At 43.9% G+C, this 72,089-nt stretch overlaps 1 long non-coding RNA gene across 1 annotated transcript; it reads right to left on the bottom strand.

Annotated features, from left to right (window-relative positions):
- Positions 1-1,835: 1,835 nt before the first annotated feature.
- Positions 1,836-30,396, bottom strand: LOC138990942 (uncharacterized). Its single transcript, XR_011466976.1, has 3 exons — positions 30,265-30,396; positions 5,679-5,762; positions 1,836-2,015 (listed from the first exon to the last, which is right to left on the bottom strand). It is a non-coding gene; the product is annotated as an uncharacterized lncRNA (long non-coding RNA).
- Between the last annotated feature and the right edge of the window lie 41,693 nt (positions 30,397-72,089).

The raw sequence follows: 72,089 nt of genomic DNA on the forward strand, positions 1-72,089 counted from the left end.
TTTAAGAGAGGGATGCCTCATGGATGCCAAATTTGAGAGACACTGCATCTTGCATTTCCTTCTTGGAAAATTAACAGTGCATATTAGCATGTTAAAGGCTCTGGGAAGCCCTTCCACAAAGAACCTGCTTGACTTTGATTAGATCAGTGTTTCCCAAACTAATTTAACACGGTGGAGTCATTTATTCTCATAACTCCTATTAATGTCTCAGGAATTACTGGGGAAGACAAAGCCGCAGGCTCAAGATTCCTTGAGAACAGGGAGCAGGTCTTGCTCATCTTCATTGTTTCCACACAGCCTTACAGTTGTTTTTAAGAAATTATACAAAATGAGATTGGATTGATGACTCTGCTTTCTAACCGACAGCCACACACGTGCGAACTGGGGGCCAAGGTTAGAGGTTGAGTCTGCTCCGAAGTGTTTCTCGGTGTAAAGCTAATTGGCCCCTTTGGGGATGAACCTGTGAACTTGGCCTTGTTAACGCCAGCACAAAACAGCTGCGTTAGTTTATCTGGTACCCTGAAATTGTTCTCTTACCCAGATTCTCATGCTGTCCTGCAGATGGCGATGCTGGTTTGTCAACTTTCTGAGAGCCTGAAGCTTGGGCCAAGAAAAGCTTGAAATTGAGGGGAAGCAGATGCAGGTGAGGAAGAGTCAGGAGTGGGGGGATTATTGAAAACCAGAAGACAAACTGTCAGGTGTGCAGTTGGCATGAAGCTGGGGTAGCCATATATATATATATATATATATATATATATATATATGGTGGTGGACACAGGTGTAAAAAATCTTGATGAACCAGTGAGCCGAGAATAAATATCGCTAGTATATATTGAGCACCAAGCTTGAGGCTGGAGATACGCTAGATAATTTCATTCATTATTTCTTTTAATCCCCTAAATAGACTAAAGAGGTAGTTCCTGCAGCTAGAAGAAGCAGAATTGGAAATTCAACCCTGCTTCTTAGGCCTGGCGCTGTATCTGAGTGTTTTGCTAGACTGAAATGAGAAGGTATTTACCAAGGATGAATAAATATAAAATACTTCCTATATCTGTCTACTGTCACTCTATCTATCTATCCTTCCATCTGTTTTTTTCTTTTTTCATTTGCACAGAATGGACCTAATTGCATTTCATGAAATTAATGCCAGAAGTTTTTTTTTAAGTTAGTCATCTGCTAAATAAATTAATTACAGTTCTGGGCTGCATTCTTAGGATTATCACATTTAGATCAGAGTGGTGGAAGTACTCTTTTTAGAATTCTTCTAGTCTTTTTAGTTCCGGAGATCACCATGCAAGATAATTATGGTAAAATGAATGCCCTAGCATGGCCAGTTTAAAAGTCAGTCGTTGGACTGAGTGGCCCTTGTGTCGCACCATATCCCTGTTACAGCACTTGCCAGTGATGTTACAATTATTTCTTTAAACGTCCCCCTCTCCCGATGGATGCTGTATTTCTTGAAGGTAGGAACTATGCCTTCATTTCTGTATTTCTAGGTTCTATCAAGTACATGGTACACAATGAGTTGTTAATAAAGTTTGGATGAATGAATGACCTCATGAATGAAGGGTGTCTCCTGCAGAAGTGATATCTGAGCCTGAACCGAGGAAGGCACTGTCAGGGAGCTTGGTCTAGATAAGCAGAAAGAGGACCCGAGGAAGCTGCAAGAACTATCTTCACACACGTGAGAGGTGTCACGCAGAGGAGATTGCAGAACAAAATTGTGCCTCTTCAAGTCTTGGGAGGCCAGTTTCTTTAACAAAGAAGAATCTCAGAGCTGTCTAAACATAAAAGGAGTTACTTTTAAAAAATATTTATTTATTTGGCTGCTCTGGGTCTTAGTTGCTGCACACAGGATCTTCTGTTGCAGGACGTGAGAACTTCAGTGGCTGTATGTGGGATCTATTTCCCTGACAAGGGATCGAACCTGGGCCCTCTGCAGTGAGAGTGAGGAGTCTTAGAGGCACTGATGGCAAACACCATCCAATCATCTCAGCCAGAGGCAGCATGAACATCTAGCAGGAATGGAGAAGAAAGGAACCTTTCATTAGATTGAGGCAGAAGGAGGAGGTTACTGACGCATGTGGCTGAAGGGCAGGCATGCAGAAGGGACTCAATATTTGTTGAACAAATGAATAACAGTCTTCTAATCATCAAAGACTCATTCTGTAAATAGCTATTAAAATTTTTTATGCATTAGGTCTGTACTCAACTGAAGAGGTTGCATCAGTGAAAAGGATGACTCAGCCCCCATCAACAGCGGGGAGTGTACTATATAGGTTGGAAGCCCAAGATACATCCACACTGCCTGGGCTCAAAACCCAGCTCTGCCGATTCCTGTATGCCTGTGTGCCTCAGTCTCCTCAGCTGTAAAATGGGGATAAAATAGCAGCCATGTTAAGGGATTATTTTGACAATTAAATGAATTAATACTTGACACATCTTATTGATTCAAGTATTAATGATTATCACGGTGCATATCTTCCAGCAAGGGCTACAGAGAAGTTACTGTTATGTGAAGGATGCTCTGAGGAGTATGAACTGAAATATGTGAGTGTCCGGACAGCCCAATAATTAGACACCCCATCAAATCAATATGCTCTAAATCTCTATTCAGTTTTCATTAGAGGAAAGGCTAAGTGCTTTGCGAGGCAGGATTATGGCTCACCCAACAGGGCTTTTGTGATGGTACCTCTCTCTCCGCTCGGAGTTGCCCAGTGCAACTAGAAAGGGATGTTGGGACCCAGTCAGCAGGGAAGGGCAGAGAAAGGAGACCTGCTGGTGCCAACCCTGATCCTTACACCAAAGTCCTGAGCAATTCCACTCAGCTCCAAACCTGCAGTCCCCACAAAGCCTAACGAACACTTTGAAGTTAAACAGACAACTGTGTGCGCGCTTGCCAAGTCGCTTCAATTGTGTCCGACTCTTTGCACCCTTATGGACTATAGCCCGCCAGGCTCCTCTGTCCATGGAATTCTCCAGGCAAGAATACTGGAGTGGGTTTCCATGCCCTCCTCCAGGGGATCTTCCCAACCCATCTCTTGGGTCTCCTGCGTTGGCAGGTGGGTTCTTTACTACTAGCACCACCTGGGAAGATCTAAACAGAAAGCTCCCCTGCCCTCAACCCCACCACATTAAAAGCTCACCTAGCATTTCCAAGCAAGTTCCTTTGGGGTGTTACCCCTGCCCCAAGGAACTTAGCAGAGTACTCATTCCAACCACATAGCATACTATCTGGGGAAATTGTAGGACAGAATTTTTCTGATCTCATTACACTTCCTATGATTTTTTATTCCCCCTTGTAGGTTTCTGCCCCAGGTGACTGATTAGCTGACCACCCCTAATCCATCTCTGCTGATGGGGGCTGAGCAGAGTGTCACGAGGACACCTCCAAGGGAGCCTAGCCCTGACTTGGAGGGTAAGGGAGGACTGCAGAATATGTAGGTGTTAGTAACGCAATTGAGTGGTAAGGTTGGCTGCTCTGGACAGAGGGAACAGCACATGCAAAGGCCTGAGGTTAGTGAGAGGCACTGGGGTGTGTTAGGGTTTTGAAAATGGTTTAGTGTGGCTGGCTCACAGGGTACAGGGGTTGTGATGTGGGGAGAGAGAATGAAGAAGAGGCTGGAGAAGTATGAAGGGCCCTGTAAATTGTGTTCAGGAGCTTACACTCCATCTGGAGCATGACGGGGAATCTACGAAGAGTTTGAAGGAAGGTGGTGCAACGAAGAGGTCTGCAGTTTAGAAAGAGCACCATTGCTGGGATGGGGATGGTCCTATGGGTGGAACCAGAAGCAGGAAGTTAGGAGGGTGTTGCAGTACCTCTCGGGAGAGACAGGGGGCACTGAACTACAGAAACGCCAGTATTATGACTGGAGAAACTGAAAGTGAAAGTTGCTCAGTTGTAACCAACTCTTTGGGACCCCATGCACTGTCCATGGAATTCTCCAGGCCAGAATACTGAAGTGGGTAGCTGTTCCCTTCTCCAGGGGATCTTCCCAACTCAGGGATCAAACGCAGGTCTCCCTCATTGCAGTGGATTCTTTACCATCTGAACCACCAGGGAAGCTCAAGAATACTGGAGTGTGTTGTCATTCCCTTCTCCAGGGTATCTTCCTGATACAGGAATCAAACTGGGGTCTCCTGCATTGTAGGTGGATTCTTTATCAGCTGAGTTACCAGAGAGAGATGGTAAGCAAATTTGAGGGCAATTAACAGCCTCTTGCTACTGACTGGGAACTGAGGGTGATACCTTTTGGCTTCTCTGGTTCTTAGTGACAGTGTATTGATGTTTTCAAACTGGTACTGGAAGAAGACTCTTGAGAGTCCCTTGTACAGTCCCTTGGATCAAACCAGTCAATCCTAAAGGAAATCAACTTTTGGAAATCAAAGAATATTCATGCAAGGACTGATGCTGAAGCTCCAATACTTTGGCCACCTGATGTGAAGAGTCGACTCATCAGAAAAGACCCTGATGCTGGGAAAAACTGAAGGTAAAAAAGAAGGGGGCAACAGAGGATGTTGGATGGCATCCCTGACTCAAGGGACTTGAGTTTGAGCAAACTCTGGGAGATAGTGAAGGACAGGGAAGCCTGGCGTGCTGTAGTCCATGGGGTTACAAAGAGACAAGACTTAGCAACTGAACAACAAAATACAGGTATCAGGCCAAAACTAGGCAGCAAAAATGGTCCATTGGGAGTGCCTGATGCTTTCCTCTTTACCCTTCTTCTCTTATTGCCCCCATGCTTTCTCTCTCCCTATTTTTTTTAAAATTTAAATTTATTTATTTTAATTGGAGGCTAATTACTTTACAATATTGTATTGGTTTTGCCATACGTCAACATGAATCTGCCACGGGTGTACATGTGCTCCCCATCCTGAACCCCCTCCCACCTTCTATTTTTTTTTCTTTTTTTTAAAATTTAAATTTATTTATTTTAATTGGAGGCTAATTACTTTACAATATTGTATTGGTTTTGCCATACATCAACATGAATCTGCCACAGGTGTACATATGCTCCCCATCCTGAACTGCCCTCCCACCTATTTTTTTTTTAATCTCTCCTTATATAGTATGTACTAAAGAGCCCAGGTGTCAGTCAGGCTGATGTTAATCACAGAACTAATTAGGTATTTATTTTATTTATTTAAGGTATTTATTTTAATTTCTTTGTGCCTCATTCATTTAATTATAAATGGGGATAATTGCACCTACATCACAGGGCTGGGCGGAGAAGGCAATGGCACTCCACTCCAGTACTCTTGCCTGGAAAATCCTGTGGATGGAGGAGCCTGGTGGGCTGCAGTTCATGGGGTCTCGAAGAGTCAGACACGACTAAGCGACTTCACTTTCACTTTTCCCTTTCATGCATTGGAGAAGGAAATGGCAACCCACTCCAGCGTTCTTGCCTGGAGAATCCCAGGGACAGGGGAGCCTGGTGGGCTGCCGTCAATGGTGGTCACACAGAGTCGGACACGACTGAAGCGACTTAGCCGCAGCAGCACAGGGCTGGGATCATAATTCAGTGCAGATTTTCTCATTTGGACCCAAACTCAGTTCCCTGATGGAGGGTGGTAAACGGTACCACCCTGTGACCCATTTACCCAAACCGAAACCTATGCTTCCCCCTTTCTTTTAGCGCCACCTCCTCCCACCCTCCCCCTATGTAAATCACCGTCACCTGTTGTCTTGATGGCTGCAGGAGCTTCTTAATTGACCACCTACTTCCACTTCCCTCCTTCAAGGATCCTTTCTCTTGTTTTCTCTGTAAAGAAGCCAGGTGATCCTTTAAATTGTTGAGATATATATATATATATATATTTTAATAACAACTTTATTGAGATATGTCACATACCATAAGATTCACCCATTTAAAGTGTACAATTCAGTGAGTTTCAGTATTTTTAGAGAAACTAATTTAGAGTACCATCATCACTACTATCTAATTTTAGAGCATTTTAATCACCCAAGTGGTTCACTTGGTAAAGAATCCACATGCAATGCAGGAGACCTGGGTTTGATCCCTGGGTTGGGAAGCTCCCCTGGAGAAGGGAAAGACTACCTACTCCAGTATTCTGGCCTGGAGAATCCCATGGGCTGTATAGTCCATAGGGTCGCAAACAGCCGGACGTGACTGAGCGACTACTCACTTCACTCAATCACCCCCAAAGGAAACCCCACACCTATTAGCAGGCATTCTCTAATACCTCCTCCCCCAGACTTTGGCATTCACCAGTACTTTTTCTCTCTATGGATTTGCCTGTTCTGGATATTTTGTATTGAATGAAGTCGCTCAGTCGTGCACCGACTCTTTGCAACCCCATGGACAGTAGCCTGCACCAAGCTCCTCCGTCCATGGGATTTTCAAGGCAAGAGTACTGGAGTGGGTTGCCATTTCCTTCTCCAGGGAATCTTCCCAACCCAGGGATCGAACCCAGGTCTCTGGCATTGTAGACAGAGGCTTTACCTTCTGAGCCACCAGGGAAGTCCAGATATTTTGTATTAATGGACTCAAATAATATGTGATCTTTTGCTTCTGGCTTCTTTCATTCAACATAGTTTTCAAGGTTTACCCATATTGCGGCAGACGTTAGTATTATATTTGCTTGTACGGCAAAATAAGCTTACATTGTATGGATATACCACATTTTAAAAAATATTTACTTGACGGCACCAGGTCTTAGTTGCGGCATGCAGAATGTTTTAGCTGCAGCATGTGGGATCTAGTTCCCTGATCCGCTCGCCCCCTGCATTGGGAGCAAGGAGTCTTAGCCACCCGACCACCAGAGAAGTCCCTATACCACATTTTATTTACCGTTCATCAGTTGATAAACATTTGAGTTCTTTCTGCTTTTTGGCTCTCATGAATAATGCTGCTGCTATGAACATATTTGTACAAGTTTTTGCATGGACATATGTTTTCCCTTCTCTTGGGTGTATACCTAGGACTGGAATGTGATAACCCTAATGTCATACGCAGCGAAGTCGGTCAGACACAGAAAGGCGAATGTCATATGATATCACTTCTATGTGGAATCCAAATATAGAGCACAAATGAACTTATTTACAAAAGAGGAGTAGAATCACAGATATTGAAAACAAACATGGTTACCAGGGGATAAGAGGGAGGGAGGGATAAACTGGGAGATTGGGACTGACATATACACAATTGTTTATAAAATAGATAACTCATAAGAACTTGCTGTATAGAAGAGGGAACTCTACTTAATACTTGGTAATGGACTATATGGGAGAAGAATCTTTAAAAAAGAGTGGGTATATGTGTACATGTAACTGAATCACTTTGCTGTCTACCTGAAACTAATATAACATTGTAAATCAACCACAGTCCTTTAAAAATTTTTTAAATGATATTTTTGAGGGTCTGCCAAAGTGTTTCCCAAAGTGACTGCCTGTTTAAGAATCCCACTGGCACTGTACAAGGGTGCAATTTCTTCATATTCTTACAACTCTAGTCATTGTCTATTTTTTTTTTAATATAGTCATCTAGCTGAGTATGAACTGGTATCTCAAGGTGCCTTTGGTTTGCCTTTCCCTAAGGACCAATGATGTTGAACATTTTAAAATGTACTTTATGGCCATTTATATATCTTATTTGGAAAAATGTCCATTCAAAATACTGGGCTTTCCTGCCTCCTGTCCCCACCCCCACCTTTTAAAAACGTTTCTTTACTGTGGTAAACTATACATAATATTACTGACGTGATGACATGAGTTTGAGTAGGCTCCGGGAGCTGGTGATGGACAGGGAATACTGGCGTGCTGCTGTCCATGTGGTCGCAGAGAGTCGGACATGACTGAGTGACTAAACTGAATACATAGAAGTTACCATTTTAGCTATTACTGTTCAGTGGCATTAAGTGGATTCACATCATTGTACAACCACTGTCACCATCCATCTCCAGAAATTTTTCATCATCCCAAATGGAAACTGTCCTTGTTACCCCCCTCTCCTAGGCCTTAGTAACAACTATTCTCCTTTCTGCTTTTTAATTTTAATTATTTCTGGTTTTAACAAAAGCCATCCTAATGGACAAGAAGTGGTATGTCATTGTGGTTTTGATTTGCATTCTCTAATCCTTAGTGGTGTAGAGCATCTTTTGATGTTCCCGTTGGCCATCTGTATGCCTTCTCTGGAGAAATGTCTATTTATGTTCTTTGCACATTTAAAATTGGATTATTTGTCTTTATATTATTGAGTTGTAAGTGTTCTTTATAGATCTTAGATATAAGTCCCTTATCAGATCCTTATCACTTCGTATGATATACTTTGAAACACACAAATTTCTCATTTTGAGAACTCCACTTCATCTGTTTCTTTTTCTGCTTATACTTTGGTGTCACTGCTAAAGCCATTGCCTCATCCAAAGTTAGAAAGATTTAGTCCTGTGTTTTCTTCTACCTGTTTTGTAGATTTTAGCTCTTACATTTAGGTCTCTGATCCGTTTTGAGTTCCTTGTTGTGTATGGTGTGAGGTAGAATCAAGGCGATCTTTTAAAAGTACAAACCAGATTCCATGACTCCCCCTGCTTAAAATTCGGCACTGGCTTCTCACTGCTCTTAGGACAGATTCACATTCCTCACCACAGGGTCTTTTGTTTTCTCACCCTCCCCCCGCCCCCACCAGCCCCTCTAGTTTGCTGCAGCCAGAGGCGCCTCCTGACAGTTCTTATATGCAAACTCCTTCCTGCCCCAGTGTTTCTGCCCTGCTATTTCCTATACCTAAACACAGACTACCTGGTGGCTTCTCTCTCATTCCTCAGATCTCAGTTTAAAAGTTTGCCTTCTTCAGGAAAATCTTTCCTGACAGCTCTATGTAAAGTAGGTTCCCCACACCACACTTTATTCCTTAGTTTCCGTCACAGTGATGTTAAAAAAACTGAGCAAAATTTAAAATCTTACTGGCTTTATTCATGAGTCAGGAAGCATCAAATCTAGCAGATAGAAAGGAGCTCCAAGTAGCTGCAGAAAATGGAAGACTTTTGTCGGCAGAAGGGAGTGGGTATGAGGAAGTTGTGCTGGGCAAAAAGCATGGTGGTTATTGCAAGTGATTTTGCTTTAGGGGATGGCAGGGGTTTATGAGGCAGATTACCTAACCAGTGATGATGAGGAGATTCCTGACGGCCTGGTTTAAGATTCCATTTCTGGAGTCTTCGTTCAGGCTCTTGACTTCCAGCCTAAGTGACTCCCTGTTGGGCCTGCTGTCTTGTTTTTGACAGTAATTAACAAAGAAAATATTCACTTTATTTGCTTACTTATGTATTGCCCCCCACCTCCACTCCCCCTTATTTAAGGTCTATGAGGGCCTGGACCATGTGTATCGGATTCACCTTTATCCCCAGCACTTAGTACAATGCTCTGCATGTTAACAGGTACCCCATAATTACTTGTTTTAGGAAAGAAAGAGAAAGAATGAGCATTGTTAATGTTTCTTCCCTTCCCAGCATGCTTTCTCACCTTTGCCAATTCTACCACCTTTATTTTTTGTCACTTTTTGCCTGGATTTTCTATTTCCTGTTTTCACAAAATATATCATGGAGTAGAACATCCATTTTTTTCTCATTTTTATTTTTCTTTTCCTATTGCTTTTAGCATAAACATATGTTGGAATTCATCTTTCTAGTCCACAACAAATTACTTTTTTCTTTTCTGAAACTTTCTCAACAGAAACTCAGTATTGAACATTGAACTCTCTCAGTCTTTTCTTATGTTTTCACAAAAATAAGACTTTCCCCCTCCATGATGATGAAAGCTAAGAAGAGAATTTTTTCTAGCTCAGAGGGGTGGACTGAGTTCTGGGCAAGTAAATCTCAATAAACACGAGGGCCTTGATCAGCCGCACTTTAGAAAACCAAATAAAACTAGGATATGCTGTGCTCAAAATGTAAAAAAAAAAATCCAAATCAGTGGGTTCTGAAACTGTTACCACCCAACAGCATACAAAATTTAATTACCCAAGCACCTTTCATGTAGAAATTCTATTAGAGGTAATCACATAATATTATTATTATGTATTGCCCAGAATCCTGCAGAATAATTTCTTACAGATGACTCCCTGTTGAAATGGGGAACTGGGGTCCTTTGTTTGGTGATATATCTTTGCACACACTTCTGCTCCATATCAATTCAGAAGGATTATACTCATAAAAAAAGAACAAACCTTCATCTTAATGTTAAGCTCTGCTCCCCCCACTGATAAAAATTCTTTTGATGAGGAAGACTGTAGCCAGAAACATGGTTAAGGACCATTTCACCTGAAAGCCTCACATTTTAGATTTTTTTTTTAGTTTGCCATCTTCCTTATCATTTACAGATATCCAAATACCTAAGAAGTGAACCCAAGAGATGATTGAAACTTTTGATCCGAGAAATAACTCACACATTTGTTTTCTTTGCTCTAATCTTCAGAGCTGTGTATCTTGCTGACAAGCCCCAGATTTTTAAAAAACAGATTTTCCTTTGGGTTTCCCCCTCCTTTCATGGTGGTAATATTTTCTCCTATCTTCCATCTTCTGAAAAAAAGTAAGTGTAACAGTCTAATCAGCCTTTACCAACTTTTCTGCAAGAACAAAGCAGAAAATATGAAGATATAAATCAAGAATTGTTATTATTGTTTATGTACTAGTGATATATGACTCCACTGGGCTTTGTGTTTTACATGGCCACTTTGAAAACACAGAATGCTGCTCAGGCACAAGCCATTTGTTTCTGAGCCCTGTGCTTGGATATTTCTAATAAATATTATTCTTCCTCTGATTTTATGATATCAACAAGATACTCATGCAATAAAATATGTCCAGATTCCTAGTGTTAAGTCTACATTGTCAAACAAAGATAATATTCCCAAACTTGAAGAACCGTAGGTAGAGAAAACATTAGGCATAAAATAAATATTTGTAAATCATCATAATAACAATGATAGTTTTATGCATGGGACAATGTCTGGGAGGATATATATCAACTTATTATTTCTGGATAGAGAAATCAGAGGCTATTTTAAGTTTCTTTTTCTCTTTTTTGGCTTATCTATATTAATTTTTTTCTAACTGTGAATGTATATTACTACTGAAATAAAAAGAGATCCTTTTCAAAGAATGGTACATAGCAAGAGTTGATAAAACTGAGTATAAAAATAGAATTAGTATCATTCTTTCATGGAAAATAGAGTAGATCCTGAGAAAGTAAAAAAGCTGATTTATCTTCTATTAACTTCTGAGTTAATATTGTGCACACTTCTTTAGTGTGATGAAAACACTGACTACCTGTTGGCCAGCCTCATCCTCTTATCTAAGGCAGGTCACTATGCCTACCTACCACATGCCAGGAAAAAGCAAGCGGCAGACCCTCCTTGGAGAAGGCAATGGCACCCCACTCCAGTACTCTTGCCTGGAAAATCCCGTGGACGGAGGGGCCTGGTGGGCTGCAGTCTATGGGGTCGCTAGGAGTTGGACACGACTGAGTGACTTCACTTTCACTTTTCACTTTCATGCATTGGAGAAGGAAATGGCAACCCACTCCAGTGTTCTTGCCTGGAGAATCCCAGGGATGGGGGAGCCTGGTGGGCTGCCGTCTATGGGGTCGCACAGAGTTGGGCACGACTGAAGAGACTTAGTAGTAGCAGCAGCAGCAGCAGACCCTCCTATGTCTCAGTGGGAAAATAAGCTTCTCATTTGATTGCCAACTGGTTCCCACCCAAATCCTTTTCCACCTGGCTCTGAATTCCTGGCTTCTTCTTTCTAAAGCCATGGGATTTCCTCAGGACACCTTAAAGACTTGGTCTGAACTCAGTCTTCCAGCTTGAAGTGTGGTCTTTTCCTTCAGCCCAGACACCCATGTCATGGGCTGTCATACTTCCCATCCCACTCCACCTCCTTTTTCCACCACCTTGTCTCAAGATGGTGGAGGAAGACGAGATTGAAAGCCCTCTGTTTATAATAATGACCACACCATCTCACCTCTTGTGCCTCATCTTGAGTCTTATTTGGGAGCTGTAGGACTTCTGTGAATGGCAGAGAAGGCTGGACCCAGAGATGCAATGTTGTGTTCAATGTCCTTGAGTCGATCATCCTGGAGATATTCAACTGTATGAATGAGAATGGCCACATCCACTCATTGTTTGTCTGTCCTGCCTAGTCAGTACCTATGTCTTCAGTTCAGTTCAGTTCAGTTGTTCAGTCATGTCCGACTCTTTGGGACCCCATGAACTGCAGCATGCCAGGCCTCCCTATCCATCACCAACTCCTAGAGCCTACCAAAACCCATGTCCATTGAGTTAGTGATGCCATCCAACCATCTCATCCTCTGTCGTCCCCTTCTCCTTCTGCCCTAAATCTTTCCCAGCATCAGGGTCTTTTCCAATGAGTCAGCTCTTCACATCAGGTGGCCAAAGTATTGGAGTTTCAGCTTCAGCATCAGTCCTTCCAATGAACACCCAGGACTGATCACCTTTAGGATGAACTGGTTGGATCTCCTTGCAATCCAAGGGACTCTCAAAAGTCTTCTTCAACACCACAGTTCAAAAGCATCAATTCTTCAGCACTCAGCTTTCTTTGTAGTCCACTTCTCACATCCATAAATGACCACTGGAAAAACCATAGCCTTACTAGAAGGACCTTTGTTGACAAAGTGATGTCTCTGCTTTTTAATATACTGTCTAGGTTGGTCATAACTTTCCTTCCAAGGAGTAAGCATCTTTTAATTTCATGGCTGCAGTCACCATCTGCAGTGATTTTGGAGCCCAGAAAAATAAAGAATGACACTGTTTCCCCATCTATTTCCCATGAAGTGATGGGACCGGATGCCATGATCTTAGTTTTCTGAATGTTGAGCCTTAAGCCAACTTTTTCACTCTCCTCTTTCACTTTCATCAAGAGGCCCTTTAGTTCTTCTTCACTTTCTGCCATAAGGGTGGTGTCATCTGCATATCTGAGGTTATTGATATTTCTCCCACCAATCTTGATTCCAGCTTGTTCTTCTTCCAGCCCAGCGTTTCTCATGATGGACTCTGCATATAAGTTAAATAAGCAGGGTGACAATGTACAGCCTTGACATACTCCTTTTCCTATTTGGAACCAGTCTGTTGTTCCATGTCCAGTTCTAACTGTTGCTTCTTGATTTGCACACAGGTTTCTCGAGAGGTAGGTCAGGTGGTCTGGTATTCCCATCTCTTTAAGAATTTTCCACAGTTTATCGTGATCCACACAGTCAAAGGCTTTGTCATAGTCAATAAAGCAGAAATAGATGTTACCTATGTCTTATCAGTTGTTAAGTATTTTAGTATCATTCTAGAGGAAAGTTGTAGTGTTATAAGTTGACAATACTTACAAGAAACCAGAGTTGAGTATGACTTAGGGCCAGCAATTTACCTTCAATAAACCTTGGTTTACACATTGGGAGAACGGGTACCCTGCCCACTTCAGAGAGGTACTGTAATGCTCAAATTATCAGAGTAGATGCAGAAGTTCTTTGTCAATTGTGAGAGACTGCATACAGGCAAGGAATAATGATGAAAATGGCCAATAATGACCATAACAATGGTAGTGGTGAAGGTCGTGGTGAAGGTCAAGGTAATGGTGATAATTAATAAGAAGGCAAACTTGGGAATACTGTAGACTGTCCTTTTCTAGTTCAATGTGCTACAAACATTGCTCCCTGGCTCACAATCACAGTACCAAGGAGTTAGAAGCATATAAACCAGCCACATCCACCCCTTCTGGTTTACGCCATTGTAGCTCCCAGGTTGTTCATTGGTCAAGGCTTTGTCTGTGGGCATTTGTTCATGGTTTATTTCACATCCTGGCTTGGAGACCCTTCTATCTTGTAATGGCCAACACCAGGGACAGCTCTTGATGTCCTTTCAGTGATCTGTTGGGATCCAGAGCCAGCAAGATGGATATGTGGAATTTCTTCAGTGGATTCCTGCACCACTAATACAGCATGGTCTGAGCTGGATTCTCATGTGCCTCCTGTCATCCCCAAACCACTCTGCAAGTGTCTTGGATGAGCTGTTGGTTGTGGTCAGGTAGAGTTAGTAATTGACTGCCTGCCTCCTTCCCCCCTTCCTTTCTTCTCCTTGGCTCCCCGCTCACCCCACCACTCCCCTACACACCTCCTTTTGAAGTCTCTGGATCTGTGCTGAATCATAAAATGATGCTTCTTGCTGACCTTGACAAGAGCCCCCATCCCTTTGGAGAAAGATGCAGACGAACTCCATGAAGTTTATTTCAACAGAGCTGGCACATACTGCCCCAATCATTGGCTCCTCTAATTCATACAGAGCAATGGCTGGCAGGCAGAGAGTTTTAAACCCTGTGGTCTTGAGGGAAAAACGTATCCTAGAAAGGGTTCTCTTTGCCTTTGTTAATTGTGAAATAAAACACTTCCTGCAGAGGAAGCCCCTGCTTGGTGAGGGCTTTCGTGTCTCTTCCCAGAGTGATGGTCTCTGGGAGTCTCTCTTCCCCCTCATACTTTGGGATCAGATACTTAAAAGTTACACAGCCTATAAGATAGTGGGGAGAAGGCCTGGGGGACAAGCTCCAACATTCCCAAAGGCCTCTCAATTACACACCGAGAACAGGGTCTCAGGTGGGGGCCAAGTGGGAGGGAGCGGTTTTGCAAAGGCCTCAGTCACAGAGCCTCACATTCATCTCCAAATGAGATGTGGAAGAGAGTCAGGAAAATTCAGCCATTAAAGTATTACACTTTCTGCTTGACCCAGTTTGGGCATTTCTTAATACATAAGGAGCCTCTCTTGACCTTGCCGAGGACCTGGGTGTGACCCCGCAGCAGCCAGTCTGAGGGTCAGAAGAGCTGCTTTGGGCTTTCATTTCCTGGAGGGACTTATCTACCCAATTGTTATATGTGATCATATGGCAGCCGTGTGTGGCAGCCCTTTGTTGTCATTTCACAAATGGGGAGCCTGAGGCCTTGTTACACAGATAGAAAGTAGTGGAGGGACTTCCCTGTGGTCCAGTGGTTACGAATCTGCCTTGCCATGTAGGAGATGTGGGTTGGATCCCTGGTCAGGGAACTAAGATCCCACATGCACTGAGGAACTAAGCCTTCACGCCACAATTACTGAAGCCTACATGCTCTGGAGCTCACGGGCCACAACCAGAGAGCCCCTGTGCCACGATGAAAGATCCAATGAGATGCAACAAAGACCATGTGTGCCACAATTAAGACCGGACACAGCCAAATAAGTAAATCTTTTTCTAAAAAAGTAAAGATACTTAAAAAAATGGAGTGGAGCTGGGCTGGTCTATCACTGAAGCATCTTCCCATACTTCCATTGTTAATAATAACACAGCCCACCGTTTTATAGTTAGCCCTGGACTTACTCATCAGCATCTGGGCTGATCTTCCAAGTGGGGCCATCCCTTTTCTGAACTCCTCCTGAAGACCATCCTACAGGAACTGCCAGGTGGGGCTTAGATTTCTGCCTCAGTTAAAATCCTCTAAAATTCCCTTCTGAGAGAATCCAAGGCCTCTGATGCATTGATTGCCCTGGGTGACATCATGTTTAAGTTAGTCTGACCTCCCTGAGCTCATTTCTTTGTCCTGGTCACCTTTGCTTCCATCAAAAATAACAGGTTGCTGATAAGCTGGCTCTCGGCTCCCTGGCTCAGACGGTGGACTCTGAATCCGTGCTCAGAGCAGACCTCTCAAGTTCGAAAAAGCCTTCATGCTCTATGTTTTGACAGGTTGAGAAATCCAATCCATTTATTTTGAAAACCCATTAAGCCCAGCCAATATGGGATATTTAGAAAGGCAAGAATTTTGCTTCTGGTCAGAAGGTCAGTGCTGTCATAAAACAACAGCTAAAGGAAGTGAAACAAAACATATTTTATTGTAGGGCTATAATTCCCAAACATTCTTTAAAAATGTACTTTCAGTTAAAATCAGACAAAACAAAAATACAGCACATTGAATTGCTGGAAATTGCCACCACTAAAACCTCTCTTTGTTCAGGGTGCTTATTCAATTTTGCATGCCCAGTTCCCATATCAGTGACAGGGGCATAGTAAATGCTCAATACATGTTCAATGAATGAGTCTCAAAATGGTTTACTTTGCTGTTTAACCTTTTTTCGAGGTATTAGTTTTTCTTGTTCCCAATGGCTGTTAAATCATTCTCAAGAAAAGAACATCTGATTTTAGTTCTCTAGGGTTTTGGAAAGTGAGTTTCAGAATAAGTAAGTTTGCCTCTTCTTGGCATCTTGAATTACATTATTGATGATACAGATAACAGGGTCTTACAGTCAGATTCTCCAAAGATAACTCATTTGATCCTTTCAACCTTGTGAAGGAGGCATGAGAGATGTTATTATTTTCATGTTACCCCTAGGAAGGGTGTGTAAGTACAGACCTTTACCTGAAAGAAAATACCCTTACTGTTAGGTGATCCTGAACACAAATGATGTTCAGAAGATGGTACAAAATATTCTGTATTTTTCTCACTGACTCACCTCTGTTCCATGCAGTGTCCTCCTCTGATGGGTGTCCAGTGACTCTCTTTTTGAATCTTCTTTCCATCTTCTCTTACTTCCCATAATCCCTTCAATCTTCTCTACCCATCTCTCCAAGCTCCATCCCAAAGAGTCACCAAAAGATCTTCAAGTTTCTTTTTTTTAAAGAAAGGAATACTTTAAAGAATAATTTTCTTTTTATTTGTTTATATTTAGTTTTGACTGTGCTGGGTCTTTGCTGCTGTGCCGGCTTTTCTCTAATAGCGAGTGGGGGCGACTCTCTAGTTGAGATGCTCGGGCTTCTCATTGTGGTGGCTTCTCTTGTTGCAGAGCGCAGGCTGCAGGGCACACGGGCTTCAGTGTTCTGGCACGTGGGCTCAGTAGCTGCAGCTCCTGGGCTCTAGAGCACAGGCTCAGTACTTGTGGCACATGGGCTTAGCGTCACATGGGATCTGCCCAGGTCAGGGATAAAACCCGTGTCTCCTGCATTGGCAGGCAGACTCTTTACCACTGAGCCTTCAGGGAAGCCCAGTCTTCAAGTTTCTAAGCACACTCCTGCCTTCATTCTCATGGGATATAGCAGTTACAATCCTGCATTCAAAGATTTAGTTTGTTGTTAGAGGAAGCAAATGTAAGACCTGGGACCAGAGCTGACTCCTGGAGGTAGACCCAGTAATTAGGGTTTCTTTTTTCCTGCTTGAACTATGAACCCACTGAGAAGTAAGACCAAAGAGTATGCTGATGGAAGTGATGTATCACCTTAACAAGAAAGTGGATGTCAGGGGAATATGGCTTATAGCAGTAGGCAGATAGTGTTCCTACTACAGAATCCCAGATTAGAGACTTGCCCACGCTGGACTGGGGTAGGCTGGCCTTCATCAGGGCAGAATCCTTGGGTGGGTAGCTCCCAAGGGAAAGGGAGAGAAAAGGCACTGGGGTTATAAATACCCGGTTCTTTCTTATAACCCAGTGCCTTCTTCAAAACCCATCAATCAGGTAAGTTATTTTGTCCTACCTGAGGAAGAATGAGTGAAGAGTGGGCCAGAGGCCAACGGTGTTTTTATTTTTTTATTGAAGTATAGTTGACTTACAATGTTGTGTTAATTTCTACTATACAGCAAAATGATTCAATTATATATATTCTTTTTCATATTCTTTTCCATTTTGGTTTATTGCAGGATATTGAGTATAGTTCCCCGGGCTGTGCCGTAGGGCCCTATTGTTTATCTATTTTATATTTAGTCATGTGTATCTGTTAATCCCAAACTCTGATTTTACTTCTCCCCCCACTTTCCCTTTGCTAACCATAAGTTTGTTTTTTTATAGATGTCTCCTTTTGGGAGGAATCATCAAGAAGGGAAGTGCTTCCCCTTAACATAGCATGTTCTATGGCCCCACACTGTTTTCGAAGAGTAGACAGAGGGCTTCCCTGGCAGTCCAGTGGTTGGAAGTCAGCCTTGCTCTGCAGGGGACACCAGTTTGATCCCTGGTCAGGAGGATCCCACAGAGCAACCAAGCCCCTGTGCCACAGTTACTGAGCCCATGTGCTGCAACTACGGAAGCCCACGTGTCCTTGAGTCCATGTCCCACAACAAGAGAAGCCGCTGCAATGAAAAGCCCTCACACTGCAACTGGAGAATAGCCTCTGCTTGCTGCAACTAGAGAAAGCCTGCATGCAGCCAAAATAATGAAAGTAAATAAATAAAATTATAAAGACAAGAAAAGTAGACAGAGTAGGTAATGTTTATAATAAGGAGATTTTGCATAAAAATCAGAATTTCAGGTGTTCTTTGAAAACTGGAATGGTTCATCAGCAATGAACCTGTGTTGCCACATGGCAACAATGGCTCAGAACTGAATCACACCTGCCCCTTGAGGCAGGTGCCTGAGCTCCTCAAGGCACTTTTCCTGTGGTGTAGATGGTGCTGTCTCCAATGGCATTCATGTGTATTTCCTGTCTGGTCCTTCTGGGCATTTTATTTGGTTGCCTGTGCTTTACCTGCATGAGTCTAGAGTGGAGTATCTACAGGACTAACAGATGTGGCTCTAGCTGATGTTGTCCAGCTCAACTGATCAGTTTCATTTTGATTTGTTTTTAGCTTAACCAAATTTCAATCTTTCTGTTCTGTATCACTAAAGACCTCTTCCATACCAGAGGCTTTGTGTTGGAGAAAAAGGAGGTGAGGAAAAAGGAAAATTCTGTCCTAGTAAACAAAAAAGGAAACCGAGGCTCAGAGGTTAAGAAACTCATCAAGGTGTGTTGCAGAAGAAAGACACCCATATGGTCCTTTTTGGCATCTCCACTGCACCACAGCTGCGGTCATTTCTGCTTCACTGACCCAGTGGGCACCGCTGATCCACATGAGCAACAAATTGCACACCTGAGTGTATGTTTCTGAAATATACGTTGTCTCCCTAGGATGACAAGTTAGACAGAAGCTCCAGCCCAAGTAGATTCGCAGCTGCTTTTCCAGGGCCAGCCGTGGGTGAACAGCAGCAGTGACAAAGAAGAGAAGGAAGGCGAGAGTCTGTCTTCATAGCCATCCTGAAACATTTCAGTCTCTTCTAGAGGTGCCCAGGGGTTAATTCAGGGGAAAGCAGGGCAGTAGCTCATTCAAATATTCCTGCTCTTACCCTGCCCACCATTCTTTCTTAACCAGAGGGAAATTGGTTGCTATGATGGATGGATGGATGAACCAGTGGATCAATGATTCCTTTCAGGGAATTTTGTAAGGCTCTTCCATGTGTTCCTAACAGAAAACATTTTGATTTAACACTTAAGGGTCAAATATCAAGGCTGAAAAAGCAAAGATACTCTGTCTCCCAAAAGAAGGAAGTACAGCAGAGATTAAGAGCAAGGATTTAGAGTCATTTGCTTCTTAGTATCATCTCTGAGCCTTAGTGTCTTCATGTATAAGTTGATAATAACAGTACCTTTCTCAAAGAAAGAGGGTTTTCCCACCTGGGTATGCACATCCTCCTTTAAAATAATCTCTGGATTACTCATAATACCTAATACATTATAAATGCTAGCTCCAATACTTTGGCCACCTGATAAGAAGAGCCAACTTATTGGGAAAGACCCTGAAGTAGATAGAAGGCAGGAGGAGACAGGGACGACAGAGGATGAGATGCTTGGATGGCACCACTGACTCAATGGACATGAATTTGAACAAGCTCCAGGAGATGGTGAAGGACAGAGAAGCCTGGTATGCTGCAGTCCATGGGGTCACAAAGAGTCAGACATGACTGAGCGACTGAACAACAACAACAAATAATTGTAAATACAATGTAAATACTGTGTAAATAGTTGCGGGTGTGAGGCAAATTCAAGTTTTGCTTTTTGGAACTTTCTGGAATTTTTCCACTTGTGTTCAATCCAGGGTTGTTTGAAACTGCAGATGCAGAACCTGTGGCAACAGAGAGCTGGCTGTACTTTCAGCTGAGCCCTGTCACTTGTTGGTTATTTTAGCTGCCTTTAGTCACTTGAATGAGTCTGAGCCTCAGCTTTTCATCCATAAAACAAGAATTATTCTGTGAATTTCATTTGGTATTGTGATGATTTTGAAATTGCCAATAAGGAAAGTGAAAGAAAGTGAAGTCACTCAGTCATGTCCGACTTTTTGCAACCCCATGGACTGTAGCCTACCAGGTTCCTCCGTCCATGGAATTTTTGAGGCAATAAGGAAGGGCTTTGTAAATGGAAAAGCATTGTACAAATGTCAGGGCTGATTGTTGATGGCTTTTTCACCTGGCAGCCACAGTGGACTGTTCATCATTCCTTTGCTGAAGATTCCTGCAGTGCTTCCCTGTTGCACTTAAAATCCAAACCTCTTAATAATGGTTCACTGGACTTTATACGCCTGCCCTGGGCATCCACTCTCCTTTGTTTCTCCAAAGACTAAGCCATTCCTACCTCAGTGCCTTTGAACTTTGTTACATCTGCTGGAAATTCATGGCTGGCTCCTCATTTTTATTGAGGTCTAGTCTCAGAAGCCATCTTCACAGAGGCCACCCTAGACCACCCACTCCATGAAACTGTCTGCCCCAGCCACTCTCCCACCTTGTTTGTTTCCCCAGGGTTATTTGTCACAATCCAAACATGCCTTGATCATTTATTGTTTGTTTGTTGCCCGTTCTCCTCCCCACTGTAAGTTCCTCCCCAGGGGATCTGGTGTGCCTCTTCAGTTTTATCAGTGCTTCAGAGAATGCCAGATATTGAGAGGTGCTCAGTAAAAAAATCGTTGGTCACATTTAACTACAGGCCCACAAACCCCCAACACTTCTCACAAAAGTCAAAGAAGGTCCATTCATGGGAAAAATGTTTATAATTCACCCCGGACTTCTAAACTAGGAGCATTCTGAATCGAGTTATATTCACTGAACACCTGCTGACTACATGATTTAAGAGTCAGAATACTTTAAGAGTCTGACTCAATACTGAGTCAAAATATTACCAAGCAGGGAAAGCAACAAGTTTGGTTTGTACCCTGCAATACCAGTCAAGGCAGAATACATGAGGCTCACAGTTGTGTGGTCAGACAAAGACAGGGGCAAGGGCATTTCAGAGGAAACTTGTGGGCGGTGAGTGGACTCTTTGAGAAGCAAAGCCAAGGGGGCGCCGAGAAGGCCTTTGCCGAAATTGGCAGGCAGTGGCTGGTTAGTGAGGCAATTTGCGCCTGGCTGGCCCTGGCAAGCGATGTGTGTCCGAGGGAGGTGTCGGCAGATCCGTGACGCCCCTTGGTGTTCTGCAAACTGCTACTGCTGCTTAATGAGCCAGTCAGACATTAAGTGCCTCCTACACTATGGCAGCATTTGCATATGAGCAGCTGAAGGAACATACTGGAAAGCAGAGGAATTGAGTCTTGACCAAGTCTTCCATATCCTGCCTTCTCCACCCCATCTCTTTGATCTTAACATCTAACACAGTCTCCTTGTTCACTTTGCTTCCAACCCACTCAACCCAGCCTCCCTCAGGGCCTTTGCACTGGCTGGTCCTTCTGCCTGGAACTCTCTGCCATCACACCTGGCTGACTCACTGATATAGTTCATGTCTTTGCTTTAATGTGGCCTCCTCAGAAAGGCCTTCTCTAGCCACTCTATCTAAAAAGAGCACCAGTCCTCCAGCCACACTCAAGTTCCTTACCCTCACTTATTTAAAATAAAACTGATAGTTTATTACTATCATCCATTTGTTTGTTTGCTTACTGGCTGTCTCCAATCCACTCATTACCCTCCTATCCCTACCAGTCTAGTTTAAATTTCTGGATAGGGACAATGTTTGTCTTGCTTAGAGCTATATTCCCGTTAGAACCATGCTTAACAGACTATCGATAACAGTTGATTCAATTGAATAAGCATGGTTCAGTTGAATTTACGGAATGAATGGGTAGATGAATGAATGAATGAGACAAGGTTCACGATGGACTGGGTTATGAAGGGCACTAAATACCAAAGGTGAATAAAGAAGGGCAGGTGGTCGAGGGTAGAGAGCGTGTGACTGAATGTAACGAAGCAGGAAAGTCTCAAGATGAAGAGGAGAATTTTAAGGGTTTTATCAGGTCCAGGCATATCCATCCCACACTAAATGTATATACATATATATTAATGTAGAAGATGCAAACAAGATTCAAGATGTTGATAATTATCACTTCTGAAATTATTTGGTCACAGATACATTTGTTAAACTGATTAAACAAGGAGGCTACTGAACTGAGGTGGAATAAAGCAAGGGTATTATTTGATTGGCTAAAGCAATTGGCTGATTTGGGAAAGCCCAGTTGGGTATGTATGATTTGTGGTCCTTGTATTTTGATTTCTTAACCATGAGGCATTTACAGGTTTTGGTTTGCTTATGTTGACAGACACAAAGTTCCCAAATCTCTAGGAATTTCTGGGGTGATAGGTTTTCTAATAAGGCAACTCTTGATGGGCTCCTAGATGGGGGCTGGTCACCAGAGAGACCAAGTCATGATTAGAAGCTTGAAACTTTCAGCCCCATCTTCCATCCCCCAGGAAGTGGGCAAGAGCTGGACACTGAGCTAATGATCCACTGTGCCTCTGTAATGAAGCCTCCATAAAAATCCTCAAAATACAGGATCTGAAGAGCTTCCAGGGCCGTGAACACATTTTTTGCAGAGAGGGTGGAGCAGCCCAAGTCCACAGGGACAGAAGTTCCTGTGCTTGGGACCCTTCTAGACCTTACCTTATGAAGCTCTTCATCTGGTTATTCATCCATATCTTCTATTGTCTTCTTTATTACATAGTAAGCTGGTAAACCTAAGTGTTTCTCTGAGTTCTGTGAACTGTCCTAGCAAATTATTAAACCCCACTTTACAGCCAGTTGGTCAGAAATACCAGAGACAAAATGGAACTGGCAACTGGTGTCTGAAGTAGGGTCAGTCTGTGGGACTGAGCCCTTAACTTGTGGGATTTGATGCTAATTCCACGTAGATGGGCTTCCCTGGTGGCTCAGACAGTAAAGAATCTGCCTACAATGCAGGAGACCCAAGTTCAACCCCTGGGTGGGGAAGATCCCCTGGAGGAGGAAATGGCAACCTGCTCTAGTAATCTTGCCTGCAGAATTCCATAGACAGAGTAGCCTGCTGGGCTACAGTCAGAGATCAGGACTGAATTGAACTGTAGGATATCCAGCTAGTCAGAGAACTGGCTGGTGTAGGAATAAATTCATACATCTCGTGTCAGAAGTGCTGTGAGTGTGGTATTTGTGTAAGAGTAAAGGAAATGGGTATTTCTCTGAGGTAATGCAAAACTCTAGGCAAAGCACTACCACCACTTCTATTCAGCATAATACTGTATTGGCAGTCCTAGCTACAGCCACGCAAAAGAAATAAAAGGTATCCAGACTGGAAAGAAAGAGGTAAAACTGTCATTAAATGCAATGACATGATACTCTATATAGAAAACCCTAGGGACGCCACACAAAAGCTATTAGAACTGATAAGAAAATTCAGCAAGGTAGCAGGATAGAAGATGAAGATGCAGAAATCTGTTGCATTTCTTTACATGCACAATGAAAGAAGAGAAAGTTAAAAAAAAAAAAAAAAACTTTTAAAATCATGTTAAAAAAATACCTAGGGATAAACCTGACCAAAGAGCTGACAGACTTATACTCTGAAAATTATAAAACATTAATAAAGGAAACTGAAGATGATTGAAAGAAATGGAAAGATAGTCCATGCTCTTGGGTTGCAAGAGTTAATATTGCTAAAATGGCCATATTGGACTTCCCTTGTGGCACAGTGGGTAAGAATCCACCTGCCAATGCAGGGGATGTGGGTTCAGTCCCTGGTCTGGGAGGATTCCACATGTCATGGAGCAACTAAGCCTGTGCACCACAACTTCTGAACCTGGGCTCTAGGTCCCGCAAGCCACAACTACTGAGCCCGTGTGCTCCAGCTCCCGATTCCCATGCACCCAGAGCCTGTGCTCCACAGCAAGAGAAGCCACCAGATGAGAAGCCTGCACAGCACAACAGAGTAGCCCCTGCTCTCTGCAACTAGAGAAAGCCAGTGCTCAGCAACGAAGATCCAGCACAACCAAAAATAAATAAATAAGTTAATTAATTACAAGAGAAAATGGCCATACTACCCAAAGCAATCTACAGATTTAATGCGATCCCTATCAAATTACCCATGACATTTTTCACTAAAGTAGAACCAGGAGGTTGAGATGAACAGATTCACACTTTCATATATAAAATAAACAACAAGGGTTAACTATATAGCACAGGGAACTATAGTCAATATATTTTAAGGACCAATAATGAAAAAGAATCTGAGAAAGAACATATATATTCAAACTGAGTCACTTTGCTGTGTACCTGAAACTAACACAGCCTTGTAAATCAACGGTACTTCTATTAAGACATTAAAGAAAAGCCTGGGCAAAGCAACTTAAGGCTCAAACGTATGTGATAGTAATAATTGTTCAACATCACATTGGACCAAGAGATTTGGATTGAAACCCTTATTAGGGAGCAACTAAAAGTTGAACTGAGTCATTCCCTTTGAAGTATGTATGACAGAATTCAGACTAGTATTATCTTCCAAGCAGCTAACTATTGAATGCAGAGGAGGGAGAAGGTAAGCACCTGGGCCCAAATCAAGTACACCAAAGCCTGTAGTGTCCCTTTCCCAGATCCTCGATGCTCATCCACTATGGCCTGAGAGATTACCGTTGGCCTTCCTGAGGCCCCCTGATATCACAGTCCAGTTGCTATCTACCCCAACCTGCTCTGGAGCCTTGGGGAGGCCAGCCACAGCCCCACTTCAGAGGGGCCTCCTACCTTTCCAGTAAAGCTACCTCCAGCATTTCTGGTGAAGGAACTGCTCCACCAGCCACAGGACATTGCCGTGTACTTGGTACCCAGAACCACTTCCCATCAGTCATCCACCTCCAACTGCTCTGGCGCCATAGACATGGAGATTCATATCCACAACAAAAGATGTGAAACTTGCCCTGTGTTTTCTGCTAAGTGAATGAGTCTTCTGGCTTGTTGTTGCTATTGTTGTTTTTCTTTAATCTTATCCTCTCACTGGAGAGAAAGTGATGAGGAGAAACAAGTTCCAAAAAGAAAAAAACCGAAAACCTCCTGAAACAAAACAAAAAACTCCAAAAGAGTGGCCAACCTCATTAAGGGCTCTCAAGCCTTTCGGATGGAGACATCTCAGAAGGGGTGTGCCAACTCTCTCCAAATATGTGAACTTTCCATGTAGACCAAAGATCAGATTTAAATTTCCTGTGATTCTGGAGAGCACAGCAAGAAACAAGCAATGACCCCAGAGAGATAGCCTTTGACTCAATGAAAAGAAGAAATGTCCATCAGTCAGAACTTTCTGAAAATTAAATGGGCCACTTAGTCAGGTAGTAAGTCCTCTGTCCTTGGAGGTATTCAAGACTGGGCAAGGTATGTGGTCCTATATTTCATTCTACCATATATATAACAAGGGATGTTACATACGCTTGCTGCTCCTGAGGAAGGTCTGGATGCTGGGAGTAGGGGGACAGAGATAATATGACTACACAATAAAAGCCTGAATTAGCAGTTCAGTATGTGGGTATTGAGTGCTTATATCCACCAAGCGCTATATTAACTACTTTGCATGCATGATATCATTTAGCCCTCCCAGCAGTCTGAGGCATGGAGTCCTTCAATCACTATCCTGTTAGAGACAGGAGACAAAAGAATGTGAAGTAACTTGCCCAAGATTGCACAGCTAGGAAGTGCAGATCTGGAACTCAGATCTTAAACTATTCCCCGCTCTGCTATGGTCCCATCCTCACCTCTGCTCCCTTCTTCTCTACCTCCCTGCTCCCTTCTGTTAGAGCATAATAACTACAGGAGTATGATGACGCGATGTCCCCCAAGGAAGTTCGTTGGAATGGGCCCTAACCCAGAACAGCAACGCTAACAACACAAAACACCCAAATCCGGGAAGTTACTACACTTGAGTACAATTCGCAAATCACCAAGAGAGAGTCTTCCTACAAAGTGAGAGTCAGTTTTTAAACGCCCACATCCTGCAGCCTCACTCTCCTCCCCAAAGGTTCTTCTGGCCTGGCTGTCGAGGGGGGAAATCCCTTTGCCTTCATTTGCATCATTCTTGAGAGGAGGAAAGTGAGCAAGTGTGAAGTCCCTCTCTGGAGAAGAGTCAGAATCACACCTTCAACTTGACCAGCCAAGACTCTGTGGGAATCTGGCTAAAAGGTCCAAAGCGAGTCCAACTAAGTAGTCAATGTTTCCCCCAAAGACTGTAGCACTGATCCTCTGCAAAGAACATGAGTGCGTCCCATCCACTTACAAGAAAGGAGGGCACATTGCAGGTCACCAAAAAGAAAACTGGAAAGAATGGTGTTTTGGTTTTTTTAAATTGAGAGCTAATTGACATATTAGTTTTAGGTATACAACATAATGATTCAATATTTGTATGTACTGTGGAATGATCACCAGCATCCTAGTTAACATCCATCACCACACAGTTACACATTCTTTTTTCTTGTGATAAGAACTTTTAAGATTCACTCTCTCAGTAACATTCAAATGTACAATCCAGTATCATACGCTATAGTCATCAGGCTGTATATTACATCACTGGGACTTTGCTTTTTAACTGGAAGTTTGCACCTTTTGACTCCTTTCACCCATTTCGCCCACTCCACACCACCCGCTAACCCCCCACTAACCTCTGGCAACCACCACAGATCTGTTTTCTGTATCTCTGAGTTTGGGAGTTTTTTTTTGATTTTTGCGTTAAGATTCCATGTGTGAGACCACACAGTATCTGTCTTTCTCTGTCTGACTTATTTCGCTTAGCATAACACCCTCTAGGTCCATCTATGCTGTCGCAAATGGTAAGATTTCCTTCTTTTTATGGCTAAATAATATTCCATTGTATATATGGGCCACATCGTCTTCATCCATTCATCATGGACATTTAGGTTGCTTCCATGTCTTGGTTATTGTGAACAGTGCTGCTATGAACAGAGGGCTGCATGCATCTTTTCAAATTATAGTTTTGTCTGGATATATGCCCGGTAGTGGGATTGCTTGGATCATATGGTAATTTCCTTGATTTTTTGAGGAACCTCCATGCCTTTCCTTTGTAGCTGCACCTTTTACATCCCAGCATTTTAATGTGCTTCCACCCACACTGGATTGCAGTTGTGGGCCACAGACAGGAGGTCTCTGAGCTGCCATCACCCGTCAAACCATGCTCCCTCCAAGATTCAGGGAGCCCTGGGACTGTGAAATGTTACCCCCCAACTGCATCCATAGAACCACAGATAACTTATGTGGGGTTAGGTCCTTTTCTAAAGCATTTCTCTACATCCTAAAGGCAGTTTCTTACAAGGATCTGAGGTTCTTAATGGGTTTCCCAGGTGTTGCTAGTGGTAAAGAACATGCCTGCCAATGCAGGAAATGTAAGAGACGTGGGTTTGAGCCCTGGGTCGGGAAGATTCGATGGAGGAGGGCATGGCAACATACTCCAGTATTCTTGCCTGGAGAATCCCATGAACAGAGGAGCCTGGCGGGCTATAGTCCATAGGTTTGCAAAGAGTCAGACACAAGTGAAGCAACTTAGCATGCACACACAAGGCTCTTAAAATCCCAAAATCATGATATGATCTGCTGCTGCTGCTGCTGCTAAGTCGCTTCAGTCGTGTCCGACTCTGTGTGACCCCATAGACGGCAGCCCACCAGGCTCCCCCGTCCCTGGGATTCTCCAGGCAAGAACACTGGAGTGGGTTGCCATTTCCTTCTCCAATGCATGAAAGTGAAAAGTGAAAGTGAAGTCACTCAGTCGTGTCCAACTCTTAGCGACCCCATGGGACTGCAGCCGACCAGCTTCCTCCGTCCATGGGATTTTCCAGGCAAGAGTACTGGAGTGGGGTGCCATTGCCTTTTCCGGATATGATCTAGAGGTCATGTTGTATTAACTTTTTCTAACTTCTTCTTCCCTTGCACCACCTCATGAAGCATCTACTTATCTGTGGGTCCCTGATCTAGGGTGCTGGGGTTGTGCCCAATCCCAAATCATCCCCTTTTCCTCCAGCACCCTGGGGTGGCCTGGATTGACTTTTGTTCAGCAGGAGAATAAAAATAATTTGCATCCCCACAAAATGGCAAAACCAAGCAGAGTATGTGTGACTCGTTCCGACCTCCCAGGGACCCTGGGCCACTGTGGCCCCATGCTGCCGGGGAGGAGAGAGAATGACTTAGCAGCACAAGGGCGATGCGTCATTAGAACAACAAGGCCAGCAGCAGCAGCGCTGCCCGGCCTTATCAGGGCGGGAGGCCTCGCTGGATTCTATTAATTGCTGAATGCTGTTGGGTTTGGCAGATACAGGAAGCAGTTTACATGGCTACACAGTGCCCCGGCTCACAGTCTCTCTGAAATGGTATTATTGTAGTGGGATAATGGTGATTAGGGACAGTTCCCGGAGGAAGACCAGGCCTTTGATGATTGAGTCACTTCCTCCCCACTCCCTCCAGTGCGATAGGGCAGCTCGCCCCACAGACACACACCCTTTGCTGGCCGGACAGTCCCACGCCCCATGGCAAGGTTCCCAAGCAAGGCAGCTGGGAGCCTCATCAGGGCCACGATCGTGGGAGAAGTGGGAGCAGACTGGAGACCGCCCCTTTCCCCAGTTCTATTTTAGGTCAAGGTGACAGGCAACCTAGTTAATGATTTCAACTGTGTGTCCCTAACTCCTGTGACAGCATGGACTTTGGAACCGGGAGACCAGGTTCTATGTTTTCTGGTTGTGTGAGCTGGAGAAGTCCTCTCTTTGAGCCTCAGTTTCCCCATTGGCAAAGTGGTGGTGATAAGAGAATCTACCCCAAAGGATGTTCTGAGGATTAAATGGGATTCCTTTAATGTTGAATAAATAGTAGCTGTTATTATTACTGCTGTGGTTGGTGTTAAGAACACCTCCCCTCCCTGTGCTCACATCCACCCTCTCTTCCCCCAGAGTCTAGAGGGCAGGTCACATTGTCTTGAGAGAAATGTAGCTGCCTCCAAGGGGAAGGCTGGAGAAAGATGAGGCTGCCTAGAGTGAAGGCCTGCAGCGGGGTAGATCGGAGTCTTGGCTTCCTTAGGGGCCACTTCTGGGCCCAGAGCTCACCCAGAAACACAGTCCATCACCCTCAGCCTGCACTTGAGATGTGGTCTTCTTTACCACCGGGTGCTGTCCTGGTCTACCCACTCTGCCAAGGGCTTGTCTCCAGGACATCTTCTCAAGAGCCATTCAGCATCCTGTTCATCTCAGCCTTCAGTGGGCTTCCGCGAGAAAAGCACCCCTTTGTACATCTGGGTGGGAGCAGTGTTTGCCCTAACAAGGGACTCCACCCTATTATTAGAAGCCAGAGTGGACCCTGCAACTGCCCTCAGACACGCATGGGGGTGGAGAGAGGTGCGGGGAAGCTGGCAGGCCAAAGATGGGACAAAAACTGAGTGGCTGACAGTATGGATGGGTTTCAGAGTCAGATGTCTTGGGCTCACCTCTGCCACTAACTACTTGTGTGCTCTTAGGAAAGTCACTTTTCCTCTCAGTGCCTCAGTTTCTTCATCTGGTAAATGGGGATAAAAGTACCTCAGAGTGCTGTGGTCAGGATGAAATTAGGTACTTATGCAAAATACTTAGTATAGTCCCAAACACATAGAAAATAATATATGGCAGCCGAAAGAGGTGACCCAGATGAGCCAAGGAGAGCTCTGAACACCACCGACAGGCTCCAGGCTCCAGAAAGGGCAGAGTTCCCGCTGTCCCAGAGATGCTTCTGGAACCTAACATGCTTTAGGAACTGCCAGCCAGACCCAGAGTCCCCGAGACAGTGGCAATATCCAGTAACCTGTCAAGGGCAGATATCATGTTGGTTTTGCTCACCTCTTTACCCTCAATACCAAGCGTATTTGTTTCCCATGGCTGCTATAGCAAATTACTGCAGACTTAATGGCTTAAAACATCACCAGTTGGACTTCCCTGGTGGTGCAGTGGATAAAAATCCACCTGGCAATACAGGCGACGATCCCTGGTCTGAGAAACTTCCACATGCCACAGAGTAACTACTGAGTCCACGCACCTAGAGCCTGTGCTCCGCAAGAGAAGCCACCTAATGAGAACTGCAACCAAGAGTAACCCCCACTTGCTGGAACTAGAGAAAGCCCGCACAAAAGCCATGAGGACCCAGAGCCCCCAAAAAAAAAAAAAAAAAAAAAAACACTCCTAAGGTAACACCACTCAGCTATTGTCTTACCATTATGTAGATCAGAAGCCTGAAGTCGGTCGCACGAGGTGAGAATCAAAGTGTTAAAGGGCAGCCTTTTTTCTGGAGGCTCTGGGAAACTGTCTAGAGGCTGTCTGAACTTCCGGGCTCCTGGCCCCTTCCTCCATCTTCAAAACCAGCAGCATAGCGTCTTCAAATTTGAGTCTGATTCCCACTTACAAGGACTCGTGATCACACCGGGCTCACCTGGATTAGGCTGCTCTCCCCAGCCCAAGGGCAGTAATTAACTCCATCTGTGAACTTAATCCCCCCTTTGCTATATAGCATCTATATCTATCTAAGGATTCGAATATGCATACTTTGAGGAGTCATTACTTAGCCTACCACACCCAGTAGGAAGGAAAGTAGACAAAAGCCAGATAATAACGCTGAGTGGGCACCACTTTAGGGCTGAGCTTCCTATAAAGGAAGGACAGAAGATCTTGCCATCCATCCCAGTATGCAAGACATTCACATGTGAGAACAGTCGCGAGCACATGACAAGTGATTACAACGTAGAGTGGTAACAGGATACAACAGCCCTTAGGAGATGAAGCGCCTCGGGCCAGTGCTCAATGACTCATAATATTTATTCAATAACTATTTTGAGCATCAATTAGGTGCGAAGTGCTCAGGAGGCAATGATGAACAAGATTACTGTTTCTGTCCTTCAGGAATCTAAGAGCTCAGGAAAATCCCCTGGAAGAGGTAAGGATGGAGCCAGGGTTAGACAGGAGAAGGCCAAGAGTTTGTAGTGAGGATGATGGTTTGGAAAGGTAGTCTGCATAGGTTATAAGCACAGAATCCACAGCCAAGATCTCCTGGGTTCAGAATCTGGCCCTGCCATGTATCAGCTATTCGAACTTTAGAAAGTTTCTTGGAAATTCTCTGGTGGTCCAGTGGTTAGGGATCTAGGCTTTCACTGCCAAGGACCCAGGTTCAATCCCTGGTTGGGGAAACTAAGATCCCACAAGCTGTGTGGTACAGCCAAGAAAAAAAAAAAAAAAGAGAGAGAGAGAGAGCAAGTTTCTGAACTCCTTTGTATCCCAGTTATCTCATTTAAAAATAGGAATTGGGACTTCCTTTGTGGTCCAGTGGTTAAGACTCTGTGCTCCCATTGCAGGGGGCATGAGTTCAATCCCTGGTTGGGAAACTAGGATCCCTCATGCTACAGGGCATGACCTAAAAAAAAAAAAATTTCCTTGTTAAAAAAAAAACCAAACTGGGAACAATAATAGTACCCATGTCACAGAGGTGTTTGGGAAAACCACACAACTAAGTATATGAGAAGTGCTTGGTGCAGTATCTGGCACACTGCAAGTGCTATATAAAGGTTAACTAACATTATTGTCCACTTCTTATCCTTCTGATGGTCTTAAAAGAGCAAGCAAGGGGTGAGGCATAGCCCAGCAGATACTGGAAAGAAGACAGTTAAGCCAACTAATGATCTCTAGTAGGAATGCTCATTTAGGGGTAGAATTTTCCATTTTTAAATTCTCCCAGGGTGGAGGGTTCACGATAGGGAACACATGTATACCTGTGGCGGATTCATTTTGATATTTGGCAAAACTAATACAATTTTGTAAAGTTTAAAAATAAAATAAAATTAAAAAAAAAAACATAAAACAGAAGCAACAAATTGTAAAAAATTCAAAAAAATAAATAAATAAATTCTCCCAAGGTGGGGAAAAAAATGCAGTATTTAATGATGACTATTGGGTGACAACCTTTCTTCATGCAAATTTCCTCGTGACCCCCTAATGTAAACAGTTCAAGCGGCACAGAATTTGACCTGAATAAGCTTGGACTTGCCCCAGGTGGACCAAATCTTGGCCTTGATCTTCACAGGTCCCTGGCCCCAGATACTGAAAGGATTGGGGGCAGGAAAACCAGAAGCTCCATGCCCAGGCTGGCATAGAGGGGTCCAGATTCCCTGGGGAAAGGCTCCTTTGGCCATTGGACTCTTGTACCAAACAAATCCAGAAACATTTATTTGGTTTACGGGGTGTCCTAAATGCCCACTCTTCCTTAAACTCAGAGCCAGTGGTTGATTAGTGAGCAAACGTCTCCATTATCAAGGACGGAGGGCTAAAACTGGATTTATTTAAAGTGTTTTCTCTTTGGAGGTGCAGTAATTGCTCTCTGATCAGACAGGAAGTCCTATTGCTCGAAAGGAGCCAGTGTTATCAAGAGAAAACATATCAACGCCTGTCCTCTTGGAAAGGGAATTGTGAGTAATCAACAAGGCCCCTCTCCAGCTGGCCGTGGGGCCTTTGTTCAGGTGGTGGACAGGTCAGGGAAAGTTTGAGCAGACAGTGCTCTGAAGGGGCGGGTGCAATTCCAATCCTTTCTCTTCATACTTTCCTCTCCAGGGGACAGGCTTTCCCCCCGGGAAAGGCGCTAATGGGGTAAATCGTTCTGAAGCCATCAGACAAGTCTGATTACATCACTGTCCTACTTGAAACCCATCAAGGGCACCCTGTTACCTTCAGGTTCGAGACCAGTTCTTTGATACGGCTTACGAAGCCCGTCATCACCTGGGTTTGGTGGTCCTCTAGCTTTATCATCACTCCCAACCAGTACTCTCTTTTCTACTTTTCTCAGTGTGTGGAAAGTACACTCACCACGCCAGGAGCACCGTCTCTACACATTATGGTGTGTTGGGTCTAAGACATTATCCATGAGCTCAGGAGACTGAATATACAGACATCAGAGGGAGCTCCAATAGAAGTCACAAAATGAATGAGACAGTCCTGATTGTGACAAAATTTCCCAAGCCAGCCCCACTGTCTAGCAACTTTCTGTGTGTTCTCTTTTTTTAACTTTTTGTTTTGTGTTGGAATATAGCCGATTAACAATGTTGTAACAGTTTCAGGTGGGCAGCAAAGGGACTCAGCCATACGTAAACAAGCATTCATTCTCCATCAAACTTCCCTCCTATCCAGGCTGCCATGTAACATTGAGCAGAATTCCCTGTGCTATACATAGGTCCTTGGTTACTCATTTTAAATATACAGCAAGGACATGTCCATCCCGAACTCCCTAACTATCTCTTCCTCCCATTCTTTACCCAGGCAAGTTTTCGTTCTCTGTTTCTGTTTTTCTCTATGTTCTTAGTCTAGTCTGTATGCTTCTTGAGAACAGGAGAAATTTCTGATACCTCTGTTCTCACGAGAAGATACAATGGAAGGCAGGAATGATGATACTGATAGCAGGTGTTTAGTAGGTGACACCATGAATGAGTATCATTTATTGAGCACGTACTATGCTCCAAGGAGGTTCCCAGGTGGTACAGTGGTAAAGAATCCACGTGCCAATGCAGGAGATGCAAGAGATGCGGGTTCAATCCCTGGATTGGGAAGATCCCCCTGGAGTAGGAAACCCACTCCAGTATTCTTTCCTGGAAAATTCCATGGACACAGGAGTCTGGCAGGCTACAGTCCATGAGGTTGCAGAGAGCTGGATGTGACTGAGTAACTGAGTGCGTGTGCACACTCAACTAAGTGCATTTGCACGCACGACACACACACACACGTATACATACACTATGCTCCAAGATGCGTGTTAAAGACTTTGTGTGCCTTGTCTTATGAAATCTTCACAATGACCCTAAGAGGTAAGTTTTATTATCCCACCTTTATAGATAAGAATGTCAAGGCTGGTGGAGATGGTCATTTGCCCAGGGTTATACATCCAGGAAACTCAAACCTAGGCTTTCCTAAGCCCAGACCCATCCAGAACTCAAAGGCATACAAATCCCTATATGTGGATGTGCGGACGTGTGCATGCAGGGTCTCCAGCCTGGGGAGGGGGGAACCAGGAAAGACAGGACAGATGTAAACAGGGTAGGGCCTCTTTTGTTTGGCTTCACTTCAAACAAAGACGACAGCAGGGAGACTGAAGCCCCCACTTCCCTTCTCTGAAGACCAAAGCACAGCCAAAAATAGGAGTGACAGGAAACATTTGATCCCAATGTGTTAAATGAGCACAAACATCCTGCCAGCTTTGCCATCGGGGAGTGCCCGAGAGCAGCTGCTACACGCAGGCCAGTCAGGAGGCCAGCCTGCGGGGCAGTGCCCGGCCAGACCCCTCATGTCGACGTGGCTCTGGGTCTGCTGGCAGAGCTCCAGGGTTCTTAGAACAACGGACAGGAGAGCACACAGGCTGCTTAGAGAGGATTATGGCCCAAAGAATGCACCTCGCAGACCTCCAAGCTCAGGAGGCCCCAGCTGCTTGCTCTGAATGAGCTTCTTGGACTGTCTACTCAGAGGCCACACTTCCCAGATGACAGAAAACAGTGCAGATGCTAAGGCAGACCTCTTCCTGGGAGACACTGAACTCTGCTGACAGCTGTCCCTCGATTAAGGACTGCTTGATGGCCTCGCTAAACTTTCCTTAGATTTAGGGCCCATCTAAGACGCTTCCACTTACCCTTCCTCTTCTCTTCTTGCATTGTGGTCTGAGGACTGTCTCAGCCTTTCTCAGCTCACCCTTCATTTTCTCTCACAGGAATTTCTCCTCTAAAGTCTTTGGATTGTTCAACAACCCCTTTTTGTCATCTGCTTCTCAGAGGACCTGGGCTAACTCAGAGATCACCTAGTAATTGCCTCATTTTATAGTTGAGAGATTGAAGCTCAGAGAGGCAAAGGGATTTTCCTGAGGTCACACAGTAAACTCTTGCAGAGCAGGAAAGGGTTTTCCCAGCCCTCAGGTCCTATCTGTTGACTTTGCCTCATGTATGTTTGGAGTGGGAGGGAAGTGATGAGGCTTGTGTGAGAGTTTCTTCAAAATAAGACCCCTCACATACTCATGACTCCTTCTAGTCCAGTCTCTAAAGCTTGAGCCCTTAACCACATTGCTTGCCTGACCTAATAAATACGAACATACTGTTCAACTGAGAGCCGTCATTTTTGCTTTTGTAAATGGGGCTGGTAAAGTGCATAGATGTCCAGCAGCAAGTGTGTGTGTGTGTGTTTAGAGAGAGCAGGTCAGAAGAAAATTGAAAGGGCTGGGGACCTTCCCAACCAGAGAAAAGGGCACATGAGCATTTGCTCAGGGCCCTCTTTCTGCTGGGGCCTAAGCTGACTTGTCAGTTAAGACGCTTCCGGCTAATTTCTTCCACACCTGCCCGGGAGCTGGGGCTGCTTCATGGCCTCCATCAGGCTAATTGCCACTGTCTCCCCAGTGACACTGAGCTCAGTTCCTGATAAGGTACTTCCTTAATAGTCTCCCATTTCCCTGCTGACACCAGAAAATGGGCCTGACTTGGCGGCCCCGCACTGAGTGGGGCAGAGCTGTCACGCCAGCCCCCCAGCCTGAACCATTAGGGGACCCAGAATCAATAGTGTTCAGGCAACCCTGGTTTCCCTGAAAGCATTCATTTGGCACGTTTGCTGTTTGTCAGGCAGTTCCTTTCTCTAATGTCCCACGGTCCATGGCTCTGGTGCCTGAGTCCCTCCTCCTTTTACAGAAAGCTGAGAAGAGTTTGCAAGCTTCAGACATTATCAGCTTGCTCTCTTCGGAACAAAAGAATTCCAGTTTTCATGGTAATTGGTGAACCACTGTCTTGGTTACAGTTCTTTGGTTGCAAGCAGCAGAAATCAACGGCAGTGACTCTAAGCAGAGTAGGGCCTAATGGGAAGTCGCTTCAGAATTCATCAGTGAGGCTAGATAGCACAGGCCAAGCTTCTTAAGATTCAAGCTCAAGGGAGAGAATGGCAGCTTGGTATAGTATGGGTCACTTACCTACCCTTTGACCAAAGGTGGGTGCGAAGACTAGATGGTCTGAATTGAACAAAGGTGAGTGATGATACCAGGAGAGAAGAGAATGGAGTGTGTCCAGAAACACAACAGAAGTCCACTAGATAGACAGACATCTAGGGATACAGGACCAAAGGAGGGTCTAATGACCTAGTGTATGGTAATTCAGACTCTCTTGAGCCTTCAGGTCTCTCTACTAGGCCTATGAAAATTGCCTGACACTGAACATGTATTCAGTAAATGACAGCTAGAATCATTCAGTGCTTAAATTTTTGCCTTTAAAGCATAACTTTAAACTTTAGGCAAAGCTGAAGCACCTGGTGAAATGCTGGAGGCGTGCCCTAATTACCATCTTGAATTACATGAAGACTCCTAAGTGTTTTGACCAATTCTTTTTTAAAGATTCTTGCTAAGTTTAACAGGTAATGGAAACAGAGATTCCTCTTGCAGTCTAGAGGCTAAGACTCCATGCTCCCAATGCAGGGGGCCCGGGTTTGATCCCTGGTCAGGGAACTAGATCCCACATGCCACAGCTAAGACCCAGTACCGTCAAATAAATAAATATTTTAAAGAATAAGTCATGGAAACAAGGCGTCCCTGGTGGCTCAATGGTAAAGAATCTACCTGTTAACTAGACTTATACAAGAGATGTGGGTTTGATTCCTGGGTCAGGAAGATTCCCTGGAGAAGGAAATGGAAACCCACTACAGTATTCTTGCCTGGAGAATCCCATGGATGGAGGAGCCTGACAGGGTCCAGTCCATGGGGTCACAAAGAGTTGGACACAACTTAGGGACTGAACACAATGCAAACAGTCTGAGATATTTGAAGACTTGGGTGAACCATAAAAAAAAAAAATTTCTGTCTCTGGAAAGGGCTGCAGAAGAGCATGGAGGCCCCTGCTTCTTAACATATTGTTAAACAGAGTAGAATTTCATCCACGTGGGATACCTTACCAGCACCATCAGACACTGTAACTGCACTGTAACTGCTTATTTGCTTGCCTGGATCCCTTCTAGAATATAGCATATACTCAAAAAATATTTGTTGAATGAATAAATGAATGGCAGGGGGGCGGATGACCTTTCAGGATCCCTGGTTGGCTAACTGCAAAGTGTTACAGCCACTGTACCATATCAGCTTGTGGAAATGGAATCAACTCTCCTGGAGCCATTCTGGAGGCTGCAGAGCTGATCTCTTAAAGCGTTCTTATCTGAAAACTTGTGATGCTTATTGAATGGAGGGGAGAGAGAGCATGGAAGGGCTAGCAGGGAAATCTATGATTCAGAGGTGAGGCTGGGAGGACAGGAAATGGAACACAGAGGGGTGGGGGAGGGAGTTTGACAGGAAATTCCTGTGGGGACCCAGGGGTGGGTTCATGGTCAGGAACTTCATTTAGTTCTGACCTGGACACTGTTGACCAGAGGTCCCCTTCTGACCCAAATGCCCATGAGCAAGAGGCTGTAAGTTCTCCCCCGAAATCAGTGTTCAGTGGCGATACAGGACATGTCAGAGGCAATTCTTGACTGAAGGCCAGGTGGAGGGAATATATGCTACAGGGGTTCAGATGTATAGGAGGTCATCAAGCCAGAGGTGGTCAAAGGAGGCTTCATGGGTGAGAAGTGGGATTCAGGCTGGTCTCATATGATGGGAGAGATTTGGATCCGTGGAGAAAAAGGAGCACAGGCAGGGACAGAGCCTGAAAAAAGCACAAAAGTAGAAAAGCACAGAGCATGCTTCTGAGGCAAGAAGGTCCTGGCCAGCTCAGGAACATGACGAGTCAGAGAAACAGGGACACAGGGAGTCTGGGTCAAACCAAGGAGAGCTCTTTTTTTTTTCTTCCATTTCTTTTAAAATTTTAATTTAATGTAATTTATTTTTTAGTTTTACAAAGGAGAAATTTTAATATCAAGCTAAATTACTGTTTTTGGTTCATAGATGTATATTTTATAACTTCTGTCTACATATGAATGAATATGAAAATGAACAGAACATAAACAGGAGGGAAGGAGCCAACTCTTCTGCTGTTGAACCCCCTGGTCCAATCCAGTGATGACAAGAGGCTTTAGAATGGCAGCCTTTAGGGTGTACAGTGCTCACCTCCATACCTCAGGCCTGGGAGGCTGCCATCCTCCTCCCTGACCAAAGTTCTGGCTTCACATGGTCTTGGCAACTCACTAAAGTTTTTCAGTTGATAGAAGGAGTATTGAATAAGTGAAACAGCCTGGATTCTACGCGTAGTTTTCATTTCTCCAAATGTTTGTGTCCTCAAGTACTTTTTTTCTTTTAAGGCTTTTAATTTTATATTGGAATAGAGCCAATTAACAAACAATGTTGTGATAGTTTCAAGTGAACAGCAAAGGGACTCAGCCATACGTATACTTGTATCCTTTCTTCCCCCAACTCCCCTCTCATCCAGGCAGCCACATAACATTGAACAGAGTTCCCTGTGCTATACAGTAGGAACTTGTTAGTTATAGCTTTTAAATATAGCAGAATGTACATGTCCATCCTAAACTCCCTATCTGTTCCCCTCATCCTTCCCCCACTACAACCATAAGTTCATTCTCTAAGTCTGTGAGTCTGTTTTTCTGTTTTGTAAATAAGTTCATTTGTATCATTTCTTTTTAGATTCTGCATATAAGAGACGTCATATGATATTTCTCCTGATCTGTCTGGCTTACTTCACTAAGCATGACAATCTCTAGGTGCACCCATGCCGCCACAAAAGGCATTATTCAATTCTTCTGGCTTAGTAATATTCCATTGTATACATACACCACGTCTTCTTTATCCATTCATCTGCAAGATCCTGGATTTTTTTTTCTTTTTGTTTAAACATCAAAAATTTATTACAGAAATTTCAAACATTAGGAAGTTGAGAGAATAGTATAATGGATTCCTATGAACCCCTATCCAGATTCAACAGTTATCAATTTACAGTCAGTCTTTTTCATCTCCACTTGTTCTGTTCCCTTGCTTCATTCTTTTAAAGCAAATTCAGATGTCATATAATTTCAAGTGTATGTTAATTGCTCAGTCGTGTCTGACTCTTTGCCACCCCACGGATTGTATGGACTGTAGCCTGCCAGGCTCCTCTGTCCATGGAATTCTCTAGGCAAGAATACTGGAGTGGGTTGCCATTTCCTTCTCCAGGGCTCAAGCACTTGGAAGCTCATAAAGAAGAAAATCTGGGTCTCCTCTGCTTCTGCAGCCCTTACCCCCTCTACCACCCACTTCACAGTGAGGGCTCAAGCGGAAGTCCAGGACTTAATTACTATAAGACAGGGCCTTGGAGAAGGCCAGTGGAGGAGGTGGTTAGGTGAAGATATAAACTGCACGGGAATTCTGGAACAATGCATACAGCAGAGTGAGATTCTCCAGTGATTTTCTCTCTCCTGTCAGCCAGTAGAGCAGTTCAGTCAAGTGGGTTAAACTAGTAAGTTAAATAAGATTGGCTGTTTCCCTTGGGTGAAATTTTAGGGATGCTGAGAAAGCTTCCTGCCTCCAAACTGTCTACCAGATCCCTTAATTCAGCTGGATGCTGCCTAAAATTCCATAATCAAAACTCCACCTCTCAGCTAGAAGCTGTGATCAGTGACTTCTAAAGCAGTTATCAGTCCATGATATCTTACCGTGAAGGAAGGATGTGAAAGCATGTTTTGACAAGGAGGTTGAAGAAGAGGAAGATGGAACCTGAGTCCTTGAGATGGAAGATCCTCAGAGACCTAGAAAGTGCTGGAGAGAGGGCAGGAAGGAGCTGGCATGGTGACTGACTTCGCTCAGAGCAATTTTGCTGAGTTCTAGCAACTAATCCTGACACCAGCCAGACTGTCGTTATTAACAAAAACGTTTCATACACTCAATCTGATTACAGCATCAGCCAGATGATTTAAACGACTGCATTAGGCAGCTAAATCCACAGTCGTTGGCTGCTCTGACACATAGGGGAGCTTGGCTAATCTTAACATTAGCAGGTTGCAGCCCGCCGTCCACCGCTGCCCGCTCACGGGGTGAGTGATGCTGTTCTCAAGATCCCAAGGAGGCCCAAGGAGTTCGGGAGGATGGAAGTACTCATTCTTATTATAAAATCCCCTGAGAATAGCAGGCTGTTCAAAGGATCAGTGTGGGGGCCATTTTTCTTCTGAGGAACTCGCCTCCCAGTCTCACGCTGCATATTTCCTGGTCATAATAGTTTGGAGAAAAATATTGCTAAATGGCTGCATAAACAATTTTAATTGGCCTGGGCTCCCAAAATGTGCTATTTTTGTTCCGCTGCCAAGCTTGCTTTTTTACTAGCTAATTATGCCCAGCATTTAACTTTCAGCAAAAAACAGGAAATAGGGCATTCATTACTCGAGTGACAACTTTTCAACAAGCCCACATTTCAACATCCATTGTGTAATTTCCTCTCCCTAGCTTACAGTTAGTTGTTCCATCAGGCCTTCGGAAACAAACAGCTCCTTCAGTGGGGGCTGGAAGGGACTTTGTTAAGTTTAAATGCTTGCCTATCTCCAAAGCTGGCAATGCCTGCCTATCCCTGCCCTGGGGGTGGGTCACTCCCATCTCTTTTAGGCTCCTTGCAGACTTTCCTCATTGTGGTTTCTTCTGGTCTAAGTTTGCTGCTAGATTGGTTTCTCCTATCAGAGCCTGGGCTGTGCCTATTTATGAATCATCCCAGTACTCCTGTGTGTTCTGGCCACACTCAGATGGATGCCCTGTTGTCCCCTGGGGAATCACAAAAGATAGCCAACCTCAGTTTGCTAGGCAGTAACTCCTAGAAAGTGCTATAAAGCCATGTCTTGTTGTGTGTGTGTGTGTGTGCACGTGTGTGTGTGCTCAGTCACTAAGTACTGTCCAACTCTTTTGTGACTCCATAGACTGTAACCCGCCAGGTTTTTCTGTCCATGGGATTTCCCCAGCAAGAATACTGGAGTGGGTTGCCATTTCCTTCTCCAGGGAATCTTCCCGACCCAGGATTCAAACCCACGTCTCCTGCCTGAGTCTCCTGCATAGGCAGGCAGATTCTTTACCACTTGAACCACCTGCGAAGGGCCATTTTTAATGTGTTTTATTTTTAAAAATTTATTGCAAAGTATATCATATATGCATAGAAAGTGCACAAATTGTTAAATATACAGGTCAGTGGGCTAGCATAAAGTAAATACCATGTGAATAGATTACTACCAGCACCCCAGAAGCCCCTTCACACACGCTCCCAATAATTACTCCCTAGGTCCTCCCCAAAGGTAACCACTATCCTGACTTCTCATACAATAGTTTAGTTTTAGGTATTCAAATTTTACAGAAGTGGAATTATATGTGTGTGTGTATATGAATGAGGCCATGTGTGTATGTTCTTATGTCTGCTTTCTTTTCTTCTACTGGGTTTTGTTGCTGTAGCTGTGCCGCACTCGTTTTCATTACTATAGTGTATGCCGCTGTATGAAGGTATCACAAGTTGTCATTCTCCTATTGGCGGACAAATGTTGTTTCTGATCTGTGACTGTTGTGCAAAATGCGGCTGTGAATATTCCTATGCATGTCCTTTAGGTGTGTGTGCACACATTTCCGCTGAGCATCAGCTAGGAGTGCGCGACTGGGCCACGCACACAGTGTGCCTGCTTGACTGTTTTGACTGCACGCAAATCGTTATCAAAGTAGTGTGGGTGAGCCGCCACTGTACTACGTCCTTATCGACCAGCGGAACTGTCTAACATGAGCACTGATTCTTCGTATTTCTTTTTCTCTTTTGTGTGTCTGCCCTCCGCTTTTACCAAAACTCAAGGCCTTCTCGAGGATGAGGTGAGTGAAAGTGACATTGCTGTCAGCTGGATCCAGGTGCTTTATCTCCTGCGCTGGCTCCTCCCAGCCGGGAGGAGCTACCCCACGTCCCAGGTCAGGGGCAGAAGCCAGGAGGACCCCATGCCCGAGGGGCGGCGGCCGGGAGGAGCTACCCCACGTCCGAGGTCACGGGAGGCGGCCGAGAGTGCCAGGCAGCGACAGCGCAGGAGCAGCCAAGAGGAGCTACCCCAGCCCGAGGCTAGGGGCGGCGGCCAGGAGGAGCTACCCCACATCCGAGGTCAGGGGTGGTGGCCGAGAGGAGCAACCTCACTTCCAAGGAGTGGTAGCTGCACGGGCGCAGGAGGGCCTAGAGGAGCTACTCCACGTTCAAGGTCAGGAGGGGCAGTGGTGAGGAGATACCCCTCATCCAAGGTAAGGAACAGCGGCTGCGCTTTGCTGGAGCAGCCGTGAAGAGATACCCCACATCCAAGGTAAGAGAAACCCAAATAAGATGGTAGGTGTTGCAAGAGGGCATCAGAGGGCAGACACACTGAAACCATAATCAAGAAAACTAGTCAATCTAATCACAAGGATCACAGCCTTGTCTAACTCAGTGAAACTAAGCCATGCCCTGTGGGGCCACCCAAGACAGGTGGGCATGGTGGAGAAGTCTGACAGAATGTGGTCCACTGGAGAAGGGAATGGCAAATCACTTCAGTATTCTTGCCTTGAGAACCCCATAAACAGTATGAAAACAGATAGGATACTGAAAGATGAACTCCCAGTCTGGTAGGTGCCCAATATGCTACTGGAGATCAGTGGAGAAATAACTCCAGAAAAAATGAAGGGATGGAGCCAAAGCAAAAACAATACCCAGTTGTGGATGCGACTGGTGACAGAAGCAAGGTCTGATGCTGTAAAGAGCAATATTGCACAGGAACCTGGAATGTCAGGTCCATGAATCAAGGCAAATTGGAAGTGGTCAAACAGGAGATGGCAAGAGTGAATGTTGACATTCTAGGAATCAGCAAACTAAAATGGACTGGAATGGGTGAATTTAACTCAGATGACCATTATATCTACTACTGCGGGCAGGAATCACTTAGAAGAAATGGAGTAGGCATCATGGTCAACAAAAGAGTCTGAAATGCAGTACTTGGATGCAATCTCAAAAACGACAGAGTGATCTCTGTTCGTTTCCAAGGCAAACCATTCAATATCACAGTAATCCAAGTCTATGGCCCCACCAGTAACCCTGAAGAAGCTGAAGTTGAACGGTTCTATGAAGACCTACAAGACCTTTTAGAACTAACACCCCCAAAAGATGTCCTTTTCATTATAGGGGACTGGAATGCAAAAGTAGGAAGTCAAGAAACACCTGGGGTAACAGGCAAATTTGGCCTTGGAATACGGAGTGAAGCAGGGCAAAGGCTAATAGAGTTTTGCCAAGAGAACGCACTGGTCATAGCAAACACCCTCTTCCAACAACACAAGACAAGACTCTACACGTGGACATCACCAGATGGTCAACACTGAAATCAGATTGATTATAGTCTTGGCAGCCAAAGATGGAGAAGCTCTATACAGTCAACAAAAACAAGACTGGGAGCCGACTGTGGCTCAGATCGTGAGCTCCTTATTGCCAAATTCAGACTGAAATTGAAGGAAGTAGGGAAAACCACTAGACCATTCAGGTATGACCTAAATCAAATCCCTTATGACTATATAGTGGAAGTGAGAAATAGATTTAAGGGACTAAATCTGATAGATAGAGTGCCTGATGAACTATGGACTGAGGTTCGAGACATTGTACAAGAGACAGGGATCAAGACCATCCCCGTGGAAAAGAAATGCAATAAACCAAAATGGCTGTCTGGGGAGGCCTTACAAATAGCTGTGAAAAGAAGAGAAACGAAAGCAAAGGAGAAAAGGAAAGATATAAGCGTCTGAATGCAGAGTTCCAAAGAATAGCAAGAAGAGATAAGAAAGCCTTCCTCAAATGCAAAGAAATACAGGAAAACAACAGAATGGGAAAGACTAGAGATCTCTTCAAGAGAATTAGAGATACCAAGGGAATATTTCATGCAAAGATGGGCTCGATAAAGGACAGAAATGGTATGGACCTAACAGAAGCAGAAGATATTAAGAAGAGGTGGCAAGAATACACAGAAGAACTGTACAAAAAAGATCTTCACGACCCAGATAATCACGATAGTGTGATCACTCACCTAGAGCCAGACATCCTGGAATGTGAAGTCAAGTGGGCCTTAGGAAGCATCACTATGAACAAAGCTAGTGGAGGTGATGGAATTCCAGTTGAGCTATTTCAAATCCTGAAAGATGATGCTGTGAAAGTGCTGTACTCAATATGCCAGCAAATTTGGAAAACTCAGCAGTGGCCACAGAACTGGAAAAGGTCAGTTTTCATTCCAATCCCAATGAAAGGCAATGCCAAAGAGGGCTCAAACTACGCACAATTGCACTCATCTCACACGCTAGTAAAGTGATGCTCAAAATTCTCCAAGCCAGGCTTCAGCAATACGTGAACCATGAACTTCCAGATGTTCAAGCTGGTTTTAGAAAAGGCAGAGGAACCAGAGATCAAATTGCCAACATCTGCTGGATCACGGAAAAAGCAAGAGAGTTCCAGAAAAACATCTATTTCTGCTTTATTGACTATGCCAAAGCCTTTGACTGTGTGGATCACAATAAACTGTGGAAAATTCTGAAAGAGATGGGAATACCAGACCACCTCACCTGCCTCTTGAGAAACCTATATGCAGGTCAGGAAGCAACAGTTAGAACTGGACAGGGAACAACAGACTGGTTCCAAATAGGAAAAGGAGTACGTCAAGGCTGTATATTGTCACCCTGCTTATTTAACTTATATGCAGAGTCCATCATGAGAAACGCTGGGCTGGAAGAAGCACAAGTTGGAATCAAGATTGCCGGGAGAAATGTCAACAACTTCAGATATGCAGATGACACCACCCTTATGGCGGAAAGTGAAGAGGAACTAAAAAGCCTCTTGATAAAAGTGAAAGAGGAGAGTGAAAAAGTTGGCTTAAAGCTCAACATTCAGAAAACGAAGATCATGGCATCTGGTCCCATCACTTCATGGGAAATAGATGGGGAAACAGTGGAAACAGTGTCAGACTTCATTTTGGGGGGCTCCAAAGTCACTGCAGATGGTGACTGCAGCCATGAAATTAAAAGACACTTACTCCTTGGAAGGAAAGTTATGACCAACCTAGACAGCATATTCGGAGAAGGCAATGGCACCCCACTCCAGTACTCTTGCCTGGAAAATCCCATGGAAGGAGGAGCCTAGAAGGCTGCAGTCCATGGGGTCACTGAGGGTCGGACATGACTGAGCGACTTCACTTTCACTTTTCACTTTCATGCATTGGAGAAGGAAATGGCCACCCACTCCAGTGTTATTGCCTTGAGAATCCCAGAGATGGGGCAGCCTGGTGGGCTGCCATCTATGGGGTCGCACAGAGTTGGACACAACTGAAGTGACTTAGCAGCAGCAGACAGCATATTAAAAAGCAGAGACATTATTTTGCCAACAAATGTCCGTCTAGTCAAGGCTATGGTTTTTCCAGTGGTCATATATGGACGTGAGAGTTGGACTATAAAGAAAGCTGAGCACAGAAGAATTGATGCTTTTGAACTGTGTTGTTGGAGAAGACTCTTGAGAGTCCCTTGGACTGCAAGGAGATCCAACAAATCCATCCTAAAGGAGATCAGTCCTGGGTGTTCATTGGTAGGACTGATGTTGAAGCTGAAACTCCAATACTTTGGCCACCTGATGCTAAGAGTTGACTCATTGGAAAAGACCCTGATGCTGGGAAAGATTGAGGGCCAGAGGAGAAGGGGACGACAGAGGATGAGATGATTGGATGGCATCACTGACTCAATGGACATAGGTTTGGGTGGACTCCAGGAGTTGGTGATTGACAGGGAGGCCTGGCGTGCTGTGGTTCATGGGGTCACAAAGAGTCGGACACAACTGAGCGACTAAACTGAACTGATGCATCTCTTTCAGTTATATACTGTCATGTAACAAACTATCCTAAACTTAATGACATAAAACAGTCACCATATTTTTTTCCTGTTCATGTCTTCTGCAGGTTAGGAATTTACAGAAGGTATGGTGGGACAGCTTGTCACTGTTCCTGCATGTATGAGCTTTAGCTAGGAAGATTGGAATGGCTGGGGCTGGAGTCATCTGGAAGCTTCTTGATTTACATATACCTGTTGCCTGGGCTGGCTTTGGCTCAGCTGGAACTGTTGACACCAACATGTAACCTCTCCACAGTATGTTGGTTTTGTGATAGGCAGACCTTTTTCTTTTTTTGATTGCACTGAGTCTATGTCACTGTACGAGAGGGCTCCTCTTGTTGTGGAGCAAGGGCTCTAGACTGCGTGTAGTTGCAGCACATGGGCTTTCTCTAATTGCCGTGTTTGGGCTTAGTTGTCCTGCAGCATATGTGATCTCAGTTCCCAGACCAAGGATCAATCCCATATCCCCTGCACTGGAAGGTGAATTCTTAACCAGTGGACCACTGGGGAAGTCCTGGAAGACTTTCAATAGAGCAGCACAAGGCTCCAAGAATGACATGAAATCTCCATGGCTATTGATGAATTATCCTTGGAACTCAAACATATCTTCACATCTCTCATACTCTATTGGCTAAGACAGTCACAGCCTTCCCAGATTCAAGGGGAGGGGACATAAACCTCATTGCTTGATGGGATAATCATCCTGTACAAAGAATTTGCAGCTGTGTTCTAAAACCATTCAGTTCAGTTCATTCCAGCCACTCAGTTCAGTTCAGTCAGTAGAGTCATGTCTGACTCTTAGCAACCCCATGAATCACAGCACGCCAGGCCTCCCTGTCCATCACCAACTCCCGGAGTTCACTCAGACTCATGTCCATCGAGTCAGTGATGCCATCCAGCCATCTCATCCTCTGTCGTCCCCTTCTCCTCCTGCCCCCAATCCCTCCCAGCATCAGAGTCTTTTCCAATGAGTCAACTCTTCACATGAGGTGGCTAAAGTACTGGAGTTTCAGCTTTACCATCATTCCTTCCAAAGAACACCCAGGGCTGATATCCTTCAGAATGGACTGGTTGGATCCCCTTGCAGTCCAAGGGACTCTCAAGAGTCTTCTCCAACACCACAGTTCAAAAGCATCAATTCTTCGTCGCTCAGCTTTCTTCACAGTCCAACTCTCACATCCATACATGACCACAGGAAAAACCATAGCCTTGACTAGACGGACCTTTGTTGGCAAAGTAATGTCTCTGCTTTTGAATATGCTATCTAGGTTGGTCATAACTTTTCTTCCAAGGAGTAAGCGTCTTTTAATTTCATGGCTGCAGTCACCATCTGCAGTGACTTTGGAGCCCCCCAAAATGAAGTCTGACACTGTTTCCACTGTTTCCCCATCTATTTCCCATGAAGTGATGGGACCAGATGCCATGATCTTCGTTTTCTGAATGTTGAGCTTTAAGCCAACTTTTTCACTCTCCTCTTTCACTTTTATCAAGAGGCTTTTTAGTTCCTCTTCACTTTCCGCCATAAGGGTGGTGTCATCTGCATATCTGAAGTTGTTGACATTTCTCCCGGCAATCTTGATTCCAACTTGTGCTTCTTCCAGCCCAGCGTTTCTCATGATGTACTCTGCATATAAGTTAAATAAGCAGGGTGACAATATACAGCCTTGACGTACTCCTTTTCCTATTTGGAACCAGTCTGTTGTTCCCTGTCCAGTTCTAACTGTTGCTTCCTGACCTGCATATAGGTTTCTCAAGAGGCAGGTGAGGTGGTCTGGTATTCCCATCTCTTTCAGAATTTTCCACAGTTTATTGTGATCCACACAGTCAAAGGCTTTGGCATAGTCAATAAAGCAGAAATAGATGTTTTTCTGGAACTCTCTTGCTTTTTCCGTGATCCAGCAGATGTTGGCAATTTGATCTCTGGTTCCTCTGCCTTTTCTAAAACCAGCTTGAACATCTGGAAGTTCACGGTTCACGTATTGCTGAAGCCTGGCTTGGAGAATTTTGAGCATCACTTTACTAGCGTGTGAGATGAGTGCAATTGTGCGGTAGTTTGAGCCCTCTTTGGCATTGCCTTTCATTGGGATTGGAATGAAAACTGACCTTTTCCAGTTCTGTGGCCACTGCTGAGTTTTCCAAATTTGCTGGCATATTGAGTACAGCACTTTCACAGCATCATCTTTCAGGATTTGAAATAGCTCAACTGGAATTCCATCACCTCCACTAGCTTTGTTCATAGTGATGCTTCCTAAGGCCCACTTGACTTCACATTCCAGGATGTCTGGCTCTAGGTGAGTGATCACACTATCGTGATTATCTGGGTCGTGAAGATCTTTTTTGTACAGTTCTTCTGTGTATTCTTGCCACCTCTTCTTAATATCTTCTGCTTCTGTTAGGTCCATACCATTTCTGTCCTTTATCAGCCCATCTTTTTTGCATGAAATATTCCCTTGGTATCTCTAATTCTCTTGAAGAGATCTCTAGTCTTTCCCATTCTGTTGTTTTCCTGTATTTCTTTGCATTTGAGGAAGGCTTTCTTATCTCTTCTTGCTATTCTTTGGAACTCTGCATTCAGACGCTTATATCTTTCCTTTTCTCCTTTGCTTTCGTTTCTCTTCTTTTCACAGCTATTTGTAAGGCCTCCCCAGACAGCCATTTTGGTTTATTGCATTTCTTTTCCACGGGGATGGTCTTGATCCCTGTCTCTTGTACAATGTCTCGAACCTCAGTCCATAGTTCATCAGGCACTCTATCTATCAGATTTAGTCCCTTAAATCTATTTCTCACTTCCACTATATAGTCATAAGGGATTTGATTTAGGTCATACCTGAATGGTCTAGTGGTTTTCCCTACTTCCTTCAATTTCAGTCTGAATTTGGCAATAAGGAGCTCACGATCTGAGCCACAGTCGGCTCCCAGTCTTGTTTTTGTTGACTGTATAGAGCTTCTCCATCTTTGGCTGCCAAGACTATAATCAATCTGATTTCAGTGTTGACCATCTGGTGATGTCCACGTGTAGAGTCTTGTCTTGTGTTGTTGGAAGAGGGTGTTTGCTATGACCAGTCGTTCTCTTGGCAAAACTCTATTAGCCTTTGCCCTGCTTCCTCCGTATTCCAAGGCCAAATTTGCCTGTTACCCCAGGTGTTTCTTGACTTCCTACTTTTGCATTCCAGTCCCCTATAATGAAAAGGACATCTTTTGGGGGTGTTAGTTCTAAAAGGTCTTGTAGGTCTTCATAGAACCGTTCAACTTCAGCTTCTTCAGGGTTACTGGTGGGGCCATAGATTTGGATTACTGTGATATTGAATGGTTTGCCTTGGAAACGAACAGAGATCATTCTGTCGTTTTTGAGATTGCATCCAAGTACTGCATTTCGGACTCTTTTGTTGACCATGATGCCTACTCCATTTCTTCTAAGTGATTCCTGCCCGCAGTAGTAGATATAATGGTCATCTGAGTTAAATTCACCCATTCCAGTCCATTTTAGTTTGCTGATTCCTAGAATGTCAACATTCACTCTTGCCATCTCCTGTTTGACCACTTCCAATTTGCCTTGATTCATGGACCTGACATTCCAGGTTCCTGTGCAATATTGCTCTTTACAGCATCGGACCTTGCTTCTGTCACCAGTCGCATCCACAACTGGGTATTGTTTTTGCTTTGGCTCCATCCCTTCATTTTTTCTGGAGTTATTTCTCCACTGATCTCCAGTAGCATATTGGGCACCTACCGACCTGGGGAGTTCCTTTTACAGTATCCTATCATTTTGCCTTTTCATACTGTTCCTGGGGTTCTCCAGGCAAGAATACTGAAGTGGTTTGCCATTCCCTTCTCCAGTGCACCACATTCTGGCATCAGAGGCGCTTCTGCACATGTGCAGTGAGGTGCGTGGGGCTGCAGCGCGGGCGGCTGCGACTGTGCACAGAGCCGCGCTGAGAGGAGCTACCCCACGTCCGAGGTCAGGGGCAGTGGCCGAGAGTGCCAGGCTGCGAGGGCACAGGAACGGCCAAGAGGAGCTACCCCACGTCCGAGGTCAGGGGTGGCGGCCGAGAGGAGCTACTCCGCGTCTGTGGTCTGGGGCGGTGACGAGAGTGCCAGGCTGCGACAGCGCAGGAGCAGCCAAGAAGAGCTACCCTACGTCCGAGGTCAGGGGCGGCGGCCGGGAGGAGCAAACCCACGTCTAAGTAGCGGTGGCTGCGCGGGCGCAGGAGAGCCTAGAGGAGATATTCCACGTCAAGGTCAGGAGGGGCCGCGGTGAGGAGATACCCCTTGTCCAAGGTAAGGAGCAGTGGCTGTGCTTTGCTGGAGCAGCCATGAAGAAATACCCCATGTCCAATGTAAAAGAAACCCAAGTAAGACGGTAGGTGTTGCAAGAGGGCATCAGAGGGCAGACACACTGAAACCATACTCACAGAAAACTAGTCAATCTAATCACACTAGGACCACACCCTTGTCTAACTCAATGAAACTAAGCCATGCTGGTGGGGCTACCCAAGACAGGCGGGTCGTGGTGGAGAGCTCTGACAGAATGTGGTTCAGTCATTCAGTCATGTCCAACTCTTTGTGATCCCATGGACTGTAGCACACCTGGCTTCCCTGTCCATCACCAACTCCCGGAGCTTACTCAAACTCATGTCCATCTAGTCAGGGATGCCACACAACCATCTCATCCTCTGTCATCCCCTTTTCCTCCTGCCCTCAATCTTTCCTAGCATCAGGGTCTTTTCCAATGAGTCAGTTCTTCTAATCAGGTGGCCAAAGTATTGGAGTTTCAGCTTTAGCATCAGTCCTTCCAATGAATATTCAGGACTGATCTCCTTTAGAATGGACTGGCTGGATCTCCTTGCAGTCCAAGGGACTCTCAAGAATCTTCTCCAACACCATAGTTCAAAAGCATCAATTCTTCAGTGCTCAGCTTTCTTTATAGTCCATACATGACTATATATCCATACATGACTACTAGACAAACCATAGCTTTGACTAGATGGACCTTTGTTGGTCAAGTAATGTCTCTGCTTTTTAATATGCTGTCTAGGTTGACCATAGCTTTCCTTCCAAGGAGCTACTGTGTGTACTGTGTTAGTCGCTCAGTCATGTCCAACTCTTTGCCACTGCATGGACTGTAGTCCACCAGGCTTCTCTGTCCGTGGAATTCTCTAGGCAAGAATACTGGAGTGGATTGCCATTCCCTTCTCCAGGGGAACTTCCCAATCCAGGAATTGAACCCTGGTCTCCTGCCTCACAGGCAGATTATTTACCGTTTGAGCTACAGGGAAATCCTGGAACAAGTGCCTTTTAATTTCATGGTTGCAGTCACCATTTGCAGTGATTTTGGAGCCCAGAAAAATAAAGTCAGCCACTGTTTCCACGATTTCCCCATCTATTTGCCATGAAGTGATGGGACTGGATGCCATGATCTTAGTTTTCTGAATGTTGAGCTTTAAGTGAACTTTTTCACTCTCCTTTTCCACTTCCATCAAGAGGCTCTTTAGTTCTTCGATTTCTGTCATAAGGGTGGTGTCATCTGAATATCTGAAGTGATTGATATCTCTCCCAGCAATCTTGATTCCAGCTTGTGCTTCATCCAGCCAGGCATTTTGCATGGTGTACTCTGCATATAAGTTAAATATGCAGGATGACAATATACAGGCTTGACGTACTCCTTTCCCTATTTGGAACCAGTCTGTTCCATGTCCAGTTCTAACTGTTGCTTCTTGACCTGCATACAGATTTCTCAGGAGGCAGGTCAGGTGGTCTGGTATTCCCATCTCTTTCAGAATTTTCCACAGTTTATTGTGATCCACACAGTCAAAAGCTTTGGTGTAGTCAATAAAACAGAAATAGATGTTTTTCTGGAACTCTCTTGCTTTTTTCATGATCCAGTGAATGTTGGCAATTTGATTTCTGGTTCCTCTGCCTTTTCTAAATCCAGCTTGAACATCTAGAAGTTCACAGTTCACTTACTATTGAAGCCTGGCTTGGATAATTTTGAGCATTACTTTACTAGCATGTGAGATGAATGCAATTGTGTGGTAGTTTGAGCATTCTTTGGCATTGCCTTTCTTTAGGATTGGAATGAAAACTGACCTTTTCCAGTCCTGTGGCCACTGCTGAGTTTTCCAAATTTGCTGGCATATTGAGTACAGCACTTTCACAGTATCATCTTTTAGGATTTGAAATAGCTTAATTGGAATTCCATCACCTCCACTAGCTTTGTTTGTAGTGATGCTTCCTAAGGCCCACTTGACTTCACATTCCAGGATGTCTGGCTCTAGGTGAGTGATCACACCGTTGTGGTTATCTGGGTCATGACGATCTTTTTTTCATAGTTTGCTGTATATTCTTGCCACCCCTCCTAATATCTTCTGCTTCTGTTAGGTTCATACCATTTCTGTCCTTTACTGGGCCCATCTTTGCAAGAAATGTTCCCTGGGTATCTCTAATTTTCTTTAAGAGATTTCTAGTTTTTCCCATTCTATTGTTTTCCTCTATTTCTTTGCACTGATCACTGAGGAAGGCTTTCTTATCTCTCCTTGATATTCTTTGGAACTCTGCATTCAAATGGGTATATCTTTCCTTTCCTCCTTTGCCTTTAGCTTTTCTTCTTTTCTCAGCTATTTGTAAGGTCTCCTCAGACAACCCGTTTTGCCTTTTTGCATTTCTTTTTCTTGGGGATGGTGTTGATCACGGCCTCCTGTACAATGTCATGAACCTCCATCTATAGTTCTTCAGGCAATCTATCAGATGTAATCCCTTGAATCTATTTGTCATTTCTACTATATAAATAAGGGATTTGATTTAGGTCACCCCTGAATGGTCTGGTAGTTTTCCCTACTTTCTTCAATTTCAGTCTGAATTTGGCAATAAGGAGTTCATGATCTGAGCCACCGTTAGTTCCTGGTCTTGTTCTTGCTGACTATATAGAGCTTCTCCATCTTTGGCTGCAAAGAATATAATCAATCTGATTTCGGTATTGACCATCTGGTAATGTCCATGTGTAGAGTCCATTATACCTTAAATCTGTAAAACCATCATACCTTAAATTTCTTTGTCTATTTTGCCAGTTATGAAGATCATTTATTTTAGTTAAGAATCTTTAGGTTGCAAGGAACAAAAAGTTACCAAGCTAGCTTAGAAAAAGACATCAGTTAATTTATTATAAGGATGCAATGTTATCTCCCAGAACACCCCAAAGACATCACCATTGTCCTGTTGTGTGCAGTGCCTGTGGATGCTAACAGGTTAATGAGGCAAATGTCCCCACTGACCTATCTCTGCAGCTGGGCAGTGATGCCTTATCCCTGAAGGCCCTTGGGGAGCGCCAGTGGAGGGAAAGCAGAGCACTGAGGCAGTTTTATCCCACATAATAAATAGGAGGCCAAAGTGTGGAGATAGTTGTGTCTCCCCTGGTGGGAGCTAGAACACTGAGGATGTAAGGCCACTGCTAGGAGCAGTCTCTCCCATCCCTAAACACAGGAGTATCTAGTCTCAAGGGGCTTCATAGATCTTTCTCCCCTGCATCCCTCAGGCTGACTCTGGCTAGCCCCAGCCCAGCAGATGCGGTAATTCATCCATTCCACAGATATATGTTGATTCTCTTGGTTGTGCCTGGCACTGTGACAGAGAACACTACATTCAGGGGCCTGATAAGATGAAAAATTCTTTGACTTGGGATCCAGGAGCCCTGATTCTGCCACTTATTCACTAAGTGACTTTGGACATATACTCAGTCTTCACTGGGCCTCAGTTTCCCCATCAGTCCAATCAGGGCCTTGACCTTGAAGATTGCTAAACCCCCTACAGAACCCCCAGAAGAAAGACAATTCTGGCGCACCAGGCTCTCCTAAAATTTCAGTCCTCAACCTCGAGTTTTTATTTTCTGTCTTTTGCCTTTACTGCTGGCTGGCTTACTCTTGCTGTAATTTATTTAACTGAGCCATGCCGAGCAGTTTGGAACTGAGTTTGCATGAATCACTGTCCATAAAATCAAGTTAAGTGGATTTCATTCCACACAGTGCACCTGTGTATATACTCGGGGAGAAGAAGCTGGATTTTCTTGGCTCTTGCAGACCAGTGTTGGAATTGCTTCTTTATAGATATAGCATTCATCCTGTATTTATAGTCCATTGTTATAACAGCCTCCTTCAGAGACCTGAAAGTAAAGTGTTGGATGCAATTTTTCCTTCAGATCATTTTATATAGCTGTCCTGTTTCTCTATCTAGCTGGAAATACTGACATTGATTTACTCTATTTTATCAGAGTTGGCAAATATCAGATTCAACTTCATTCAGTCATTCAACAACTATTTATTGAGTGCTGTGTGAAGTCATACTGAGCTAGGTATAGGGGTGGGGGTCAAGGGGAGTGTCCTGCTGCTCAAAGACCCTACAAACTATGAAGTTTTAAGTAACGACAATGCAAGAGAATGTTTCCAGGCAGAAAATGGGAAATTTGCTATGTTGCGTGGAAGCAGAGACCATCGAAGGTGAGTGATCTGGGGAGGATTACGGAGAGTTTGGGGAGGATATTGAGCTTGGGAGGGGGATTTCTGTTTGGACCACTGCCCACATTTCCTTCCTCCCCAGCTCCATCCAACAGAACCTGCACCAAAATAATTTCAGTTTACCGTTTTGTAAGAGGATATGATTAAAAAAGAGAAAGATTTTGAGTGGAGATGAGCATTTTTATAGGAAAAAATAATGCCCAGAGGGTCTGCTCTGGTGCTTGTGAAAATACTTTTTTGGAGCCAGAATGAAGGATTATAAAGGGATTTATTTCATTTTGTAACACAGCCAAAAGCACCGGCAGACTGTGACTAAAATGGCGGTGCGAGGGACTGGCTATTTGGATCTTTGTTCTTATATTCTACCTTGATAGAAAACAAGCAATTTTTACTCTGCCACAGAATAAACATTTTACAATTTTCCAGGTCGATTTCAAGTGATTTTGGAAATTCTATGACCTTGACCCCTGGGACTCTGGGAGATTTATTGGGATGTTGGGGAAAAGCACAGTGGGGCCTCCCACCTCCACTGACACTATGCTTATGGCCATCTGGTCTTTTTGAGAAAATGGGGTCACTTCAGGGCACTCAAAGCCAGTGCTCTGGGACAACCCGGAGGGATGGCGTCGGGAGGGAGGTGGGAGGGGGGTTCAGGATGGGGGAACACGTGTACCCATGGGTGATTCTTGTTGATGTATGGCAAAAACCAGCACAATATTTAAAGTAATTAGCCTCCAATTAAAATTAATTAATTAATTTTTTTTTAAAGAAAAAAAAGTGAGGGGGGGGGAAAAAAAGACTTTAAGCTTTGGATGCACCCAGGCTGCAAGAAAATTTGCTTTGCTTACTGGCTTCTGTATGTTGTGCTTTCTTAAGTTGAGACACACCCACATTTCCAGGCAACCATTTAGGAATTCTGTATTTCCAGAAGGTGCTGAAGCCTGAGTAGTCTCTGCCCTGGACAGAGACCCTGAACAGCACCACTTCTGCCCTGAAGGAGTAACACAATGGTCTACACAGCCATGCTGTCCCAGGGAAATACATTGTGAGTCATGTATGTGATTTTCTTTTATAAGGAAGAATTTACTATTTTTAAAAAAATATTTATTTATTTATTTGCTGTGCTGGGTCCTAGTTGTGGGGTCTTCAGTCTTCATTATGGCATATGAGATCTTTAGTTGTGGCATGTGGGAGCTAGTTCCCCGACCAGGGATCTAACCAGGACCCCCTGCATTGGGAGCACAGAGTCTTAGCCATTGGGCCACCAAGGAAGTCCCCATGTATGTAATTTAAAAATTTCTAGTAGCTATATAAAAAACTAAAATGAAATAGGTGAGTTTAATTATATTTATTTGACCCAATATATCTAAAATATGAAGATTTCATCATATAATCAATAGGAAAATGATTCAGATATTTTCATTCTTTTTTATTCATACTCAGTCTTCAGAGTCTCATGTGTATTTTACGCTTTGCTGCTGCTGCTGCTAAGTCACTTTAGTCGTGTCCGACTCTGTGTGACCCCATAGATGGCAGCCCACCAAGCTCCCCCGTCCCTGGGATTCTCCAGGCAAGAACACTGGAGTGGGTTGCCATTTCCTTCTCCAATGCATGAAAGTGAAAGTGAAGTCGCTCAGTCGTATCCGACTCCTAGCGACCCCATGGACTGCAGCCCACCAGGCTCCTCCTTCCATGGGATTTTCCAGGCAAGAGTACTGGAGTGGGGTGCCATTGCCTTCTCCGAGCTACATGGCTAGTGGCTACCAGATTGGACTGCACTGTCCAGAGTTCTTCCACAGACTCCTTGAAGCCCTGGAGGGTCTTTTCTTTTAAACTTTGTAGGCAATAAAGAGCCCGGCTTTTTTTTTTTTTTTGCCTACACAATGGCACCCCACTCTAGTACTCTTGCCTGGAAAATCCCATGGATGGAGGAGCTTGGAAGGCTGCAGTACATGGGGTCGCTGAGGGTTGGACACAGCTGAGCAACTTCATTTTCACTTTTCACTTTCATGCATTGGAGAAGGAAATGGCAACCCACTCCAGTGTTCTTGCCTGGAGAATCCCAGAGACGGGGGAACCTGGTGAGCTGCCGTCTGTGGGGTTGCACAGAGTCGGACACGACTGAAGTGACTTAGCAGCAGCAGCAGGAATAGCTCGCTAGTTAGCCCTTCAGCTGTGTAATTGTCTCTGTTGCTCTCTGAGATGGAGGCTGGTACATTTCAGGGGCCTTCCATTAGGGTGCCCATCACCCCTCACCCCTGTTTATGCTACATTCACACCTTGTCTGTGTTTCATGCTCTGGCACTTTCCGTACTTTCTTTATCCTTTCAAAACTTTCCTTTCCTGGGTTCCTTTTCCCTCAGAATCCTACAAAGCGTTTAGAGGATGATGAAAGTAAGGACTAACAGTCAAAATAGACTGTGGGACTCTTTCTGGGTACTTGCACACATGAACCCACTTCAAAATTACAATCCTCCTGCAGATGGTGAGTGGCAGTGGGTGTGGATGGCAAAGCACTGGAACTGGAAAAAATTCAGAGAGCTTCTAGTGTGATGTTTTGGTTTTGAATTTGAGGTGAAATTTGTATAATATAAAATTAATCTTTTAAAGTATACAGTTCAGGGCAGTTAGTATGTTCACAATGTTGTGTAACCATCACCTCTATCCAGTTCTAAAACATTTCCGTCACTTCAAAGGAAACAGCAAAATTGAGCAGAAAGTCCACAGTTCCCATTTACCCTGTTCCCACACACGCACAGCCTTCTCCACTATGGATATCCCACACTACAGGGGACCACTTGTTACAATTAGTGAAGCTGCATTGATATCATTATCACCAAAGTCCAGAGTTTGTATTAGGGTTCTCTCTTCATGTTGTACATTCTATGGAATTTGACACATGTACAATGACATGTATCCACCACCGTAGTAACATACAGAATAGTTTTAGTGCCCTAAAACTCCTCTGTGTTCCCCCTCATTGTGGTTTTGATTTGCATTTCCCTAATGACGAATGACGCTCAGCACTAGTCTAGTGGTTTTTAAGCAGTGCCTCCATAAGACCCCTGCAGGGCTGCCATGGTGAGGAAGAGAAGGCCAAGCATATAGCAGTGGTACTCAAGGCCCCCATGCCTTCTCCTGCCACAGTCATCCCCTTTGTGTCTATTTGACATTGACTTTGCATTGAATATTTCATCAAGCAAAGGGCTCTAAAGCTAATGTAAATTTGACAGTCACTTACCTGGTCCTACATTTTCCACATCTTCATTTATCATATGATGAAACTGAAATCACAAGAAGCAAAAGATGTTTAGCTAGTGTCTTGAAATTGAAAACCAGTAGTAGAGCCCTCTTTTTGACTCCTGGGCCCATTGTCTTTTTTTTTTTTTTTTTTTTAATATTTGAGTCAGATCTTAGTTGTGACACATGGATTCTCTAGTTGTGAAGCGAGGGCTTCAATAGTTGTGGCACTTGGGCTCCAGAGGGTGGGGGCTTCAGTAGGGTGGCACACAGGCTTTCTAGCTGTGGCATGTGGGCTCTGGAGCACTTTGGGCTCAGTAGTTGCGGTGTGGGCTTAGTTGCTCCAAGCCATGTGGGATCTTAGTTCCCTGATTAGGTTTTGAATCCATGTCCCCTGCATTGCAGGGCAGATTCTTAACCACTGGACCATCAGGGAAGTCCCCAGTCTTATGACTATACCACCTGCCATTAATAACAAGAATAATAATGATAATTACCACATAGGAAATACTTACCACGTGACAGGCACTCTGGTAAGCACTGTCAAGTCTCTTAATAACACTATGAGGTTCACGCCAACATGAGATATATGTCTTCACCATGGGTTGTAAAATCCCTCTTCCCCTCCATAGCTGTGCTCCAGCCATGTGACATTCCTGTCGCTCCGTGTGAAGGCAAGTATGTTCTGACCTCAAGGCCTCCTCCGCCCTGCTCTTTTGTCCTCCTTCATGATAAACTCTTACATTATAGTTTTTGTAGATCTTTCAATGACAGATCATTGGTTTTTCTCAAAAGCTCCTGTAGTAGGTATTGATGTATGTGTTAGTCACTCAATCGTGTCCAGCTCTCTGTGACCCCATGGACTACAGCCTGCCAGGCTCCTCTGTCCATGGAATTCTCCAGGCAAGAATACTGGAGTGGGTTGCCATTTCCCTCTCCAATGTGAATTTTAGTAGTAGTATTTTAGTCGCTAAGTCATGTCTGACTGTTTCGATCCCACAGATCGTAGCCTGCCAGGTTCCTCTGTCCATGGGATTCTCCAGGAAAGAATACCGGAATGGGTTGCCATTTCCTTCTCCAAGTAGGCATTGATACCTCTTTTTAAAATTAAGGAAATTAAGCAGAATCAGTTGTTTAAGATCAAGCACGTCTCCACATTCATGTTTGTTCATTATTTTTAAGAATGTTTTAAAATCTCTATTTTGTGCCAGGCACTGTGGATAGGTATTATATGGGATAAAAAGGTAAAATAGAAATGCTTGCTCTGAAGGAGTTTACAGATTAGTCAGAGAAGTGAAATGGAAATATGAACACAAGCTAAGAATTCAAACTGCTATACACAAGAATGCCCAAGTGCAAAGATTTCGTTAGAGCTAGGTTCATCTGCATACAAAGCCAAATCCCATAATAACAGTGGCATAAATAAAACATTTATTGCTTTGTCACCTAAAGGAGGTCTGGAGGTTAACAGACCTCTGACTCTGGGATCATCAGAGACCCAGACTCCTCCTATCCTGCTCTACCACCCTAGAGCGTGGCTTCCATATTCATAATTCAAGATGATGCTGGACTGCCAGCCAGTCTACTTGAGTCCAGGCAGTAGACAGGAGGAAAAGAAGAAGGGCTAAAATACAGCATTTCCCAGCTAAGTCAATTTCCTCCAGGCAACCTTCCCAGAGGCCCCATTTACTATTTCTGTTTATCTCACTAACTAAAGATGTTCTCCTGACCTCAGTTAATTGCTGGGGAAGCCGGGAAATTATATTCTTTATCTTTTTTGTTACACCAAAGTAAAATAGGGATACTATTCTAAAGAATAAGGGGAGAATGGAGCCTATCACAGCCTTTTATCAGAAAAGTGAAAGTGAAAGTTGTTCAGCCGTGTCCGGTTCTTTGCGACCCCATGGAATAGTTCGTGGAATTCTCCAGGCCAGAATATTGGAGTGGATTCCCTTCTCCAGGGGATCTTTCCAACCCAGAGATTGAACCTAGGTCTCCTGCATTGCAGGTGCATTCTTAGCCATCTGAGCCACCAGGGAAGCCCTTTTTAGCGGAAGCACCTTTTAATAGTAAAATTAATGTAAATATCTATAAATGGTGATTGGCTCAGCAAATTAACGGATTTATTAACATCATTTGTGCTTATATGTTACAGTGTTTTGAAGAATATTTAATGACATGGTAAAATGTTTATGGTACTACATTGAGTGAAAAAAATTACTGTTGTTCTAAGAAAACAATTAAGATACATAAGAACCATAAAAGAGGAATAGCTACTTGATGATATAAAAGAATTCTGGTACTGTACTTGTCTTTTAAAAGCGTCCTTATCATCTGGTGATATATTTAGTGATGAAAAATATAATGTCTGGAATATGCTTCATAAATGAAGGAGGATAAAAGGTTGGTGGGGGAATATAGATAAAACAAGAGTGGCCATATGTTGATAATTGTTGAAGCTGTGAATAGATAAATGGAGGTTTGTGATCCTATTCTTTTCTTTTATGCATGTTTGAAATTTTCCATAATAAACAAATTTAAGGATAAAGTATAAGTCATTTAACCTCTGTCTCATTTCTCAAATGGACTAATAATAGTAATTAGCTTGCAGGGTGGCATGGAGATTAAATGAAATGAGAGGGTATATAAAAATACTTGCACATGAGTAAAGGCAGTCAGAAATGCCAATTACTCTCGTAAGGATGTAGCTGGCATAAAGCCAAGTTAGAGACACAAGCCAGATTCTCCAAATCTTTATCCCTGCGGTCTTTCACCCCCTCCCCACCACCTTTGACTTGATACTAACACTAGCTAATGAGAATTAAGTGTTAGGCAAGTTCTAAGCTGATCAGGGGCATTATTGATTCACAGCAACCCTAGAAGGCAGGTACTACTAAAATTCCCATTTGATAGATGAAGAAACTGAGGCACTCCCTAAGCTCCCCAGGGAGTGGCAAGAGGTGCTGGCACAGCTCAGCTGTTCACAGCCAAGGCTGAGGCAGGTTCTATGATAAGTTCTCCCAGACTCCCAATACCACCCCTGTAGGTACCCACCTTCTTGATCTATACATGAGGTCAATACGACCATTGTCACCCCTTTTACTGCCACAGGCTGGGTCACAGTCAAGGCACTCCACCAACTGGCCGTGCAGCCTTGGGTGAATGACTCCTTCCCAGGGCCTCAGAATCCCCTCTGTCCAAGGAAGCAGCTGAACACACTTGTTTCCAAGGGTTCTCTGCCCCTTGTTTTCAGAAGATAAATGTTAATAACATAATAATGACAACAGATAGCCTTTGTTGAGTGCGAAGTATGAACCAGGCATACTGCTAAGCACCTTATAAGCTTTAATTCCTGTAATGCTTACAACAGTCTTTATGAGGCAGGGTCTATTATTATCCCCTTTTTACAAATGAAAAGGTACATTCAGAAAGGGTAAATCACTTGCTCAAGGTCACCAACCTGGTAAGCAGCAAAACTGGGTGTTGAATCAAGGCCCCAGAGTTCAATAAGCAAGAGAAAGCAGCAGATTAAGTGTCACATCATTGCAGCTCTGTTAAGCAGGCTGCATCCAACTTAGAGTTGCCACACTAAATCCTGAGGTCCCAGACAAAGCCATGGGTCTGTGAAACTCAGGAAAGAAGACCCCAGTACTTCTCCCAAGGGATGAGGAAATGTTCTCGGCCTCCATTGTGAAGATCAGAGGGAACAGGTTTCCAATGCCCCACTTACGAGACACCTGACAGATGGTCGGATTGCGTGGGCTGGTTTGATCTTATGGGTTCACTGTATTTGGGATAGTTTTGATTAGTTCACGCCCAGGGCACTCCAGTTGCCAATTATTTACTATCACCCTGATAGAGAGAAGAATGTCTTGTTTGCAAATATTAATATTTAGTAGTTGGACAATCTTCTCAAAGGAGTTTGGGGATATTCTTAGAAAATGATAGACAGCTCCCTGGCTTGGGTAGATAACCAAGCAATGTGCTTCATGGCCCTTCAAAGTCCTGCAGAGACCCCAGGATCTCATAAATACTCATAAATGCTGCTAGATCGGTTGCTTGTTTGGAGAACGTGATAAGTCAAAACCAGACCAGAAGAGTTCTGTAGTAGAAACATATTTTTGCCAGTTCACCTTTGCTATTCCCTTGTTCATTTCCTCTATCTTGGTTTTCCTTTGGGGAACTAGCTCTCCCTCCCCACTTACTGTTGGTGGGACTGTTCATCAGGGTGCTCCATCCTCCCGGGCCAAAGGAGGCCCATGTGACCCACGGAGGCTGTTCAGATGCTCACTTGGAATATGAATCCTGAATCAAGACACAGTGACAGAAAACAGCACAGGTGCACCCCAAACAGTGCCTTCAAGAGAGCCACCCTGGTTTCAGATATTTTTGAGACCCAGCCATTTAGCCTTTTTCTTCAATAGTTGTATTTTCTGAAGTTATCCAGAGTCTGTTTCTGATGCTGTAACAAAAGCAACATCAAAAAAAGCCAAACAAACCCGAAACCCCTTACTCACACAGGGGTCAATATCAAATGAATGTCAGGACTTTTTACTTAAAAGCTTTTAATCCTGAAAGACAGACCCTTCCTCCCTGATTCAGCCTCCCCCATCCCCAGAACCCAGGTCCTTCCATTTCCTTCCAGAGCTTCCCGGGTCAGGGTAGAAAAGGGCTCCTGTCAATGTGCTAAGCTTTACCTTGAGGGATGAGTGAGGACACCCTTTAAATTACCTATAAAACCCTTTGATTCACTCAGCAGAGGTTGCCATGGGCAATTTGCTAAGCTTATTGATTATTTTCTGTTTAAATTAAAGTTTGATGTCCTGGAACAGGCTATGCAGTGTATGGAGTTAATGGAAAAGGTTGAGATCCTGGGGAGAGACACTCGCTGGGGAAATGGAGGGTATTCAAGGGGAAAACAGAGTCTATGAAGAAGAGATTGTCAGTGCCAAGTTGTAGTAAATATGATGGCGATAAAAAAAGATAGAGAATGGAATTCTTTTATGGAGAAGGGTAGCTTCCTGGACATTTAAAGCCTCAGGGAGACAGAGGGAAAAATGTATTCACTCCACAAATATTTGTTACATTTGTGCTTGTTATATGCCAGGCATTGTGCTGGTCATCAGGGACAAATAGCAGGGAAGGTATGATCTCTGCCCTTTGCTTCAAATCAGTGCTTCTGAAAGTGTGCTTCCTGGTGGGGCAACATCCCCACTGCCTGGCAATGTGTTCGGAATGCAAATGCTCAAGTCCTACCTCAAACCTAGGGCTTCCCAGGTGGCGGTAGTAGTAAAGAACATGCCTGCCAATGCAGGAGACATGAGAGACCTGGGTTTGATCCCTGGGTGGGGAAGATCCCATGGAGAAGGGAATGGCAACCCCCTGCAGTATTCCTGCCTGAAGAATCCCATACATAGAGGAGTCTGGCGGGGTACAGTCCATAGGGTTGCACAGAGTCAGATACAGCTGAAGCAACGTAGCACGCACCTCAAGCCTACTGAATCAGAAACTACGGACGTGGGGCCCAGTCCCTTCCAGGTGAATCTGATGCATGCTAAGGCTTGAGAACCGCTTCTCTAGACCCTTAGGGCTCTGAGGAGTGGAGCTCAGTTTGCATTGATTTTTTTTATGGCCAACATCTGTTGAGTATTTATCATTGCCAGGTTTTGTGCTAAGCATGACATACAGGTTTCATTTCACCCTCATGACAACCTTTTTTTAAAGGATGAAATGGAGGTACACTGGAATTAAGTGGGACTGATAGAATTCAAATGCAAGAATTAATCACCCTTCTCTACTGTCGCCCCAACACCAAACACAAGCTCTCTGATTCATCCTGTCCTGGTTAAAGCCAATCTTCAGATAGACACAGAACCCTGGTTTTCTCCAGATGAACTATATTGGCAGAGTTGGGTTTTAGATACTTGGGAAGTAAAAGAGGAGTAAGAAGTATGAAATGTGGGATGAACTTGGAGAGTAGCATTGACATATATAACGCTACCATGTGTAAAATGGGAAGTTATCGTATAGAACAGGGAGCTTAGCAAGGTGCTCTGTGATTACCTAGGGGTTTGGGATGGGGTGGGGGGAGGGAGGTTCATAAATGTACACATATAGCTGATTCACTTTCTTGTACAGCAGAAACTAACACAGCATTGTAAAGCAATTATACTCCAGTCAAAAAAAAAAAAGTGTTTAACGGACTTGGGAAGGTGGCAGAGGGCATAATAGGCCCCAAGGAGAAGCTAGTCAACAGTCCTGCATGCACGGTTCTGCCTCTCTTGTGGGAAGGTAGAATCCACAATTGCCATATATTGATTGAGTATAGGGAACTCTTGTCAATTCAGTCAAAATGAGACTTCATATTATGATACCTAAACCCAAGATCTTTAACTTTTCCACTGTTAGTGTGTATTGGTTGCCCCACTGCTGCTGTGACAAAGTCAGTATTCGTTTCATGCAACCGCTGAAGCAAATTACCACAAATTGAGTGGCTTAACACAAATTTATATCTTATAGTTTTGGAGGTCAGTTCAGTTCAGCCACTGTGTCTTGTCCAACTCTTTGCAAGCCCATGGACTGTAGCACACCAGGCTTCCCTGTCTATCACCAACTCCCCGAGCTTGCTCAAACTCATGTCCATCGAGACAGTGATGCCATCCAATCATCTCATTCTCTGTCATCCCCTTCTACTGCCCTCAATCTTTCCCAGCATCAGAGTCTTTTCAAATGAGTCAGCTCTTCGCATGAGGTGGCCAAAGTATTGGAGCTTCAGCTTCAGCATCAATCCTTCCAATGAATATTCAGGGCTGATTTCCTTTAGGATTGACTGGTTGGATCTCCTTGCAGTCCAAGGGACTCTCAAGAATCTTCTCCAACTCCACAGTTCAAAAGCATCAATTCTTCAGTGCTCAGCATTTTTTATGGCTCAACTCTCACATCCATACATAACTACTGGAAAAACCATAGCTTTGACTAGACAGACCTTTGTTGGAAAAGTAATGTCTCTGCTTTTTAATATGCTGCTAGGGTTGTCATAGCTTTTCTTTCAAGGAGCAAGCATCTTTTAATTTCATGGCTGCAGTCACCATTTGCAGTGACTTTGGAGCCCCCCAAAATAAACTCTGTCACTGTTTCCATTGTTTCCCAATCTATTTGCCATGAAGCGATGGGACTGGATGCCATGATCTTAGTTTTTTGAATGTTGAGTTTTAAGCCAGCTTTTTCACTCGCCTCTTTGACCTTCATCAAGGGGCTCTTTAGTTCCTCTTTGCTTTCTGCCAGAAGGGTGGTGTTATCTGCATATTTGAGGTTATTGATATTTCTTCCAGCAATCTTGATTCCAGTTTGTGAGTTATCTAGGCTGGCATTTCACACGATGTATTCTGCATGTAAGTTAAATAAACAGGGTGACAATATATAGCTTTCACATACTCCTTTCCCAATTTGGAACCTGTCCATTGTTCTATGTCCAGTTCTAACTGTTGCTTCTTGACCTGCATACAGATTTTCTTGGAAGCAGGTAAGGTGATCTAGTATTTCCATCTCTTTAAGAATTTTCCACATTTTCTTGTGATTCACACAGTCAAAGCGTTTAGCATAGTCAATGAAGCAGATGTTTTTCTGGAATTCTCTTGCTTTTTTTATGATCCAGTGGATGTTGGCAATTTGATCTCTGGTTCCTCTGCCTTTTCTAAATCCAATCTGAACATCTGGAAGTTCTTGGTTCATGTACTGTTGAAGCCTGGCATGGAGAATTTTGAGTATTACTTCGCTAACATGTGAGATGAGTGCAATTGTGCGGTAGTTTGAACATTCTTGGGCATTGCCTTCCTTTGGGATTGGAATGAAAACTGACCTTTTGGAGGTCAGAAGTCTAAAATCAAGGTGTTGGCAGGCTGTGTTCCTTTTGGAGGCTGGATTCAGGGGTGAATCCATATCTCTAGTTTCCCAGTTTTTGGAGGCTGCTTGTATCCCTTGGCTTTTGATCCTCTCCTCCATCTTCTCTGCTGCCATTCTTACATCTCCAACGGACTCTGAGCCTCCTTTGTCCCTCTTGTAAGGACCATGGTGATTATATCAGGACCACCTTGATAATCTGGAATAATCTCATCTTCATATCCTAACTTAATCACATCAGCAAAATCCGTTTGCATTGTAAGATAACATATTCACAGATTCTGGGAAATAGGATGTGAATGTCTTTGCAGAGGCATTATTCTGTCTACCTCACTTTGTGACCTTAGGAAAGGCATTTTTCTTTCTGAAAGCCTCCAGTTCTCTCCAAAAATGGGGACCATCATAATTCTCAGTCTTAATCTTATAGGTCTATGATTGTAATGAGTGGGCATGTCATTTCAATCACGGATGTAAATAGTATTACTGCCTCAGTTTCCTTATCTGGCAAATGGGTATAAGAGTGGTATTTCTTTTTCTTCAGTTAAAACTATGTACTGTTTACTTGCCCTGAGCTACATGGTGGTCGTGTTGGTTTGGAAAGGACTTGACATGCATCCGCCACAGAAAAAAACAGTAAGATGTACTTACAGTAGTTGTGTAAGTTAGTTAGGTTTTAGAGCCTTAAATACGTGTCAGCAACAGGCAGAGATGAGGCTGATTCTCTTGAGAAACCAACCATCTGATGACTCATATCATCATGCAATGTTTGGAAGAGAAGCAATAAGCCCAGGTCCCAAGATGCTCCAGCGATTGTGAACTTAAGAGTCTGCCCGCTGAGCTGAGGGTCAAAATGAGCCTCTTTGCCCCCCATGGTAGGTGACAGGTAGGGGCTGTGTGTGCCCACTGGAGGCTGTTATTGCCAAGTCCCTTGATCTGCATTTGTTGGGGATCGAGAACAAAAAGCAGCAGCCAGGTCCACCAGAAGAGAGACATTAAAGTTGATTAAGTGAAGGGGCCAATTATCGTCTGGCTTCATGCAGTGTTGAGTTAATTAGCCTCTACAAAACAACAACAGCTGCCTTAATGGTGGGGCAGGAGGCCCAGCAGAGGAGCCATGGGAAGAGAAGTGATAGGGTTAGTGCTTAATAACTTGGCTGCAGTGAGCCCTGCTCCACTAAAAACGGAGAACAAAGCCCTGGGCAAACTTTCCTGCCGGCCTGCAGACAGTGCCTGGGGCAGAGAACCAGACCCTTCCAGGGTCCTCCCCCCGAGGGGGAGACCAAACTCAGACCTCAGACTTGAGTTTCTATCTGAGCCTATTAAGCACAGCCTAGTTTACCTTCTATCTAAAATCACTATGCGACAGCTTTTGTCTGGATTCTCAACTTTATAATTCGCATTGTTACCGAATGGTGATATTTTTTGCCTTGTTCCAAAAGTAATATATATTCTAGGGGGAACATTTGGAAAGTATATAAAAGAGGATAGAAATATCCCTCCATCCTGCGATAGATTCTTTTATTAATTAACCATTTATTGTTCACCTGCTAAATGCCAGGACTGTTCAAGGTGTTCAGACAAAGTATCCATCAGTTTTGCTTTTTCTCCCTGCAAATAGATATGCTCTTTTACAAACTGGACTCACTATGCATGATCTTTAATAACCTACTGTTTTAAGCAATATGTCATGAACATTTTTCCCACCTTGTTAAAGTATATTTTTAAACAACTCAGCCTTTATGGTTCCACTAATTAAGCTACATTTTAGCTGTCCATTTATTGATGCCTTCTGCTTCCTCTTCTAACAAAGTTCTTGAGGGCATTGACAATCGCTCTCTCTCTTTTTAAAATCACTATATTCCTAATGCCTAGATGAGAGCCAGGCATGGGGTAGGTACTCACTAAAAATGTGATGAATGAGTCAGCAAATGGCTAAACAAATGTAACCAGTCACTTTTTATGGGTTACTGAGATTGCTTTCATTTCTTTTCCATTATAAAAATGCTTTGTATCAGTTAATATTGGGTTCAACCACAAGTGACAGAAAATCCCCCAAAGCAGTGACTTAAACAGATAAAAGTTTGCTTCTCTTTTGAAAAAGTTCAGGAAGTGAGTCCAGGGCTGGTCCAGTGCTTTGCTGGGCTGGTCCAGTGTTTTGCTATCCACTGGCATGGACTCCATTTAAGTTACCCCATTGTTCAAGATGGCTTGAACCCTGTCCAACTACATTCCAGCCAAAAGCAAGGAAAGGAAGGGAAGAGAAGGACATATACTCTTTCTTTAAGGACCCTTCCTGGAAGTTCCATATATGGCTTGCATTCTCATTAGTCAGAATTGGTCACATGAGCCTGTCTAACTGCAAGGGAATCTGGGAAATGTGGTCTTAATTATGCAGCTAACATTCAGGGCTACTGCTAATGAGAAAAAAAGGGAAGGAAACTAGGGAATCATTAATTGGGATGGCTATTGGACTTCTGCATTGACCCCAACCTGTCAAGCTAGCCCTTCCTTTATGTGGCCCTTAACGATTCCGAATGGGGATCTGGATATCGATCCAGTCAGCCTGGCTTCTTGGTCTCAGTCCTGGGGCCAGTGCACCAGGAAGGTTTCAGAGCTTTCATCTCTCTGCTGCAAACTTCATCTTGCCAGTTGACATAGCCATGGCCAAAGATTGACTCAATAAAGCTGCCCCGTTTCCCGGAGGATGTTTTTCCAATTAGTGCAAAGAGGAAGTTCCAGCTGTGAGGACAGGAATCGAGTTCTGTCCTGAAACACAGTGATTATTAGTAACAATCAATCAAATGGCCTCTGAGGACAATGAGAGAAAGCCAGCTCTCAAGGATTCTATGTGGGACAAGGAGGACGGGCTGCCTATAACAAGAGGTGGTGTGGCTCCATCACAATGCTACCAAGCTTCTGAGACAGCGAGGGACTTTGTAACAAGGTTTTATTGCCTGCAGTAAAAATCCTGCCAAAACGCATTCAGAAACGTGCAGGGAGACATGTATTCATTATTGTGCCCCTAGCAGCTATCACAGGAAACCATCTGGGCTTGGTTGGCCTATAAATTTGCAGCTTGCAGTTGGGTGGGCTACGAGGACTTGGCCAAGTGGGAAGGCAAGGTGTGAAGTGGATCTGGCAGGTTCCACACACAGGGCTAGCTCAGAGTCACCATTTCTGGCAGCTATTTTTCTTTCAAATTTTTTTATTGTGAAATATATCACACAAGTTTCTGTGGTTCAGTTGCTAAGTCATGTCTGACTCTTTGAACCCCATGGACTGTGGCTCGCCAGGCTCCTCCGTCCATGGGATTTCCCAGGCAAGAATACTGAAGCGAGTTGCCATTTCCTTCTCCAGGGGATCTTCCCGACCCAAGGATCGAATATGCATCTCCTGCATGGGCAGGCGGATGCTTTACCACTGAGCCACCAGGCAAGCCCCAAATCACACATACAGAAAAGTGAACAAAACATAAATGTATACTTTAACAAATTATTATAAAGTGAATGCATAGGTAACTATCACCTTGGTCTGCCAGCCCGCCAAAACTTCCATGTGCTATTTCCTAAACACAGTGCTGTCTTTTTCCTCAAATATAATAACCTTGACTTTAATGAGTATACCTTCCTTGCCTCACTTTACTGTTGTCACTGAAGTATTCACCCCAAAATGGTATAATTCAGTTTGTCTATTTTTGAACCTTCTGTTGTTGTACAGAATCATCAAGTTCATATTCTTTTGTGTCTAGACGTGTTTTTGTGTGTGAGTGTATGAGTGGTCAACATTATTTTTTTAATACTTATCCATATTCCCCGTGGACAGAGGAGCCTGATGGGCTGTATAGTCCATGGGGTCACAAACAGTCAGATACAGCACAGCACAGCATCGCGTACGACTCTGGTTTCTTCATTTTCATTTCTGAATATTATTCCACTTACCTATTTTACTGCTTTGGAACATTTTACGGATCCTAGACATTTGGGTAGTTTTCAGTTTGAGGCTATGACAGACAAAGCTGCTGTGAACATTCTTGTACATGCATCCGTATGCATCTATGTGTGAGTTTCTCCACAGCTGTGATTCTCAAACTTAATTGTGTTATGAAAATAGTCAAGGGCCTCTTAAAATTCAAATTCCTGGTCCTTCTCTCTAATGATTCTCATTCAGTTAAGTCCAGGGTAGTGCCCACACCATTTCCAACATATTGTTAGGTGATAACAGGGAGAAGTTGAAAGCAACCTAAATGTCAGGTAATGGAAGAAGAGATATCATTTTGTCAACAAAGGTCTGTATAATCAAAACTATGGTTTTTCCAGTAGTCATATATGGAAGTGAGAGTTGGTCCATAAAGAAGCCTCAGTGCCAAAGCATTGATGCTTTCAAACGGTAGTGCTGGAGAAGACTCTTGAGAGTCTCTTAGATGCAAGGAGATCAAACCAGTCAATCCTAAAAGAAATCAGCCCTGAATATTCATTGGAAGGAATGATGCTAAACTCCAATATTTTGGCCACCTGATGTGAAGAGCCGATTCATTGGAAAAGACCCTGATGCTGGGAAATATTGAAGGCAAAAGAAGAGGGTGGCAGAAGATGAGATGGTTAGAAAGCATCACCAGTTCAGTGGACATGAATCTGAGCAAAGTCCAGGAGATAGTGGAGGACATAGGAGCCTGGTGTGCTGCAGTCCATGGGGTTGCAAAGAGTCAGATGCGACTTAGCGACTGAACAACCATGAAGGAATGGATAAGTCAACCATAGAATATTGTGCAATTATTCAAATAAAGGCAGAAGCAACATGAATAAGTGAATTGAAATTAATTAATGAATTAGTATGATGCTAATTGAAAAAAAGACAATGAATTTCTGTTCATTAAAAGACACCATCATGAGGTTTAAAGACGCGTCTCAGCAAGGAGAAGATATTTTCACACATATGAATGACAAAGGAACTGTATTCAGAATAGATAAAGGACAGATAACATAATAGAAAAGGGGGCAAAAGATTTGAACAGGCATTTCCTGAAGTAGAAATCCAATAGCTAATAAACACTTGAAAATGTGCTTAATGTTTATTGATAATCAGGAAAATGCAATTTAAACCACAAGGAGATACCACTGTACACTCAATAGACAGGTTAGCATTTAATTCAGATAAAGCCAAGTGTTGGTAAGAATGTAGTGATGGGAATATAAAAGTGGTACAACCACCTTAGAAACTGACATTGTCCAGTAAAGATGTTACAAGTGCATACCCTATAACATAGAAATTCCACTCAAGAGCATATATTCTAGATTAGGTATCCAGCAAACCTTTTCTGTAAAAAATCAAATAGTAACTATTATAGGCTTTCCGGGCCAAACTCTGTCTTACAACTACTCAACTCCACTGAGCACTAGCTTGGTCATAGATAATACATAAAGAAATTGGCATAACTGTGTGCCAAAAGAACTTTATTTATGGACACTAAAATACAAAGACAAAAATAAATACATCTGTAAGAGAAGAAAGATGCACTGGAAAAATACTGGAAGAAATTACAATGATGATAAGAGTAGTTATGAATATGAGTGGTATTTCCTTTTTTCTATTTTCTAAACCTTAGGTAATGAAGTTATATAAATTTATCATCAAAATGAGTTAAATAAGTTAAAGAGCCACTTCCCATTAGTAACTGACTCCTATTTTCAGTACCTGTCATGTATCCGGCAAGATGCTAAATGCCTTATGTATGTGATCTTGTTTAATCTCCAGAGCCCTTGTGGGAGGAGTGTTTTTAGATTATTGCCTCCTTATGAATAAGAGGAGGAGGAGGAGGCTTACAAGGGCAGGTACTTCCCGCAAGTTACACAGTGAGAGCAGAGCTGATGCACAAACGTGAATCTACCACACCCTCTGGTCTTCACCACTACACCAGCCTAATTCCACTTGCTAGAGCAGTGGTCTCCAAACTGGCACCTGGAACCAGTTCCATGGAAGACAGTTTTTCCACAGACCAGGTGGATGGGGGGTAGTTTTAGGATGATTCAAGTGCATTACATTTATTGTGTACTTTATTTCTATTATTTTTGAATCAGCTCCACTTCAGATCATTACCCGGAGGTTGGTGACCCCTGTACTAGAGAACCATGGCATCTTTCAGAGGGAAATGAGGTTAAGAATGGTTAAAGTGCAGTTCAACCCAAAGCAAGTAGGTCATTAGCTTTTAGACCCCACCTTGGCCCAGTGCCTCTGATTCTCAATCCCGTCTCATGTGAATGAGCCAGGTGATTTTAGATGGTGTCTGAATCCTGCTGAGCCCCAGCTTAGTCTTCTGTCAAATGCAACGACGCAGCCCACCTCGGAAGTGGTTGCATTGATTAATGAGATAATATATAACCCATGTCCTTCAAAAGGGAGGCACTTGTTAATTTATTTCCCTCCACCCAAGGACACAGGAAACTTTAAGAAGCCTTTTCCTGTCACTTGGTCTCTGGTTATTGTCCTGGGTGTAATGGAGTGGAAAACTCTATACATGGCTCCCTCTGACAGTGAATTTCTAATCTTAGAAAACTTAATGGTTTT

This window comes from Bos mutus, chromosome 15 (genome assembly GCF_027580195.1).
Source record: "Bos mutus isolate GX-2022 chromosome 15, NWIPB_WYAK_1.1, whole genome shotgun sequence".
Lineage (NCBI taxonomy): Eukaryota > Metazoa > Chordata > Mammalia > Artiodactyla > Bovidae > Bos > Bos mutus.